The 72089-nt window shown below is 35.4% G+C and overlaps 1 protein-coding gene across 1 annotated transcript; it reads left to right on the forward strand.

Moving 5' to 3' along the window:
- Positions 1-35200: 35200 nt before the first annotated feature.
- LOC141398296 (uncharacterized) lies at positions 35201-40837 on the forward strand. The gene is made up of 2 exons (XM_073975576.1): positions 35201-37573; positions 40703-40837. Exons 1-2 carry the CDS (start codon positions 35201-35203, stop codon positions 40835-40837), a joined length of 2508 nt encoding a protein of 835 aa, XP_073831677.1.
- Positions 40838-72089: the final 31252 nt, after the last annotated feature.

A 72089-nucleotide genomic window follows, 5' to 3' on the forward strand; every position in this document is an offset into this window, starting at 1 on the left:
CTTTGACTCTCTGTGTATAGTTGGGAGTGTGTCTGTGTGTTTTTACCCTGGTGTTGTGTCCAGTGCTTCTTCTTCCTCTCTGTTTTGGCGCCTTGTGTTGTTGTTGTTGGTTTGTAATTGTTATTTGCCAGAGCCGACCGATAATTAATTGTTGAATTTTGTTGATTTGTTTTGTTGTAAAAATGTGCCAAAGTTCTGTTTTTCTTATTTATTTGTTGTTTTTCACAATGTTCCACTGTCCTGTTTCACTATTTGTTGTTGCTATGTTCCACTTTTTGATAATGTTATTGTATTTGTTCACCAAAATTATGTCGTTTTTGTTATTTGGTTTCACTGTTTGTTTTATCTGTGGCCCACTGTAGATTTTGTAGATCTTGTATTTGTTGTTGTAATTCACAGTATGTTGTTGTATTTTTGTGTGTTTCAATATTTAATTAAATATTTAATTGATTTTAAATTTTTTGATAATAATCACTGGGACCACTGTATGTTGGGGTCTTTTTTTATTGTTTCTTTTCTCACTTCTCCCACAATATGTTTCTATGTTTGTTGTTGTTGTGCACTGGATGTTTCCAAAATATCACTTGTTCGTATTGTTGTTGTATTTAAATGTAATTTTACCGGCTTTTTCTCACTCTTATTGGAACACTTTTGTTTGACATTTTTCGTTTTTCACCTTTATCACTGTCACTATTTTTATTCCAAAATGTCTTTTTTGTTGGTTTTGTACTGTTGTAACACTGTTTGTATGTAATTTTGTTAATTTTTCCACTAAATTATTTATTAACTGTCACTCGTTTGCTAATTGGTATTGTTTGTTTTGATTATTTTCTTTTAGTTGTTCAATATGTAAGTGTTCACAGGAATGAACCAGGTGTTCAAGTTCACTTTTTAAATATGAAGTACTATTTATTTTATGATTGAAAATTATTATTTTTTTTAATTTTGTAGTTTTTTTTTGTCTCACAAATCACTTTTTGCACTTTTTAATTAATTTATAAAAACACTATCTGGCTCGCAATGGACCAAATGTTTGTTTACAAACCTTTTGCCTTTTTTATTTGTAAATAATAAGTAGGTATTTTAAGTTTTCTAATTTCAAGTGTTTGGTTTTATTTTGTGTTGTAATTCAATGGATGTTATGTGTGAGTGTGTATATACAATGTGTGTTGATTTTAACTAGGCTTTGTAATGCAATTTAGGTTTTTAACTAGCACAATGTAAGGTAAGTTTAAATTCACAATTTTTAGGGTATTTTAAGTAGATGTAAGTTTTAGTTAATTTTAGGCAAATTTTACACAGTGCAATATTAGGTTAATTAACAAATTTTAGTTTTAAGTAGATAATTTGTACTTTTTGTATTTGAATTCAATGTTGTATGTTAAAACTAACTTTATGTTCAATGTTTTTTTTGTGCGTATTTACAAATGTAATGTTTTATAACTTTTGTTTTATGTGAAATTTTATGTTCAACAAGGATAAGTGTATCGTTTTGATTTTGAATATAACTTGTATTTGTTGACTGTAACTTGTATCACGATCGCACGATTTTAAGGTTGATGACGGACTGACTTATCGCTGCTCTTTGTACGGCTTTTAATGTTGACAAATTCCAGGATTCATTGGAAGGAGAGCAATAGGTTGATAGTTAGCGGCCTCAGTTTGTTTGTATATGTATATATATGTAAAAATGTACATAGTGCGGACCGCTAATCAATTTTGAAGAAAATAACTTTACAGTGCTGCTCATAAGTATGGTCAGAGACCATACACAAAGAAAGTTGTTTCCTTCGAGGTAAACATCCAGCCAACGAAAAACCATGAGAAATTCGAAAGTAGGGCAAAGATGTTAGTCTTTACCGAAGCCGATATCGTAAACGACACCTCAAAAATAAGAAAAAGTTTTTATACACAACCCATAAAGAAACCGGCTGGGTACCTCCTTCACTGGGAAGGCTCTTATAGGGTGTAGCACACTCCTCTTCGCCCTATCATTCTCAGGGTGCTCTATAAACTACCGGTTAAAATAACACGCGCACTTCTTCGGGTCAGTTACAGTCACGGTGTAGAAAGTAACAGTCATTCTATCATTCTTTTTTCCGGATTCGAGAGTGATTAGTGATAACTTTTGCCCACAATTTACTTAATTCTTCACCAATGTTGCATTAATTGCTTCGGTGGTATTGCCACTTTTTTCCCTTATGTTCGCTAACAAGCCCGTTGACTTCAAGAGTCAATTCTCTAACTCTTGGGTCTTCAGGTTTCGTACGATGAAGCTCATAACATTTATTTGCTAGTTCCTTTGGTGGGAATTTGGTCTTATTTCGGGTATTGAAACAGCAGGTATGTAGCGAGAGACCGGTGCAGTGAAAGTTCTCTCAACTACGCGAGGATCTGAGGAAATGGTGTCTCTCTGAAGCGGTAACTTGTAAATTCTCTGAACATTTAACAATCAGCATTTCCACGGTGCCGAAAAATACGGCGTTCAGAGGTTATGGAATCGGGTGGTCTATTCACGGAGACGATGACAGGAAGCTGGTCTAAGGCAAGGGAAATTACGGGTTGCCTAGTTACGTAATTTATCAGACCTATTACCACAATGACGATAAGTGGCGAGCTGTTGAAATCTCCTCTATTATTCCTAGGAGCCTTCCTATGACGAAATGCCAAAGCTCATGATGGACATTGAAGTCCCTTAGCACCAGACGCTTATTGTCCTCTAAAAGCCGACTAATATCGGGCATATAACGCAGGGCACAGCTATTCAACTGCGGTATGTACACATTAAGCAACTCTACCTCGACAGTACCACACTTTACTGCTACCCCCACACTGTCCATGTATGGGTCACTAAAATCAAGCTCAAGCGAGGCCGGGGGTACTGGACAATCTGGTGAATTACGAAGGCAAGTTCTCCTCCTCCTTCTCTGGTTTTTGTGATATCCTTCCGCAAAACGTTGCAAGCTACAGGTGGCGGTGAGTTTGTTTCCTGGATCGCGGCGACCATGACATTTTTCCGACTCATAAGTTCTGACGACGAAGAAGAGTCGGACGGCGAAGTTGGAGAACCTTAACTAACTTTAAATGAAAACCGCTTACACCTAGGAAGTTTTTGCGGATCCTGAAGCAGCAATGTTCATAGAAAACTCCAAAAACAAGAAAAAATCACTGGAGGGATTTTTAAATAAATCGCGGTCAAAGTTCACATTTTTAGGTTGTGTTTAGGTGAGGGAGGGAAATCCATAGGTTTCTTCGATAACTCAGGATTACCGTATGATGAGCAGTGGAGGGAGAAAAGAACAAGAAAATAAAAACACAAGTAGTAACAATTTTAATATTAAACAAGTGAGAAAAGGCTATAGTCGGTACGGGGCCGACTATGTGATACCCTGCACCACTACCTCTGTGAATAATCTTTTCACTCGAAAACATTTCTTTTATGGAGATACGAAAGTTTTCACCTACCTGGCTTTTATACCAAATAACTTAAGGCGAACTGAACCAAAATAATTAATATTTAATTTTATATTTGACTACTGTCGACACCACCAACATCAATAGGCTTCTATCTCTGTGAGAAATATCGTGATGATCCGATCAAAATTCTGACCTATAGTGTGATTGCAGAAAAAGTGGAAAAAAGGGATGCATTAACGACTATTTCGATATCTCTATTATTTGACTACCTACGCAAACCTACTTTGCATAATTTCAAAGATGGGATTTTTTACTTTCTTAGTCAGGCTTTGCTTTTAGAAGGTCCCCAACCAAAGGTGTGATATCCGTCATTATTATTAAAATCGCAAAAATGAGAAGTTGTGTTTTATTAACGACTATTGCGATATCTTCGTTATTACAACCTACGTTACATTGTTGTAAAGGTGATATTTTCTATATATTGACTTTTTCTCCAAATAAAGTTTTTGCTCATCCCGAGCCCTAAATATTATCCGACCATCATCAAAATCAACAGCCTTCTTCCTCTGTGAGACCCTCATTAAACCTCGAAATTTCGTGACGATCTTATCAAAATTGCGCCCAGTAGCGTGATTTCCAAAAAAAAATGGAAAAATGGGATGTATTATCGAATATTGCGATATCTCCGCTATTTGCTTTTGGTATACCCTTATAGAAGATGAGATATTAGCTTTGGAAAAAAACGTTGACTTTTCATCCAAATAAGTTTTTTGCCCATTCCGACCCCTAAATATTATTCGACCCTCACCAAAATCAATAGTCTTCTTCCTCTTTGAGATCCCCATTAACTCTAAAAATTTCGTGACGATCCGATCAAAATTGCGGCCTGTAGCGTGATTTCCAAAAAAATGGAAAAATGGGATGAATTACCGACTATTGCGATATCTCCGCTATTTGGTCACCTACGCCGACCTAGTTTGCATCATTGTAAAGGTGAAATCTTCTACTTTCATAGTCAGGCTTTCCTTTTGGAAAGTCCCCAGCCAAAGCTGTGATATTCGTCATTATAACTAAAATCGCAAACATGAAAAGTTGGGGTTTATTTGCCACTATTGTGATATCTTCGTTGTTTGATCACCTACAAGAACCTACTTTACATCATTAGAAAGGTGATATTTTCTACTTTCATTGTCAGGTTTTGCTTTTGGTATACCCCATATAGAAGCTGAGATACTCGCTTTGGAAAAAAACGTTGTCTTTTTATCCACATAAGATTTTTGCCCATTCCGACCCCTAAATATTATCCGACCATCACCAAAATCAATAGGCTTCTTCCCCTCTGGGACCCCCATCAACACCCAACATTTCGTGACGATCCGATCAAAATTGCAACCTGTAGCGTGATTACAAGGTTTAGATGGACAGACGGACAGACGGACGGATGGACGGACTGACGGACGGACACACATAGCCAGATCGACTCAGCTCGTCGAGACATTCATTTTGATATATATAAGTATGGGTCTACGACCATTATTTCCATGCGTTACAAACTTTTTGGCCAAAACCAACTTATAATACCCTCCCCACATAGTGGTGTAGGGTATAAAAATATGCTGGTATATTGGTGATGTTTATTTCTTTTCTCATACAACAACAAAGATTACCTTGTAATCTGGGGTGGCGACAGAGGCCGGTTAGTAGCAACAAAGATTACCTTCTGTAATCTGGGGTGGCGAAGGAGGCCGGTTAGTATAACTCGTAGACGTTATGTTAATGCGCGACAAGTGAACTCTCCGAATGTTGATCGACAAGTGAACGCAGAGGTTCTTGCAATCGCAGAGGATTGCAGCGATCGCAGAGGATCTGAGTCGATTTTTACTACTACAATTACATATTCCAATGAGAGAAAACTCAACAACCACCGCTCGTTGGCATCTGCGCTCTACGGTGTCCGCAGAGGGAACGTGTAGAGGAGATGCCTGATGACGTCAATCAGCAACCGTGATCGACTGAGCTCGGGAAGTTGAGTTGGAACGTATCAAACTTATACAGGTTGTATTAGGTTTTCAGAATTTTGTTGGCAAGCGGCAAGTTCTTTCGAAATGGGACTAAAGAACATGTTGTAGCAGTGAAAATCTTCTATAACATTTTCTTTAGTCCCATTTCGTGGGACTTGCCATTTCCAAGCAAAATCCTGCAAACCTAAAATAAACCTAAAAATGTGACATTTGACCGCGATTTATTCAAAAATCCCTTCAGCGATTTTTTCTTGTTGTTTTTTTTAGTTTTCTCATCTATGAACATTGTGGTTTCAGAATCCGCAAAAACTTATCAGGTATGAGTTTGTTAAGGCGCACCGTGTTGGAAATATTATGGCACAGCAAGCAGCAACATAAATAACGCATTAATCTTAGCTGGCACCCTCGGAACTGCACCCATTCCCTACATCCATGTCACCACTGTTGACATTTGGTGGATACGGATCTGGCAATGGATCTGTTCCACACTGACCCGGGGTTCATCCTATCCCGGCACGGACCGGGCTCCTGCGTTTCTTGATTTTTTCACACGCCCTTTTTTATTTCACCCTTTTTCCTGTGGAAAAGTCGTTTATTCTCGCTTATTTTCTCTCTCGTTTCTGCATATTGTAGAGCATAGATGAACAAGATGAGCACTCCCCTTTACGTTTTCGTACGATTCTTCATACAAATGTTCTCTTCTTGTTCTGCATTGTTGTAGAGTAAGCCTATATAGCAGCATAGCATGGGTTCCATTCCTTGGTGGAGGTCTCTGGTATCCAAGTATGGATTTTATAGCTGTTTGCATGGAGTGGGCAATACTTTGGAACGAGGAGTGCTTTGATTAAGCAACTAGGCCAGTTGAGTAGTTGATGTTGTGAAATTTAGCTTTTATCCGAATTGTAGCAACTTCGTCATTCATCTAGTTGAAGCTTGAAACCAGATTTTTCAACTTCCGAATAACTACAAATCCGCAATCAAACTTATCCGTTATGTCATGTCAGCTTTAGGAATTGTTGTGACGCCTTTCCCAATCCATCGTATTTCCTGTATGGCTGTAATATTGCACCATTCCAGGTCCAGATTAGCAGATAATGGTCCTTAAGACGTTTGCGGGGGGTTGTCAACTTTAGAGGTATTGGTCTTTCTTTTTCTTTGTGTTTTCATAGTAGGACGCTTTTTGGAGCGTGACTGAACGCGCAGCACATGTTAGCTCACTACCTTTAACGGGTGTTAAAGGCAGCTAATGTAACAGGCAGATGATGTCGCTGGGAGTCAGTGTCTACTTGAGCAAAGACTACTTCCATGTTTAGCTTTACTGTACGATTACTTTGTCAAAATACAACATCGTCTGCATATGGCTGGTTGGCTTTCTTAAATATTATGAGCTCAAACTCCTTAGCCAACATCATCACTCCTGTAATACAAGTACAGTAATTTTACAGCAATTCATGGTCACTTGTTGTTGCGGTTGTTGAACTTGGTCTACCAAATGTTTGCTGAATAATAAAAAAGGCAAAAACAACTTCAATATAGACTTGACTGATTGGATTCACATTTAGTACATGTATACCCTTGTACGTTAACACTTGCTCTTGTGTTCATTTTGCTGAAAACATGACCACAATAAATATTTTACAACAATGTCTGAATGTACAGAGCGTATCTGACCTAAGGCTATGTTTACAGTAAACAATTAATATTTTTACACTTATTTCACTTAACCAACACTTACTGCAAATGATTTTCTTGTACGCCAGTCAGTACACAAGCTTGATTTCTTGGAATGAAGAATTAAGAAGCAAAGGCAATGGCAAACGCTTATCCAACACCATGTTGCCATATCCTTGAGGCCATATTTTAATTTAACATTTGCCAACACAACACAACGCAAACCGAATAACAAACCGCTCAAGCAGCAAACAATTTGTTTGTGCAAAAATTCATAGGCAAACAATGTAAAGGAAAAACCAACCAACTTCCCCGAACAAACGAAAGGAGCCTACCCAGTCAGTTTGTTTGTTCAAGGTTTTAAGAAGATGCCGGAGGAGAGCAATGTCAGACATACGTGTCCATGCACTTTGTTGTATGCAATAGTGTTGACAATGTGTCCACACCACACGGACCATAAAAGAATGTTGAATTTTCCTTATTTTGTTTGTACAAGAAACAAACGGGAGGAGGAAGAAAATTGAAAAAAATAACTTTTGTGTAAAAATTGCTTTGACTTGTTTCTTTACTCGCAATTGTTATGGGACATTGTCATATGTGAAAAATAATGCTAACTTCGCAGGTTTACTTTAGCTTATATGGTAAAGAAAGTGATTTTAACAAAATCAATTCAGACTTAAGGTAACTTCGGGTTGCAAACATTTAATAAGAATTGGATAACTACCATGCTGCAGAGTAGATAAATGACACGTTAAGTATTATTTTGCGGTAAACACATACACATAGGCATTAAGTGTGCACCTGCCATTTCTGAACAACCCCCTCCGAACTTCCAAACAACCTCTTCCGAACCCCCGAACTACCGCCTCCGAACTTTCGAAAAATCTCCTCCGAACAACCTTCTCCACAATTTTGTTTTGTTGTTTTATTTAGGAATTTATCGTAAACATCTTAAAAACTGCGTCATTTTTATGCAATAAGTGCACAAACCGGACAATAAACTAAATAAATTGATAATCAAATAACCACGGTTTGGGAATATATGAATAGGCATCGTAGCCAAATAATGTACCAATTATTAAAGTACGATTTTCTCAAAAAGATGGTTATTTAAATACGAAAGATGGGTTGAATTTGAGATATGAAGCGGGTACAAAAAAAACGCCATATAGTAATACCCACTAACGTTGCTACAATAATTGCTAAACCATTTTAACAATCGAAAAATTACGCAGTTTTTAAATTTTTAAGATAAATTCCTAACTAAAACAACAAAATAGATTTAAAAATGTAATTTTGCATTCCGTTTTTTTTTTTTTTTTTTTTTTTTTTTTTGGTAAAGTAACAAATCTTTCACACTGGTATAAAGGAACATTTTTGTTGACAAATGTTAAAAAATTAAGAAAAATAGTATTCATTCGAATTCCACTAGCAAATAGGACTTATGATTTCTGTAATTGGTCGTAGTTTAATACAAAAAAAATCAAGAAACTGGAAGGAGTCAATCATTTTTAAGAATTTATTTTAAATACTGTGCAATTTTTTTTCTATTTTCTATTAAATAGCTGGTAAAAACGTGTTTCTTTACTCGTCATTGTTTCTTACTTGTCATATGTGAAAAATAATGCTAACTTCGCAGGTTTACTTTAGCTTCTATGGTAAAGAAAGTGATTTTAACAAAATCAATACAGCCTTAAGGTAACTTCGGGTTGCAAACATTTAATAAGAATTAGATAACTACCATGCTGCAGAGTAGATAAATGACACGTTAAGTATTATTTTGCGGTAAACACATACACATAGGCATTAAGTGTACACCTGTCATTTCTGAACAGCCCCCTCCGAACTTCCAAACAACCTCTTCCGAACCTCCGAACTTTCGAAAAATCTCCTCCGAACAACCTTCTCCACAATTTTGTTTTGTTGTTATACCCTACACCACTATGTGGGGAGGGTATTATAAGTTGGTTTTGGCCAAAAAGTTTGTAACGCATCGAAATAATGGTCGTAGACCCATACTTGTATATACCAAAATGAATGTCTCGACGAGCTGAGTCGATCTGGTTATGTGTGTCCGTCGTCAGTCCGTCCGTCTGTCCATCTAAACTTTGTAATCACGCTACAGGTCGCAATTTTGATCGGATCGTCACGAAATTTTGGATGTTGATGGGGGTCCCGGAGGGGAAGAAGCCTATTGATTTTGGTGATGGTCGGATAATATTTAGGGGTCGGAAAGGGCACAAAACTTAGGTGGATAAAAAGACAATGTTTTTTTAAAGCGAATATCTCAGCTTCTATATGGGGTATACCAAAAGCAAAACCTGACAATGAAAGCAGAAAATATCACCTTTCTAATGATGTAAAGTAGGTGCTCGTAGGTGATCAAGCAACGAACATATCACAATAGTAGCAAATAAACCCCCAATTTTCATTTTTGCGATTTTAATTATATTGACGAATATCACAGCTTTCGTTGAAAATTTTCCAAAAGCAAAGTCTGACTATGATAGTAGAAGATCCCGCCTTTACAATGATGCAAACTAGGTCGGCGTAGGTAACCAAATAACGGAGATATCGCAATAGTCGGTAATACATCCCATTTTTCTATTTTTTTGGAAATCACGGTCGCAATTTTGTTCGGATCGTCACGAAAATTTGAGGGTTAATGGGGGTCTCACAGATGAAGAAGCCTATTGATTCTGGTGGTGGTCGGATAATATTTAGGGGTCGGAATGGGCAAACACTTATTTGGAGAAAAGTAAAACCTGGCCAGGAAAGAAAATATCACCTTTACAACGATGTAAAGTAGGTTGTCGTAGGTGGTCAAATAGCAGAGATATGGCAATAGTAGATAATGCATCCCATTTTCCGATTTTTTTGTAATCACGTTACAGGTCGCAATTTTTATCTGATCGTCACGAAATTTTGGGGGTTAATGGGGTCCCAAAGAGAAAGAAGCCTATTGATTTTGATGATGGTCGGATAATATTCAGGGGTCGGAATGGGCAAACACTTATTTGGAGAAAGGTCAACGTTTTATTTCAAAGCCAATATCTCTGTTTCTTTAAGAGGTATATCAAAAGCAAAACCTGGCAAGGAAAGTAGAAAATATCACCTTTACAACGATGTAAAGTAGGTTGTCGTAGCTGCTCAAACAACAGAGATATCGCAATAGTCGTTAATGCATCCCATTTTCCGATTTGTTCGTAATCACGCTACAGGTCGCAATTTTGATCGGATTTTTTGGGTGTTGATGCGGGTCCCACAGAGGAAGAAGCCTATTGATTTTGGTGATAGTCGGATAATATTTAGGGGTCGGAATGGGGAAAAACTCATTTGGAGACAAATTCAAAGTTTTATTCTTTTTGAATATATTCCAACGGCAAAACCTGTCAATGGAAGAAGAAAATATTACCTTTACATTGGTGTAAAGCAGGTTGGCGAAGGTGGTCAAACAAGGGAGATACCACAATAGTCGGTAATGCAGCCAATTCTTCCATTTTTTGCAATCAAGCTACAGGTCGTAATTTTGATCGGATGGACACGAAAGTTTCTTGCTTATGGGGGTCCCAGGGAGAAAGAGGCATATTATTTTTGGTGGTAGTCGGATTATATTCCCTAAAAGAAATGTTTACCAGTGAAAAGCTTATGCACAGGGGTAGTGGTGTAGGGTATCGGCCCTGTCCCGACTATAGCCTTTGCTCACTTGTTTTATTTAGGAATTTATCGTAAACATCTTAAAAACTGCGTCATTCTTATGCAATATGTGCATAAACCGGGCAATTATGCATAATTTTCAATGCTCAATTTAAAAATGCCCATTTTTTTCCGGTAAAATTTTAGTATAACGGTAATGTAAATGAAATATTTTTCTATGCCATCTTAAAGACAGCCTACAAAATTATAATTTGAATTGTTAAAAAGTCTCTAGTCGCTTCGAAGTTATTAACGATTAAATTTTTCTATTTTTTAACATTTTTTATGTTGCATAATTTTCAGTGACAGTCGCTGTATATTTATTCCGAGGTACATAGGTTTGACCATTTTTGGCCTAACTTCGAACTTTGAAAAATTTGTGAAAATCAGGTCAGATTTCAATATAGCTCCAATATGCATATATGGCCAATTATAGATAATTTTGGCCTACAAAATAGTTGATATTAAAACCAGACCGATTTTCACAAATTTCATTTTTAGCTACAACAATGTACTGCTAAAAATTTTCATCGATTGGAAAATAATTGTAGCCTGTAGAAGGATTTCCTGAAAATTCGCCTTTGCCCCCCGTACAAAGTACTATGGAAATAAAGATCGGTCAGGTGGCATGGGTTATCGCTAAACGATCATCATCAATTTGTGTAGATACCGACTGTGAGCCACAAAGTTTTTTCATTAATTGGGCCATAAATGCGGCTTTTAGAGAATTTTCGTGAAAATTTACCATACAAATTACAACGGAATCAAAAACTGATCGCTATAAAATTTCATTTTTAAGGTTTTTGTTTCAAATGGAAAAAAGGAGTTCCCAAACCAAAAATGTTTGTTTATTGGTCAGTCTAATTATGTAACCCATATTATATACAACAGGACCATGTTTTGGTATAGCCCCCATATAATGGTACGTCCCGATTTTAGGTGTCTTAAAGATTTTAGCTACTTTTTCGACCGAACTGTCTTTTATTTGACATTTTAGTTTACCAGTGGTCACTAAACATATCCACGAAAAGTTCTCAACAAAGGTATATGTTTTGGTATAGCCCCCATATAACGTTACTGCCGATTTGAGGGTTTTTTCTAAAATTTTTAACCGAATGCTTAACAGTGAGACATTCCATGTTTGTCGGTACACGTACATTTTGGTTGTTGGGCAGTCGGAAATCGATAAAAATGTCACCAAAACTGACAGATCGCTTAAAGTCGGCATTAGTAGGACATAAAAGAAAGCTGCACTCATAATTTTTATACCCTAATCCACAATATGGGAAGGGTATTATAAGTTTATTTTGTTAAAACTTCATGTAACTCCGCGAAATATTCGTCGTAGACCCCAATGTGAAATTCCATTGATGCCAATTATGTTGATATACGTGGTCAGATAACGGAGTTACACCCTAGTATATACAGGGATCCAACAATTAAACCAAAACCACGCTGGAGTTCGCAGTTATAGTTTAATACTGCAAAATGTTTGCACGAGGTAAGAGTTTGGTCAAACAAAATGCCAATAATTTTGAATAATAATAGGATAGTATTTAGCGGATGAAATTGGCCATAACAATTGTGGGAAAAATGTACAAATTTAATTTTTAGTCCATATTTAATTTCTAGGAGACATTTTCCGGCGAATTACAAAAGTTACATCAATGTAGCGGTTAGACTACTGAACAACATATAAATGGGTTCCTTTATTGTTTTGTTTATATAGAACAACATTTATCTGCCACGCTACAAAATGTCGCAATATTGATAGAGAATTTGGCAACTAAAGAAACTCCCAATTTATAAATTGATGCAAATTACAATGATGTACAGGGTCCTGAGGGTTTTGTGCTACCGTTTGCTCAAATGAAATGTAAAAACTAACTAAAAATTGGCCGTTTCTTTTTCGTTAGTAGATTCGGTAAACATCAGCGAATGCTATTTCTAAAAGTCTTTTAATATTGTTTTCTTAATAACATATAGCCAAACAGATCCGATTGTCCATTATAAAATAAGTCAAATAACACCTTACGTCTCCGGTACTGACGGCGTATGTATGTGATATATCTCAGGTATGTTATTGTGTACATATATCAACATATGTGTGTATGACGGGGTGGCTAAAATATGTCGCAATCATACAAAAGAAATTCCGTTGAAAACTGGTAGAGTAGGATATTACATGGTCGGCCTTGTCCGACTATAACCCTCTCTTATTTGTTAATTCCTATTTTATCTCGAAAACTTTTCAAGAAAGATTTTCATCCATTAACAATCCGAAACGATGTAACAATAAAACCATGTAAAGGTGAGGCAAAAGCTATGAAAATACGTGTATTCTAGATATGTGCCTAAATTCAGCATACTCTCGATAATCCAGACCCAACATGTTTCGGCAATGTCCGAATTATCGAACTGTCCGGATGACCGAGTAGTTACAAAAACATATAATTTTGTAAGTTAAATTCATTAATAACGGACGTTTACTAGATAATAACTTAACATCTAAGGTAAACGAATTCATATTAAGAAAATATCACGGGTTGCGACCATTTTAGGACAGGCATCGGCTTTCCTGGATACCAAATTTACTTCTTAGTATTTTAGGCGATATTTGTACTTTTGTAGTCTAAAACTTCTTTATAATTCGTGTATATTTATTCACAGTTTTTTAATTTAAGGATATAAACTTTTTGTCTTTTTTCTCATAAATGATTTTCTGTAGTAATAATGAATCAACTTTTGCCTATTAACGAGTAGAATAACGTTTATTTTATTTAAGTAATAAAAAGGGCACGCACAAACCAATTTGATTTTTTTCTTTTTGAAAGAATATTATGAAGTGCATTTATTTATATGAATTTATTTATGTTTATGTTCCTTCGGGGATGTTGTGGGAATATATGTATGTATGTTTGTGTAACTGCGACACGATATATATTAATTGCATTGTTTCATAATGGACAGATGGATCATTTTGGCTACCTATACATTCATATTTCCTCAAAAATTACAAATTTGTATTAAGAAAGGAGAAATACCAAACGCATTTGGAAGTAGCGTTTGGTGACTTTATCCGATTCGATCAATGAAAGGAATCAATATTTCGAGTATTACATTACTTCTAATCAAAATTAGCATAAAAACTTCAAAACCCCTACTGCAAACCCTCTATCACGATTTTAATTTGTATACCCTATACCACCATGTGGAAAAGGGTATTATAAGTTTGTTTTGGTAAAAATTCATGTAACACCGCTAAATATTCGTCGGAGACCCCCAATGTGGTATACCAATCTTCATATCTCGACGAGATAAAGCGATTTTGAGATTTGTGTCCGTCCGTCCGTCCGTCTGTCCATTATAAATTGTAAACACGCTCCAGGCCGCAATTATGGACTGATCGTCACGAAATTTTGTATGGAGGTCGGGACCAAATGGACCAAAAACATAATATTTATCCAATTTTCTAGCGGCTCTGTAGGTCTCAATAATAGTCCGATCAACGCGTAATTTTAAATAAGGTAAGAGTATATCACCAAGGAGAAGCTTGCAATTTGAGATGGCGATCCGATAATTTTTAGAGCGTTAAATGGACCAAAACGTTTGTGTGAAAATTGTGAAAATTTTTAATATACAGCTTATATCTTAATTCCTGGAAGTGACATTCCGGACAAGTGAGTTATACTTGAAAGTGGAACGCTTGACCTTTCAATTGATGCCAATTATGTTGGTGTGCATGATCATATAACAGAGTTACAGCCTAATATATTCCTTTATTTGTTTGTAGTGTAATAATAAACTCGCTAGAAGTCGCAATTATACATCAATAGTCACGAAATTTTGCACCGGGTAAGAGTATATGCCGAAAAAGATGCCTACAATTTTGAATGATGATCTGATATTCTTTAGCGGGTGAAATGGACCATTACTTTTATATGAAAAATATAAAAATTTTATTTTTTGTCGATATTTTAATTCCTTGAGGACATATATATTTCGCAAAGTAGCCTACATATGGAAAACATCTACTGACCTTTCCTCTGATGTAAATTGCAATAAAATGTTTGCTAGATAACGGGCCTACTGTCTAATATATACTGGGTTCTGTGTAGAGAACCACATTTTTATCCCATGCTACATATTTTCTCTCCAAAAGTGTATGTAACACCACGAAATATTCGTCCTAGACCCCTTATTTGGTACGCCAAAATTCATATCTCGACGAGATAAAGCGATTTAGCGATGTGTGTCCGTCCATTTAAAATTGTAAACAAGCTTAAGGCCGCAATTATGGACCGATTGTAACGAATTTTTTAAGGAGGTTGGTTTCGGGCCAGAATAGAAATGAAAAGTTTTTGGTGATGATCGTGAAATGTTCAGAGAATGAAATGGATCAAAAACAAAATTTTAACCAATTTTGTAGCGGCTCTTAGGTCAAAATAATAACCCGCAAAATTTTAAACAAAGTTTGAGTTTATGATGAAGAAGAAGCGTACACACCAACGTGAAGATCAGATAATACTTAGCGGGTTAAATGGACTGAAACTTTTGTGTGAAATTGGTAAAAATTTCAATAACGAAGCGGTTAAACAACGGAAGTAGTAGTACTACATAAGTGGGTTTCATTACATTTTAGTTTGTGTGAACTAAATTCTCCTTTCCTGCTACAAAAATGTCTGTTTCATGCTAGATAACTTTTTGGTTTTGGTCATAAGTATTATACATTACATCTCTGATATTATAATTAATTAAATTTTCACAATCATTGAAAAGAAGTTCCGTGGAGAGCGATTGTCCAGGGATAGTGGTATAGAGTATCCCATGGTCGGCTCCGTCCGACTATAGACTTTTCTTACTTGTTTTCTATTATGGTTGCGAAATTTTGTAGCATGGAATGTAGTTCTATATAAACAAACCAATAATTAATAGAAAGTACAATTATATGTCGCGGTGTGCCTGAACCAACTTTAAATGGATGGTGCTTACACCTAGGAAGTTTTTGCGGATTCTGAAACTACAATGTTCATAGATGAGGAAAATTAAAAAAAAAACAACCGACGAACGGATTTTTAAATAAATCGTGGTCAAAAGTCAAGTTTTGAGGGTTTTTTTAGGTTTTCAGAATTTTGCTTGGAAACCGCAAGTCCTATTGTATCAGTGAAAATTCTCTACAACATTTTATTTAGTCCCATTTCGACAGGACTTGCGGTTTTACAAGGAGGTGATACAGTCAGCGCATTGTCCCAATTCGAACTTCTAAATCTCAAAAATTTTAAAACCAGCGCAAATATCATAAAGGTCAATCTTGTAGAGAATGTTCACAGTTACAACATTTGCTCAAATCCCATTCCAATACGACTTGCGGTTTCCAAACAATATCGTAAAACCCTAAAAAAATAAAAATGAGAACTTTGATAGCGAATAATTTAAAAAGCGCTCGGGCAAATTTTTTTATTTTAGTTTTTTCATTTTTCTTATCTATGAACATTGTAGTTTCAGAATTCGCAAAAACTTCCCAGGTGTAAGCACCTTCCATTTAAAGTTGGTTCAGGCTCTGGTGGTTTTCAAGTTTAGTTTTCGTAAGTTGTCCGAATATGCTCAATGAATTTAAACAACTGATTTAAAATTAAATTTTTATATTTTCTCACAAAATTATGGTTAATTTTAAACGCTAAATACTATTCGAACATTATCAACAATTATTGGCACTACCCTTGACCGAAACTATTACCTCGTACAAACATTTGCCAGTATTGAACTATAACTGCGACCTCTAGCGTAATTAAGGTTACACTATCCACAATAAAACCTGAGGAATCCCTGTATATACTAGGCTGTAGCTCTCTTATCTGAAAACGTACATCAATATAATTAGCATTAATGGAAGGGTTCTTCTTCTAAATATAACTTATATGCGTTGAACATAGTTTCCAGGTATAGAGATATAGTCATTTCAGTAATTTTCACACAAAAGTTCTGATCCATTTAACCCGCTAAATATTATCTGATCATCACGTTAAATTGTAAGCACCTTCTCTGTCGTAAACCCAAAGGTTACATAAAATTTCGACGATCAGACTCCCATTGCGACCTACAGAGCCGCTACAAAATTAGGTAATTATTTTGTTTTTGGTATAAAAAACAATAGGGGTATAATCTGGTCTGGACCCGACCTCCATACCATAATTTCATGAAGATTGGTCTATAATTGCGGCCTGTAGCGTGATTAAAATCTTTAATGGACGGAAGGACTCACATCTCAGAATCGCTTTATCTCGTCGAGATATGAATTTTGGTATACCACATGGGGGTATACGAAGAATATTTTGCGTGGTTACATTCATTTTGCGAAAAACAAACTAAATACCCTTTCCACATTGTGGTGTAGGTTATAATTATTTCCTGTTGCACGAATGAATGGCATTTTGCCTATTTTTGGCAATAATAGTAAGTTTACATTTACAAAATCCAATTTTCAGCCATTTCGGTGGAATATTGAAGCCACAACCTTTAAAATACCGAAAATCGGAGGGTACCGTTCTATGGGGCTATATGAAGGTGTGGCATATGCCAACAAATTTAGAGGGGGATGTTTAATACACCCAATGAAGACTAAATTCCAAATTTCAGCCATTCCGTTGGAATATTGAAGCCACAACCTTCGAAATACTCAAAATCTGTAGGTACACTTCTATGGGTGCAATATGAAGGCGTGGACCTATGCCTACGAATTCCTGGTGGAAAGTTTTGCTTTCCCAATTAAGACCAAATTTCAGCCATTTCGGTGGAATATTGAGGCCACAAACTTCAAAATACCGAAAACTGGGATGTGCCGTTCTATGGGGGCTATATGAAGGCGTGGACCTATAACGACATATTTAAAGGCGAAAGTTTAATACCCCCAACGAAGATTAAATACCAAATTTCAACCGCTTTGGTGGAATATTATGGCCATAACCTTGAAAATACCGAAAATAGGGAGGTACCGTTCTATGGGGGCAAACTTAAGGCGTGGACCTGTACCGACACATTTCTGGGGGAAAGCTTTATATCACCAACTGAGACTAAATACCAAATTTCAGCAATTTTGGTGAAATATTGAGGCCACAAACTTCAAAATACCGAAATCTTGGACGTGCCGTTCTATGGGGGCTATCTGAAGGCGTGAAACTATACCGGCAAATTTCATATGGAAAGCTTTATACCCCAAATGAAGACTTAATACCAAATTTCAGCCATTTCGGAAGAATATTGAGGCTACAAATTTCAAAATACCGCAAACCGGGAGGTCCCGTTCCAAGGGGGCAATATGAAGGCGTGGACCTATACCGACAAATTTAATATGGAAAGTTTTATACTCGAAAGAAAGAATAAATACCAAATATAAGCCATTTCGGAGGAATATTGAGGCCACTAACTTCAAAATATCGCAAATCGGGAGGTACCGTTGTATGGGGGCTATATGAAGGCGTAGGCCTATATAGCCGATATAGCCCATTTGCAATACCAAAAATTGCAAGCTGTATCTTGATTTCAACAGACGGACATGGTTATAACGACCACTGGATTTGATTTTGGAAGATTTTTTCTTCAAAAACTTCCCGAAGCCGAGATTAATTTTTTGCCAATGATTTTGTCAAAAATTAAATTTTTTTTTGATAATTGGAAACCATCCACCTATTCTCTTTTTAAACAAACAACCATTCTCTGTTCGCATGTTTAGTCTGTAAACATTTGATATTGCTTATGTTAGCAACACTTTGTCACTGTAAACAAATAATAATAAGAAAAAAAATATGCAAAAAATGCATGTCATTGCACCTAACCAGCCAGCATATGTGCGTCGACTGTTTGTTCACATGATTACAATGCATTTTGCACTTGAATTTGTCGTTGGATACACTTGTAGGCGGAAAAACATGGAAAATAGGGACGAATTTCATTCTGCTTTCTTTTTTCTCCTATGACTGTGTAATGCAAACAAGCCGAACATAAGACGAACAAAAAAATTGTAACATGGACATAGTCCTGTTACCAGAGGCTTTTGTTTACACATACACTTGTTTATACGCCTGTGTGTTGATATCCCATTTCCCATTTTGTTTTTCTACTTCACTCCAAGAGTCCAGATTTTGTGTATATGTTACAAATAAGTACAGGAATCCATATATTTCATCATCCGTTTGCTGTTATTTGTTGTTGACTATGTTTGTGGGCGTAGACCAGGACCCCAGCATGATCGGACGACATACATGCGGTCATGGTTGAATGGAGAAAAGACGCGCTTAAACAAGTCGATGAGAAAAAATGCAGTAACGAAATGAAAATTGTGGTACGTGGTACACATCACCAACAGTTGTTTGGTTAAGAGAGGTCAGTGAGGAGGGGAGTCACTGCATATGGGAAACAACACTAGAAAAGGGACTCTCTGAATACTTCTTTTTTTTCAACTACAAACACAGGAAAATGTGTAAATACCGCAGACATGAAGTGTAGCTACAACAACAGATTCCCTCAAGCATGTCAGTTGAGGTTTTTTTGTCCTCTTTCAGATGCTGTATTGCCTTCAACTGTAATTTTTCCCCAATCAGCCATCCACCAAGCCGTTGCTGGTTTTAAACGAATTTGTTCTTTTTGTTATTGTTGCAACTTAAGAGATTTAAATGTTTCAGGCTGACAATTGTTTAGAACTAAGCGAAGAATAAATGTATGTATGTGTGTAAGGCAAATTTTCTTAAAAACTAATTTATTACGTTTATTAGAAATTTATAAACGGATTATCTAACGGTGTTTAAAAAATAAGCAATGCAGAGTATTCAACATTATCGTATAAAAAAGTAAGAACTGCGCACAGAGGTGCCGCTTCCTTGTAAACGTGGACAAAAATAGAAGAAGTTCACCTAGGATGATGGATTTTTCTACAGCTATGAAAAATACCAACTTTGGTCCATATCGGTTCAGATTTCGATATAGCCCCCATACACGCAGAGAAGAGATATCGTAGGAGCAATCATATTCTATGAACAAAATATATTTTGTGTCAGCTTTTAAAAATAACACTGATGGCATTTGTTCCATATGCAACACCAATGAACCGGAAAACACATTACACTTCATTCCTATATATCCTGTTTATAAGGAATTTAGAAAAATTCACTTTAACAAAATATTATTAAATGAAAATGAAGTACTATCTATATTAAATGGCACGAATGTATACTCTCTCTATTTGTACTTAGAAAACTGTATAAAGTATAGGCAAATTTTATTCACTAATTTTAACTCCTAATGAAATATGTACCTTTGTTCATTAGAGGCATACATCATTCTCGCTACGCCAAGAATAGATTGCATTTTATACTAAACTAGCAGACCCCGGTCCGCGTTACTGGCCTGTCGTAATTAGTTTTATTGACAATTTTTTATGGACTTTATGCTTGACAATTATCAACAGATTTTGTCTCCAACCTTTCTTCTCTCTTATGGATTTTGTCGAAATTTTGTGCCCATCGATGCAGCTTAGGATTTATTATCGTCCACGTCCCATGTCTTTACAATAAAGTAATCTAATTATAAAAGTTTAAAAAAAATTAAGTCTAATTCTCCTTCTTATTGAGACTTATATGTTTCAGTTTTTCATGCCTGATGGGCCGTTGAACCTCACCATTTAAGGAAATTTGTTAATACATATATCGTTATTCTTGATCGGGGGGGGCAACCATCGCAATTTGCAAGCCGATGCACTCATAAGTTTAGCAAATATAGCGATTAGAAAACAATAGGCCCCCGAAATTCGTCTACAAATATATAGCTTTTTGGACAACGGGACATTCCTGATTTTTTTATACCCTCCACCATAGTATGGAGGGTATATTAAGTTTGTCATTCCGTTTATAACACATCGAACTAATCATTTGCGACCCTATAAAGTATATATATTCTTGATCAGGATAAAATTCTAAGACGATCTAGCCATGTCCGTCTGTCCGTCTGTTGTAATCACTCTAGCGTCCGCAATAATTGAGATAGAGTGCTGAAAGGGTCTTTTTTCCATAGGCAGGTCAAGTTCGAAGATGGGCTATATCGGTCCACTTTTTGGTATAGCCCCCATATAACGGTACCTCCGGATTTGAGGTATTTTGACGTTCTTCGCCACATTTGCAGACCGAATTAGCTATAATTTGGCACATAGTGATCAACAAACTTATATCCCAAAGGATATGGGCATATGCCCATGTTTTGGTATAGCCCCCATATATCGGTACCTCCCGATTTTCGGTATTTTGAGATTTTTAGCTACAATTTTTAACCGAACTAGCTGTAATTTGCCATTTGAGGTTCTCAGTGGTCGCATAATATATCCACTAAACATCGTCAACATATGCCCATGTTTTGGTATAGCCCCCATATAACGGTACCTCCCGATTTTCGGTATTTTGAGAATTTTAGCCACAATTTGTGACCGAACTATCTGCAATTTGACATTTGAGGTTCTCAGTGGTCATGAAACATTTCCACCAAACATCGTCAACAAAGGTCCATGTTTTGGTATGGCCCCTTATAACCGTACCTCCCGATTTTCGGTATTTTGAGCATTTTAGTTACAATTTTTAACCGAATTAGCTGTAATTTGACATTTGAGGTTCTCAGTGGTCATGAAACATCTCCACGAAACATCGTCAACATAGGTCCATGTTTTGGTATAGCCCCCATATATCGGTACCTCCCGATTTTCGGTATTTTGAGTATTTTAGCTACAATTTTTAACCGAACTAGCTGTAATTTGCCATTTGAGGTTCTCAGTGGTTATGAAACATTTCCACCAAACATCGTCAACATAGGTCCATGTTTTGGTATAGCCCCCATATAACCGTACCTCCCGATTTTCGGTATTTTGAGAATTTTAGCTGCAATTTTTAACCGAACTAGCTGTAATTTGACATTTGAAGTTCTCAGTGGTCATAAAACATCTCAAAAAGAACATCGTCCACATAGGTCCATGTTTTGGTATAGCCCCCATATACCGGTATCTCCCGATGTTCGGTATTTTGAGAATTTTAGCTGCAGTTTTTAACCGAACTAGCTGTAATGATCGGTATTTTGAGAATTTTAGCTACAATTGTGTCTATTCAAAAATAATCGTCAATATAGATCCATGTTTTGGAATATCCCCCATATAACAGTACCTCCCGGTTTTCGGTATTTTGAGAATTTTAGCTGCAATTTTTAACCGAACTAGCTGTAATTTGACATTTAAAGTTCTCAGTGGTCATAAAACATCTCAAAAGGAACATCGTCCACATAGGTCCATGTTTTGGTATAGCCCCATATAACGGTATCTCCCGATTTTCGGTATTTTGAGAATTTTAGCTGCAATTTTTAACCGAACTAGCTGTAATTTGACATTTAAAGTTCTCAGTGGTCATAAAACATCTCAAAAGGAACATCGTCCACATAGGTCCATGTTTTGGTATAGCCCCATATAACGGTATCTCCCGATTTTCGGTATTTTGAGAATTTTAGCTGCAATTTTTAACCGTACTAGCTGTAATGATCGGTATTTTGAGAATTTTAGCTACAATTTTGTCTATTCAAAAATAATCGTCAATATAGAGCCATGTTTTGGTATATCCCTCATATAACAGTACCTCCCGATTTTCGGGAATTTTCAGTGGTCACGAAATTTCTTCACTAAAATTCGTCAACATGGGTCCATTTTTGAGGGTCTAAATTGTTTTGATGAAACTACCCTCAATTTGACTCTTGAAGTTCCCTGCAGCTATAAAACGTTTCCGCCAAAAAATTTAAAGATAGGTTGACTCTTTGATATAGCCCCGTTGGTGGTACCTTTCACCTAGCTGAACACATTTTTTTAGATTAGATTAGATAACACTGTGCAACAAAATGGAGGTGAAAGTCTGGGGCACGGAAAATTCCTCTTGGGGAAAAAAGACCTTGGTGAGTATATTATGAACCCCGAAGGACAGATCCGCCGTGAGTCGAACTTCCGCGTTATGGCGTGATGAAATTTTTGTTAGAGACCCTGTGGGCCATCTTTGTTCACTGTTGCTTAAGTGCTCTACAAAAACAACAAATAAAGATATAATGCTAATTCATGATGGCTTACAGGGTCTCTTGCAAAAACTTCATCACGACATAACGCGAAAGTTCGACTCACGGCGCATCTGTCCTTCGGGTTTTTCTGTCACCAAGGGCTTTCATCTCCAAAGGAATTATCTCTGCCCCATCATTTGTGTTCACAGTGTAATTTAAGCAATAGTGGGAGGCAGTAGGATTCTATCCATTGTCGAAAAGTTGTTCCACTTTAAATTGTGAAAGGACCCTAATTATTCCATTTTATTTAAGATTTTTTTTTATGGTGGAGGGTATAAAAAGTTCGGCCTGGCCGAACTTAACGACTTTTTACTTGTTTTTTTTTTTAAATTTCATGAAATTAGATTCAGTTTTGGAAAAATATGTATTGAAAAGAGTGGGAGTGGTAATCAGTTTTCTAGATATAACATATTTATTTTGGCTCCAAATCATGCGTTTGGCTTGTACATATAGCGTTTTAAAGAAAGGCGTGGGAAAGATACCCAGCCTCAAAATTCGTAATTTTTGCAAATATGAAATTTTGCAAATATCGTTATTTTTATTTATATAGATATAGCATTTTTAAAGAAATATGGTATAGGGGAAGTACCCCCGCCTCTTCCGGAATTCAACTAAATTTGTAGCCTATTTTAACAGGGGGACATCCCTGTACATTCCCTGGAAATTTCAGGAAAATCGGTTAAGTAGTTTTTGTAGAAATGATACAAATTGGAAAAGTGGGCGTAAAAGTCGGCGTGGTCAAATTTTTATTGCATAAAAGCCCAAGTCGAGTTATGGCGCACATTTTACAGAAACAATTATCGAAACCGGTCCAGAAACAATTATCAGAAACAGGCTAGAGGTCGCAGTTATAGATCAATAGTCACGAGATTTTGAACGATGTAAGAGTTTAGGTCGAAGAACATACCTACACTTTTGGATGATGATCACGTATTATCTAGTGGGTTAAATGGACCATTACTTTTGCATGAAAAATATAAAAATTTAAAATTTGGTCCATATTTTACTTCCTGGAGGGCATGTACCAGTAAAGTAGGCTACATATGGAAAATTTACTACTGACCTCTTCCTTACGGGCCTACTGCCTAATATATAATAGGTTCTGTGTAGAATACAACATTTTCTTCTCATGCTACAATTTGTCTCTACCATGATAGATAAATTCCCAGCATTATTGCAAATTACGTGGAACCCTAGCCATAAATGTGTTTGCATGGAAATTATTTGAATTTCTACTCATTATTAGTTGTTTTTTATATTTTTGATATCACAATATATATCCACAATGAACTATTTTCGAAATAACCTTAAAAGCACAAAATCGCGTGCATTTCCAAGCAATATGTATGGTACAAGTGCACTTTTTTGGACGATAGGTCATCAATAAACTCACAATGTTCCCTTTGAAAATTTGTATATAGCATTTGCAGTGTTCAATAAAATTGGAACAATGTCCGTCTGTCGAAAAATTCACGGCCAGATATGGCAAATTGCATTGTAATTGGATATATTTGCAGCAGCTTATATATTTATTTATATTAGGTGTATTCCAAAAAGGAACCTGATACCAATGTCAATTTTCCAATTTTGGAACTTTTATTAGAAATGTATAATGATACACGGTGCTCTTGAAACAATTTTAAATGGAAGTTGCTTACACCTCGGAAGTTTTTGCGGATTCTGAAACTACAATGTTTATAGATGAGAAAAATCAAAAAACAAAAAAAATCGCCGGAGCGCTTTTCAAATAAATCGCGATTTAAGATGTCATTTTTAGGGGTTGTTTAGGGTTTCACGATATTGCTTAGAAACCGCAAGTCCTGTCAAAATGGGACTAAAGAAAATATTGTAGCAGTGAAAATTCTCTACAAGATCGACCTTTATGGTATTTTCGTAGTTTTGACCATTTTTGAGATATAGAAGTTCAATTGGGACTGTATCGCCACCTTATAAAATAATGTCATGAAGGGTGCGCCTTAACTAACTTTTGATGAAAAACACTTACACAGGGGAGTTTTTTTGTGAATTCTGAAACAGCAATGTTCATATATGAGAAAAATCCAAAAACAAGAAAAAATCGCTGTAGGGATTTTTTAAGAAATCGCGTTCAAAATTCACATTTTTAGATTTTTTTTAGGTTTTCATGGTTTTGCTTGGAAACCGCAAGTCCAATCAAAATGGAGCTAAAGAAAATGTTGTAGCAGTGAGAATTCTCTAGAGGATTGGCGTTTATCATTTGTTCCCAGCCTGTATCATTTTTGAGATATAGAAGCTCAGTTTACAGTTTTAGGTTTTTTTGTTAGAGTTTCGCGATTTTGCTTAAATACGGTAAGTCTTATCGATATGGGACCTGAGAAAATCTTAAAGCTGTGAAAATTTTATACAAGCCTGGCTTAAGTAACTTATCCAAAGTTGTACCATTTTCTTAGATATATAAGTTTAAGTTGGGAATTTGCAGTCATGACATTGTTTTATAAGGGGGCGGTACAGTATTGAATTGAATTTGAATTGTCCCAATTTGAACTTCTATATCTCAAAAACGGTAAAACCGACGAGAATACCACAAAGGTAAATATTGTAGAGAATTTCCATAGCTACAACATTTTCTCCAGTCCGAATTTGATAGGACTTGAGGTTTCTAAGCAAAATCGTGAAAACCTAAACAACCCCTATAAATGTCAAGTTAAATCGCGATTTATTTAAAAAGCGCTCCGACGATTTTTTTTGTTTTTTGATTTTTCTCATCTATGAACATTTTAGTTTCAGAATCCGCAAAAACTTCCAAGGTGTAAGCACCTTTCATTTAAAATTGTTTCAAGAGCACCGTGGATATACATAATTGTTCCACAAACATCCCAGTAGGGACAAGGAAGGCTTCTCTAATATGAATGAGTTCATTCCCTGGCAATTTCAGGAAAATCGGCTCAGTAGTTAATGTAGTAATGATGAAAATTTAAAATTGAAAAAAGTGGGCGTGGTCAAATTTTCTTTGTTGGGTTATGGCGCACATTTTACAGAAAGAATTATCTAAAACGGTCCGGCCGTTCTCAACTGATGCCATTACCAACGAACAACATTTGATTTTTATTTATATAGATATTCTTATGTATATATCTTTCATAAAATTGTAAACTGTCAATCTACTAATAAATAATAATAATAAAGAATTCCAGTTATACTGTATTTTGTGTCAGGAACCATAATGGCACAATATATATTGTTGAATTAATAATATATATTTTAAGATTTTTAAAATATAGTATTTTGTTCTTAGAATATGATTGCTCCTACAATATCTCTTCTCTGCGTGTATATATATATATATATATAAATATATATATATATATATATATATATATATATATATATATATATATATATATATATATATATATATGTCTTTCTCCGATATTGCTATCTCAGGGTCAATTTTAAACGAATAGACATCAAATCAGTTTACCATTTTTATAAAAATCGGTTTAGATTTGGATATAGCACACATATATATCTTTTCCCGATTTTGCAATAATCGGTCAATTTTAATTAAATGCGTTTAAATTTAATAAGCGATATTTTCTTTGGTCGTTGATCAGTTTTACCGATTTTGACAAATCAGATTTTGATATATTCCCTATATATCATTCCCCGATTTTGGTATAACTCAGTCAATTTAATGTACTAGCCTCCGATATGCGATATTTTCTAAGGTCCCTGTTCAGTTTTACCGATTTAAACAAAAATCCGTTCAGAGTTGCATGTAGTACCAATTTATATCGGTACTTTTGTTTTTAGATTTGTCTTTCCGTTTGTAACGCTATGAAATATACATTTGCGACCCTATAATGTGTATATATTTTTGATCAGAATAAAAATCTGAGTCGATGTAGCCATGTCCGTCTGTTGCAATCACTCTAGCGTCCGCAATAATTGAGAAAGAGCGATAATTTTTTGCACCCGATTGTATTTTTTCCATATGCAGGCCATGTTCAAAGATGGGCTATATCGGCCCACGTTTTGGTATAGGCCCCACATAATGGTACTTCCCGATTTTCGGTATTTTGAGGATTTTAGCAATATTTTTGACCGAAGTAGTTGTAATTTGGGGTTCCCTTGATCGCGAAACATCTCCACCAAAAATTGTTAACATAAGTTAACGTTTTGGCATATCCCCCATATACTGAATACTGCAAGAACTAATTGAAATAAAGTGTAAAATTTATCCGAGAGCAGGTCATTTATTTGTGAGATTTGTTTGAACCTGGGTCCACTCCAACAAACAGACAATGTTGTCAAGGTTTTAGCGTTCTAAGCCACTGCCAATCTATCAAACTTCCGAATTGGAAGGCATTACAATTCATGAAGAAAAAAGTCTTCGAATGTATATGTGTGTGTATTGATGAAGGATTCTATGAAGACCAGAGACACTAGGCTGACTTGATAGTAAAAAGGCTTCAAAATTACTTTACAACTACAAATTTGCAATAAGTTTAGTATATATACAAATTTTCAAACTCAGCCTTTGTCTACCACCACATCTAAATATGCCTGATGAGCTGAGCTAAACCACCAGCGAAACGTAGCATATTGGTTGGATGTGTGTGGAATAAATAGAAAACTTATATTGTTCTGAAGGTTCTGTACTGAAAATGTACTTTATTATCTAGTTGTGTAAGAAGTATTTAAATTTTTTGTTTGAATACTCTTTTTAAGAGAAACTGAATTACTTTTTATGCCATGTCAGTGTTTTTGAATCCTGTAATGAATATAAAGGTCTTGCGGCTTTAAACTCATTCTGTATTCAACAAGATTACAAGTTCAGTATTGTGCAGATTAGAAGTACATGCAATTAAATGTCTATTGGGCAAACTGTACGACATATCAAGGGTTTTTTGAAAATTGTTTTACTGCCTTAATCAAAATTTGTTATTCCTATTCTACATATATCAACTTGTTGCTACATAGTAGGAGAAAATAATGGAGAAAAATTTATTGCTGTGCATCATAAAGTGATAAAATCTGCTAAAAATAGCAAACCCATCTGATTTTTTTTCTTCCTATCAGTAACAAATCCGAAAACGAAATTAATGCCCAAACATTGGTTATATGGTATTACATTTGCTGTAATTTGTATTTGTATACCCTCAGCCGTTAGGCTAACGATAAAAATGTACCTCAACGAAATAATGGTCTTAGAATATCATATGTTTTGACGAAAGCTGCTTCAAACAATTTAGAATCGATTTAGACCATTTTGTCCGTCTGTCTAGCTCGAGCGCATTACAACTCTTGAACAGACCAAAATATTTGGTTCAAATTTTGGATATCGCAATATTTTGTCCAAACTTTAAGTCATATCGGTGCACTCCTTTGTGCACTTCCCCCACAAGACTTCAAAATGTTTCGTTAAATCATGCGCACAATAACTCTCCAAAGTCCAAATCGACTTTTTAGAGACACAGATTAGGTTCGAATATGGATTATTTCGGTTCACTCCTTCAGGTACTTCCAACACAAATTTTCAATTATCCGATTTGACCGGAACTTTAAATACCCTAAAATTACTTCCATACATATATATGTATATGTCGTATATCAAGTACCGGGGTCTATTGGGGACAACATCTTCGGAAAGATCCCTCACAATATTTCAACATAATTGTAGTTTAAGGGCTGTTCGAGAAGCCATTGCACATTTTGACCAAAGTACTCCTTGCGGTCTTGTTTACAGTGATATTCTATTTTTCGTGGGTAAGTCCATCGTTTGGTCAGGAATGATCCAAAAACTCTAAATCCAACGGTGATCAAATAAAATGACGGTTTGACACCATAACTATTAGAAGGAATGCTCCTAAAATTAGGTCTACTTCCAGGAATCTTCTGTACAGGTATCTTCTGTACAAAAGTGAAACACTTTTGCGCATTTATCGAAGTCAAAAATATGAGCACAACATGCGAATAAATGCAACGCTCACAAACGTGAAGTTGTATTCCCGAAATGTGTCTATATTTTCGTCGGAAATTATATGGTAAAACCTTTACAATTCCATTTGAAAAAAATTAATTTTTTTTTGCGAACACATCTACGATTTTTGTTATATAGGATAAGGCAGAAGTTATAACGGTCTTTATTCTCTTATAATGAAAAAATATATCACTAACAGCAATTGACATCCATCCGTAGATGCACCGTAATTTCTAAAATTTGTTTTTATTTTCGCGGAATATCAAAAATATTTAAAAAAAAATCTTCGAGCTAATCTAAATTATACTAACTCCGAGTCCGTATAAAGCTCAGAAAAAATAAAATAAATTAAAAATACGTACAGAATCTAGACAACGCGTAAAAATATGTAACTAAAATTATAAACATTGCCTTTATAAATTGCATATTATAGAAACAACAAAAGAGAAAAAACTTTTTGTTAAAATATTATTCGAAATATATTTTTTGGTTCGATTAGAAAAATTAGAAAAAAAATACTTGGGAGTTCTCCAACTATTTCGCTAAAATCCCATACAATAATTAATGTATACTGCTAAAACTTCAACAAGAAATATGGTTTACTTTCGCGAACACTTAACTGCTTACTGTAATAATTTATAAGGATAGGAAATTAAGAGTAATATTGAAATTACAATCATTCAAAAAATATGAAAATGAAAAAGCTTGTTATTCGCGAATTAGTTAAAATTATTTGATGCGCATCCGGTTTTCGATACAGCGAATCAATCTCTTTCAATACCTATGCATATTTCGATTTTTCACTCAGCTGCCATTGTGTGCCGTCAGTTGCATCTCACAATGCCAAAAACCTTAAAGTGAGTAGGAGTCGGGCAATGTACATACGATTTTGATGCGCATCTGGTGTCATTAGCGCCCATCAAAAATACGTCAATATACACCTACATATTTCAAATAGATTCTTCTTCAAGAACCGCGAATGCACCTCCACATTCTATTTTGCTTAAAAGACCCATATTACTCGCGTATATCTGTAAATTATGACACGGGTTTTCGCAAATATTATAATAATTTTTAAAGAAAATCGCGGCTTAGTATGCGAATTTGTCAAAATATATTTTTGCTGATTTTCCTATTTCCAAGATATCTATATCCGCGGTTTTAGTGGAAGGATTCGATCGTGGAAGGGCTCACTAGAAAAACTAAATTCACGCGCGGTTCAAAGGAAATTGAATGAAGGAAAAATAAGAAAATTCACGCATCAAATTTTTTTTGGGCATAATTCTATAAATCGGAAAGGAGCATAAAAAACTTGTTGTCTTCAACCCATTTTAGCCATTTTTAAACCCTCCACCATAGTATGGAGGGTCTATTAAGTTTGTCATTCTGTTTGTAACACATCGAACTAATCATTTGCGACCCTATAAAGTATATATATTCTTGATCAGGATAAAATTCTAAGACGATCTAGCCATGTCCGTCTGTCCGTCTGTCTGTCCGTCTGTTGTAATCACTCTAGCGTCCGCAATAATTGAGATAGAGTGCTGAAATATTGCACCCGATGATATTTTTTCCATAGGCAGGTGAAGCTCGAAGATGGGCTATATCGGTCCACTCTTTGGTATAGCCCCCATATAACGGTACCTCCGGATTTCAGGTATTTTGACGCTCTTCACCACATTTGCAGACCGAATTAACTATAATTTGGCACTTAGGGTTCCTAGTGATCAACAAACTTATATCCCAAAGGATATGGGCATAGGTCCATGTTTTGGTATAGTCCCCATATAACGGTACCTCCCGATTTTTTGTATTTTGAGAATTTTAGCCACAATTTTTAACCGAACTATCTGCAATTTGCCATTTGAGGTTCTCAGTGGTCATGAAATATCTCCACCAAACATCGTCAATATAGGTCCATGTTTTGGAATAGCCCCCATATAACGGTACGTCCCGATTTTCGGTATTTTGAGAATTTTAGCCACAATTTGTAACCGAACTATCTGGAATTTGACATTTGAGGTTCTCAGTGGTCATGAAATATCTCCACCAAACATCGTCAATATAGGTCCATGTTTTGGAATAGCCCCCATATAAGGGTACCTCCCGATTTTCGGTATTTTGAGAATTTTAGCCACAATTTGTAACCGAACTATCTGGAATTTGACATTTGAGGTTTTCAGTGGTCATGAAACATCTCCACCAAACATCGTCAACATAGGTCCATGTTTTGGTATAGCCCCCATAAAACGGTATCTCCCGATTTTCGGTATTTATGGAATTTTTGCTGCAATTTTGAACCGAACTTGATGTAATGATCGGTATTTTGAGAATTTTAGCTACAATTTTGTCTGTTCAAAAAAATCGTCAATATAGGTCCATGTTTTGGTATACCCTCCAGACCATTGCCACCGTGGTGTAATGGTCTGCACGCCCGCCTTGCACGCAGAAGGTCGGCGGTTCGATTCCCCGGCCAGGCAACATCAAACACTTTTTCAACGGTGTCAAAATACCCCTCAGTAATGTTGACGACATTTCCTGAGTATTTCAGCGTTGAAAAACTTCTCCATAAGTGGTGTCTTAAGACACGCCGTTCGGACTCGGCGATAAACAGTAGGTCCCATATCATTGAGCTAAATATGAATGGGGGTGCACTCATTGATATGAGAGAAGTCTCCCTTGTCCCGTATGGGAGGTTGTGGAACAATGTTTTTTTGTCCATATAACTGTACCTCCCGATTTTCGGGAATTTTCAGCGGTCACGAAATGTCTTCACTAAAATTCGTCAACATGGGTCCATTTTTGAGGGTCTACATTGTTTTGATGAAACTACCCTCAATTTGACTCTTAAAGTTCCCTGCAGCTATAAAACTTTTCCGCCAAAAATTTAAAGATAGGTTGACTCTTTGATATAGGTGGTACCTTTCACCTACCTGAACACATTTTTTTAGATTAGATTAGATAACACTGTGCAACAAAATGGAGGTGAAAGTTTGGGACACGGAAAATTCCTCTTGGGAAAGAAAGGCCTTGGTGAGTATATTATGAACCCCGAAGGACAGATCCACCCTAAGTCGAATTTCCGCGTTATGGCGTGATGAAATTTTTGTTAGAGACCCTGTGGGCCATCAGGAATTAGCGTTATATCTTTGTTCACTATTGCTTAAGTGCTCTACAAAAACAACAAACAAAGATATAATGCTAATTCATGATGGCTTACCGGGTCTCTTGCAAAAACTTCATCACGCCATAACGCGGAAGTTCGACTCACGGCACATCTGTCCATCGGGGTTGGACAAATTCGCTGAATTTGCCATTATTTTAAATGAAATCTAATTTAAAAATCTATTTTGAAATTCTATTTATTTAATTTGAAATTTATATTTAATAATTGTGAATTATTACTATCGTGAATTATAGTATTAGTATTAGAATAAGTAAAATGAATTGTACTCATATTCTAATTAGTTTCGTTAAGTACCAATTACCTTCATCTATCTCAATATCTCTCTTTAACGAAAAAAATGTAAATTGAATTTATAGCTTACCTAGTGCAAATCCTTTTGTATTGAATTCACTCTTTATATCGACTCGCACTGGTAAGCATCTCTCCTCAACTCTTCTAAATCAATAAAACCTTTTGTTGTACGTTTTATAACGTTTAAGAAAAGTACTAATTGGTTTTATTTTCCCTTCTCTTTCTTCTAAATTATTCCTCATTGGCTATGAGGAATAATTTCTAAAGCAACAAAAACCGCATTACAGTCCACTCCGCAGCGTTTCGTTGAAGTCTGGTTTTGTCTCCTCTTACTTACCCTCAGCGGAACTCCATCCGAACATACATAATAAAAGGCTACATTTATTCATGGTCCATTCGCTGCCTTTCGAAAACATCAGCAAAACAACACATAATATGAGGTAACATCAAACATCTCTATCGATACTCTATTTATTTGCCAGCGAGTCGGTGAGTGCATTTTCAATTTTTACATACATTAGAAAAGTGAATATCAACGAGAAAGAGTGTGTGTGCAAACAAAAAGGGAAAAAATCCAACAAGAATCGCTAAAATCTATCCATAATAACAAAAACAACAAGTGCCATAAGTAAAATCAACGAATTTGTGTAGTGATAGAACAATTAACTCCACTAACAATAATAGTTCAACTCTCACCAACAAGAAAAAAAGCTCAAAAGTGAGAAAAAATTACATAAAAATCAACAAGTGACTGGTATTTGCAGAAAAAACAACAAAAAATTCCATCTCTGTGCTGTGTGTTGATAGCAAAAAGTTAAATTTAAAAAGATCAAAGAAACACTCAAAAAAATTTATTATATATTTTGTGTTCGTGATAAAAAAAAAAATTTATAATGAGCATATAAAAACGAGAAGATAAATAGATTCCGTTTGAAAAATATTGCGAGCTAAAAAATTCTTTGAACATAAAAGGTCAATAACCTCAGTCTCATAAAACAGTTACATATATATATATATATATATATATATATATATATATATATATATATATATAAAAGTACATATATACAGTAAATAAAAAACAGCACACATTTGGAAAGTTTTCATAAAAGCAACAAATACCACGTTAACTGCAATTATTTATCAGCATATAAGGTACTAATACATATTATTACATACATATTGGCACATCTCATAACATAGAAAAAGTCATCTCATATATTGGCACTATCATTATTTTTTGAGTGTACGCATTTATCATCGATAAATTAAATACCCAACAGAAATAATCTCCACCAACAATATCATCGTTAAACAAGCACCACTCTCATCTCGTAACTAAACAAACGTATATACATACACACACAGCGTATATAATTCGAACCACGCTTAGCTAGTGGAGAGAATACGACACAAAGAAGACACGAAATAATAACAACAACACAGCATATGATACCGCTCACTATACACCCAAGCAAAAATATTAGTTCATTTCTCAAAGGGTGTATAGTCAAAGAAAAAAGTCAGTTAATTTCAACAAAATAATTAAATGCAAGAAAATTTTTCGGAATTCTCATACGATTAAATAATTAATACACTAACACTGCATGCAATTATACTTACTCATCTCATATATATCATAATATATTAAACATAATATATTTTTTTTCAGCATATAAAGAGATTGTGCTTTAAGAATGTGCAAGTGAATAAAAAGAAAGTTAATAATAATAATTTGTATGCAAGATTAAGTGCTTTGTTTGGAAAATTAAATTGAATAACTCAAGAAAATAAAATTTTTTGGTGAAAATTTTTCGAGGATTTTGAATTTTGGAATTCTTTTGGTGAAATTTTTCGAATTTTTAATTAAAATCATTAATAAAGTGAAAGAATATCAATATTTAAAGCAATTTAATAATTTTTCCGTCTCAAGTGTGCCATTCTTAAAGCTACAGTGCTCATCTCTAAAACATATTTGTGAATGTTAAACAATTTTTCTGTGGAAATACGCTCAAAACGTTGTTTTGAGTGCTATTTATTCAAATTTTCAATTTTTTACACGTTTCCTTTTGGGGAAATCTAGTTTGTGAAAATTTTATTTGGGAATTTCGTGAAAATTAAGCCAAGGCGCTTCTAAAATTTTTCGTTTTCAACCTACAAGGCTCATCTCTTTGAATAATTTGAATTTTTAAACAATTTTTTCTGTGGAAATATCAGAGTGCGAGAGTTATTTTCTTCAATAATTGAATACTTTTCAATCTCAACGAATTTTATGAAAAGCTTTGTGAAGTAATTTCTCTAAAATAATTGTGCGAACACAACTTTTACTCAGTTTAAGCGGAATTTTCAGTGATTTTTAATTTTTTTCGGATTTTCAACTGGTTTTCGATTCAATTTATATACGGTTTGGTAGTCACCCTATAAAACTACAAGCTTCTCTTTCAATTGGTTCGGTAGTCACCCATTAAAACTACAACTACATGAAAACATTGGAAATTTTTTGGAAATTCGTGAAAGTTTTAAAAGTTTGGGAAAATTTAAAAAGTTTAAATTTCAAGGTTGGAAATTTCTCTCTCTCTCTATTCAATATTAGTTTCAATTAAACATACCAATTTGGAATTACTCGTCTCATTTAAGCATTTTTAAAAGAGATCTTGAAGAAATTCATTTGTCTAATTTCACACTCGATATATCATTTCTCAATTTGAATATAATTGATAGTTGAAGAATATTTCAAGGTTTCAACTACTCGAAGTTGAAGTTGCTCTGACCCATAGAAGAATTATTATCGTGATTAATATTTTTTAATTTTGGGATTTCACTTAAAAAGTCAACATGTCCATCTCTGAAAATAGTGCCAATGATTCCTTGAAAGCTTCCAACAGTAATGTTGTTGCGCAATCATCTCCAGAACTTGATGTGTTTCTCTTTGAATGCGATCATTTAGTCAACTTTTGCCAGCAGTTTGATCAAAGTGACATTACGGATCAAACTGACTCAGTTTTACAAGTCAAGTTATGCGATTTAGAGCAAAGATGGGTAAATTTACAGAAAGCTTACAGAAATATCATGTTGTCTCCTAAATCCTCTAATGTAAAAGAATTTAAAGAAAATGCAAAAATCAATTTTAATGCTACTTCTGAAGCATATTACACGGCCAAGTCGCAAATTGAGGACATTTTAAGAATGTCAGCTGCTCACAATCAGCAGAATAATGGACAAAACGTTCCTCCAGCTAGCTTACATCAGTCTTCTCTTGATAACTCAAACATTTGTATAAAGGTTCCTCCATGTGACACAGAGATATTTTCAGGGGGCTATGAAGAATGGCCTTCTTTTCGTGACATGTTCACAGCGGTCTACGCCGACCACAAACAATTGTCCCAGGCTCAAAAACTTTATCATTTGCGAAATAAGACCAGAGGACCTGCAGGGGCCATAGTGAAACGATTTCCTCTCTGTGATGACAATTTTCAGTTAGCATGGAATGCGCTCAAATCTCGATATGAGAACAGAAGGGTCCTTGTAGATAATCAGCTCAAAATCTTGTTTAACATTCCTGTGGCTAAAATGGAAAATAGCGAGTCTATTCAAAAAGTTCATTCTACGGTCAATGACTGTCTTTGTACCCTAAAAACTCTCAAAGTTGACATAGAAAGTTGGGATCCAATCCTTATATATTTAGTCTCTACCAAATTACCTGATGAAACTCTATCTCTTTGGGAGCAATCGCTCAAATCACATCGAGAGTTGCCAACATGGGCTCAACTAGACGAATTTCTTATAAATAGGTTCGAAGTAGTTGAACGAATATCGAGCATTCGACAAACAAAAGTGTCTCAATCCTCAACTTCTAATAATTTCCTTAAAAAACAACAAAACTCCTCTCAAGAAAAGGTTGATTTTAAGTGTCCCTATTGCAAGACGAATCATCAGATCAGGTCGTGTCAAGAGTTTCGAAAATTGTCAGTACAAGAACGTGTAGATTTTGTGGTAAAAAATAACATATGTTTCAACTGCTTATCCGCTGGTCACATGAAGCAAAATTGCAAAAGTAATAATACTTGTTTGATGTGTCACAAAGACCATCATACACTTCTTCACATAAACAAATCTTCTTCAGAGAACTTTTCTAAGAATTCAAGTCACGGTGACTCAAACAAGAAGTCTTACAACCCAAATCACTCTGCTTCCCTGGAAGCTCCATCAACGTCAAAACTAAAACGCTCGTCTCAAGTTCAAGCCAATTTTTGTGCCGATAGCAACACAATTCTTCTTCGAACAGCTCTAGTTCAAATCGAACACATGGGCGAATTGTTTACACTGAGAACTCTAATTGATCCAGGTTCTCAAAGAACTTTCATTTCAGAAAGAGTGCGAAACTTATTGCAAATTCCCACCTCTAAAGGTTGTTTCGAAATTACTGGCGTTGGAGGCCAAAAACAAACTTCTGAGAAAGAATGTGAGTTAGTTATTGTCGCCCAGAAGCACAATATACGTTTTTCGATTACGGCTATCGTATTACCCAAAGTCGCTCAATCGCTTCCTTCTGTTACTTTCGAAGTCCCTAATCCTCAAGCTTTGGAAGATATCGATCTGGCTGATCCATCCTTCAACAAATCGTCTCAAATAGATCTTATCTTGGGTAATGATTCTGAAAGGTTTATAAACCTAGAAGGTATTAAAAAGAATATATGTGGCAACGCATCTGCTTACAACACAATTTTTGGTTGGGTGCTCAGTGGCCCCATGCAAATTGAACAAGTTCATTCGTTCACCTCTCGAATTGTTGAATCTGAAAACCATTTAATAAGCAATTTGTTAAGGAAGTTTTGGGAACAGGAAGAAGTTCCACGCACTTTACCCGTCTCCGTCTCAGATGAATTCTGTGAAGAATTTTACAAGAAAACAACAACGCGCTCTTCAGATGGCCGTTATGTTGTTCGATTGCCCTTTAGAAACGAATTTTCTGATACATTATCTCTTGGCTCTTCAAGGTACATAGCCTTAGCCCAATATACTCGTTTGGAAAAAACTATTGCGAACAATAATGAGTTGGCGACTGAGTACAACAAAGTTTTAAATGAATACTTGTCGTTAGACCACATGGAAGAAACCTCGTCTCATGAGCTATGTATTGAAGGCAAATACTTGTCATTTTATCTCCCACACCATGCTGTTGTACGGCCAGAGCATAAAAGCACGAAAGTAAGAGTAGTTTTCAACGCGTCTCGCAAATCTAAGTCAGGATTTTCTCTTAACGACGTTCTTCATACGGGTCCCACTCTTCAAACAGATCTAATTTCTGTAATCCTTAATTGGCGTAAATACCCCTTTGTCTTCAGCGGAGACATTCAAAAAATGTATAGGCAAATTCTTGTGCACCCACACGATAGAGCTTATCAAAGAATTCTCTTTCGATCTAGTCCAGAAGATCCTATTAAAGACTACATCTTAAAAACAGTCACATTTGGTGTGAATTGCGCACCATTTCTCGCAATACGCACACTACTACAACTAGCAGAAGACTCTAAAAGTGAATATCCTCATGTCTCTAAAATAATTCAGCAAGAAACATACGTTGATGATATATTATCTGGAGGCTTCACTGTAGAAGAAGCTATCAAAAATCAGCAAGATCTTATATCGGTTCTCAATAGTGCAGGATTTCCTCTCAAAAAATTGACAGCAAACGATAAAAACCTCCTTTCAACAATCTCTACTGAAGATCTTTACGATTCAGAATTTCTCAACTTACAAGAAAATAGCTCTACAAAAACACTTGGAGTTAAATGGAACGCTTTAACTGACACTTTCTCATATCACATCGATTTAGTAAGAACAAATCAAACAATGACTAAACGTCAAGTACTCTCGATAGTTGCTCAACTCTTTGACCCGGCAGGTTGGATAGCCCCAGTAATAATTCGCGCGAAAGTAATGATGCAGCATCTCTGGTTAGAAGGTATCGATTGGGACGAAAAAATTAGCGCCGAATCAGAGGCAAAATGGAATAATTTGTTGTCAGATTTGCAAAATATTGGTGTAATCTCAATTCCACGATGGATTCAGTATTTCCCTCAAGACAAACTTGAAATTCATGGGTTTGCTGACGCTTCTCAAGCTGCCATTTGTGCCTGCGTATATGTTCGCTGTCAAACAGAGAAAGGTGCTGTCTTTTCCAATCTGCTCGTAGCTAAAAGTAAAGTTGCCCCATTGCAGCCAATTTGTTTGCCAAGGTTGGAGCTTAACGGTGTTGTTTTGCTCGCAAAATTAGTTAACTACGTTGTATCTACCTTCGATTTCAAATTCACAACAATAAATTTATGGACAGATTCTTCTATTGTACTAGGTTGGCTTTCCAAACCCCCATGGTCATGGGAAACATTCGTAGCGAATCGAACCGCCCAAATACTAGAGTTAATTCCAAACGCCGTTTGGCGTCACGTTCCTACCCACGACAATCCTGCTGATCTGGGTACCAGGGGTTGTAAACCTCAAGACCTTTCACCAAATTCAATGTGGTTTCATGGTCCACATTGGCTTACGCATCCATCAACAGAATGGCCAAAGAAGAACTTTATTGGTTCCCCTGATATAGGCAAACGAGCAAACATAACGAGTATGGTTGCAACAGAGAATAAAACAGATCCGCAAGACTCCGATTTTTTGAAACCAATTTCCACGTACAAACGTGCGTTAAAAGTCTTTGCTTATGTTGGCCGTTTCTATCGAAATAGCATAAGCAGACTCCACAATTCATCTAGAACATCCGAAGAGAACTTAACACATTCCGAATACTCTTTTGCTAAATATGGACTAATCATTTACTATCAAAAAATGTTCTATGAAGATGAATATAAGTGCTTGGAAAACAACACTGAAATTTCGCCAAAAAGCTCCCTAAAGTCACTTAATCCGTTTCTGGATTCAAAAGGGATAATGCGAGTTAATGGCAGATTAGCTAATTCATCTTTACCATACAATGAAAGATTCCCAATAATTGTTCCAAATAAATCTCGATTTTGTCGTTTATATTTAGAGCATTTGCACACCTGTTTGGCTCACGCTGATTGCAGTCTTATGTGTAGAATGGTTCAGACTGAATTCTACATTTCTCGTCTCAAAACAAAAGTCAAAAGTATCATACATAAATGCAAAACATGCATTATTTTCAAACAAAAATGTTGTTCACAAATTATGGCTCCTTTACCACCGGAAAGGTGCAGTTTAACTCCTCCGTTTCACATCACTGGAATAGATTTTGCAGGCCCTTTCGAGCTAAAAAGTTCTATTTTGCGTCAATCTCCAATAATCAAAGGTTACGTTTGCTTATTTGTTTGTTTCACCACAAAAGCGATCCACTTAGAGCCCTGTTCAGAGTTGTCAACAGTAGCATTTGAGGCCGCACTTGCTCGTTTCGTTGGGAGGCGAGGACTACCCTCACGGATAGTATCGGATAATGGGAAGAACTTTCTAGGCGCTAGTCGACATCTCGCAAAAGAATTCTGTAGTTTCCTGAAATCGTCAGCTAAGGACATTTCTGACAAATATGCTATTCATGGCTTCGAATGGAAGTTTATTCCACCCCATGCCCCACATATGGGCGGGTTATGGGAGTCGGCTGTGAAAAGCTTCAAACACCATTTCAAGCGCATTGCTGGAGCTCACAGATTTACTTTCGAACAGTTGGCTACAGTACTGGCAAGAATTGAAGGTGTTCTTAATTCGCGTCCTATCTCTGCTGTTTCAGAAGATCCTTCCGACTTCACTGCACTAACGCCTGGACATTTTCTTCGAGGATCTCCTATTATGGCATTACCAGAACCTACAAATCAAAATTTGTCTCTCATAAATAGGTGGTTGAAACTGAAGGCAATTCATCATCAATTCTCTCGCAGATGGAAAGAAGATTACCTAAAGGCATTACAAAAGCGTTACAAATGGAAACGGACATCCCCAAATCTAAAAGTCGGTGACTTAGTCGTCGTTATGGACGATTTGTTGCCTCCAAGTGAATGGAGATTAGGTAGAATCACCAACACTCATAGCGGATCAGATGACCAAGTCAGAGTAGTCGAGGTAAAAACTGCTTCCGGTATCATAACTCGACCAATTGTCAAACTCTGCTACCTGCCTTTATTGGACGATGATGCATCAGAATAACACATCAACTCTAATTTTCATCCATCAATTCACAAAAATCATTTCATTTCAGCTCTAACTATATTATAATCATTTGGTAACCATATCACATCTCATTTTTCTTTATCTCATCTCATTTACTTTCATTCCCAAAATTTGAAATGGGCCGTACTAATATTTGTCCCATTTCAGGTCAAACAGCAGCCGAGAAATCTACCAATGTGTTGTGTGCAAGCAGCGTCATTCCTTGCGGTTCTGTCCGGATTTTGTGATGATGAGGGTGCCAGCGAGAAGGAACATCATTCGGAAATACAAGTACTGCCTTAATTGTCTAGCCAAAAGTCACACTGTGAAAGATTGCCATTCTAAAGATGTCTGCCGCAAGTGCGGTTACCAGCACCACACCATGCTCCATCCCGAATCGCAAGGCAACTTTCGACCAAATGTACACAGCCGTCTTGCACTACCCAGCCCTGACCGCAATGAGTCTAGTGAGTTGGCTCGCTACACCCCTACGGCACATCAGTCAACATCGCAGCGCACATACCGATCGGCCCGCCGACCTTCCTTCCAACAACGTCAGTCACCACAGCAACACCGAACCAGAGCACCTCAGCAATTCCAGCAAAGGCAACAACCGAAGCGTTTCTATACCCGCCAGGTTCACCATAACAACTCTCCACAGCGTACGTCTACACGCAGAGTTATAATGCCAAATCAAAGGGTGTTATCGCAGGCCATTAAATCTCTGGCGTCGGTCTTATGCGTTTCCGCATCTGTTGCACAGGTGCAAGGCCGGGGCCATGGACAAATTCGCTGAATTTGCCATTATTTTAAATGAAATCTAATTTAAAAATCTATTTTGAAATTCTATTTATTTAATTTGAAATTTATATTTAATAATTGTGAATTATTACTATCGTGAATTATAGTATTAGTATTAGAATAAGTAAAATGAATTGTACTCATATTCTAATTAGTTTCGTTAAGTACCAATTACCTTCATCTATCTCAATATCTCTCTTTAACGAAAAAAATGTAAATTGAATTTATAGCTTACCTAGTGCAAATCCTTTTGTATTGAATTCACTCTTTATATCGACTCGCACTGGTAAGCATCTCTCCTCAACTCTTCTAAATCAATAAAACCTTTTGTTGTACGTTTTATAACGTTTAAGAAAAGTACTAATTGGTTTTATTTTCCCTTCTCTTTCTTCTAAATTATTCCTCATTGGCTATGAGGAATAATTTCTAAAGCAACAAAAACCGCATTACAGTCCACTCCGCAGCGTTTCGTTGAAGTCTGGTTTTGTCTCCTCTTACTTACCCTCAGCGGAACTCCATCCGAACATACATAATAAAAGGCTACATTTATTCAGGGGTTTTTAATATAAACACACCAAAGGCTTTCATCTCCAAAAGGAATTATCTCTGTCCCAACATTTGTGTTTGCAGTGTAATTTAAACAATAGTGGGAGGCAGTAGGAGTCTATCCATTGTCGAAAAGTTGTTACACCTAAAATTATGAAAGGACCCTAATTATTCCATTTTAATTAAGACTATTTTATGGTGGAGGGTATAAAAAGTTGGGCCCGGCCGAACTTAACGACTTTTTACTTGTTTACATTGAGACCAACACAGCTTCCACGTTAATTAATTTTAAAGGTCGACATTATGGCATCTCTCCTAGAACACTTAATTTTAAAGAATTTCAGTCACACTATATAGAATAAGTTAGCAGTTCGCGAATCTTGAAAGGGTGAAACTCGGATTCATCGACTGTGAAACATTTTTGGTTTTTACCATATACGAGGCTACAATTTCTGTTGTTGTTGTTGTTGCTGGACGTCCACTACGTGGTTCATCTTCAATGCTTGTACGACCACGTTTAAATTCAGCAACCCATTTTTTTACTTTTGCATATGAAAGAGCACTTTCACCTTACACATTCACCATATCATTATGAATTTCTTGTCCCGATAAACCTTTTTTATGTAAATATTTAACGACAGCACGCATTTCTATTTTTTCCATTGTAAGAAAATTGCGGATGCGTCTTTTTTGAACACCTGTTTCTATATGAAGGAGTTGCCAGATCGAAACAAAATTCAACATGTGTTCATAACAGAGATGAAAGTTTCCGAAACACTTAACTTTTTTCTGTTTATACCGCGCTTTTTGTGCTAGGTTAAGAAGTTTCCGAACTGTCCTCGTACATAGGGTGAATTTCTCACCACCCAGTCATATCTTGCTCCTATATCTTGCACAAACTGTGAACCTCATGGGTAACTTTCTCATTCCTAGCTTCGGCAGTGTGCTTATGCTGCGATGACCAGTCAGTCAATGCTTCAGTCACTCATCAACAAAGGTTTTTAAATATAAATAAATATTTTAGTGTCGAACAATCTCTACAAAACGTTCTTTTAAATTCTTATTAAATATTCATAAAATTCTCTTCTCACTCTAAAATATGTGCAACAAAGTGAATAATTTTATTTACATTACCTAATCAACACAACTATTCATACCATCAGTCAAGCATGTCGTTGCATATTTATGTAAGTGTAGCATAGAAAGAAGTGTGTTCACAAAAATACATAAAATGTGTAAGCGATAAAAATATATGTATTGTCCTCTATTATGATGTGACGATTTGAATATTCAATTACCTCCAACAAGTCATCAATCTTATAAATTGACTTAAAACTCATATGTCAGTCATGCATAAATGCATACATTGGTAGAACGGAATCATATTATTATACATTAAAGAGGGTATGAAGAGAGATAGAGAGAAACGAATGTTTTCATCAATATTTTAATAGTGTAAAATCTTCATCATTCAATTATGTATAATCGGAAAAGTTTAGTTTTTATTTAAAACAGGCATATTGCTAATTTTACGTAGTCACCTTCATAGGATTTTTTAATTTTTTAAATTGTGAAAAGAATACAAAGCCATTACCCCTTTTAATATCTGTTCATGGAAAACCATGCTCTGATACATGTCCTTAAATTGTAATAATATTACATTGTGATATGCTATATGTAAAATAAAATGTATATGTATGCACTCATGTTTGCACGCATCGAACCACACAATCCTTCACACAGACTTATGGACATTCTTAAAACTCTCTGTAGCATAAGTGAAGCATGAACCCCCTTTAATATCGTTTACCAAGCTACCAAACAGCAACCATATCACTTCATTGGGTTTCATTTGGTTTACTCAAGCACATGTACATACATATACATATGTGAGTGACTACTCTTACTATACATACATAAAGAAATTCAATTAACAATTTAAGGCTACATATCGATGTACCTTATCCGTATGGAATGAATCCATTAAGTATCCATCACCTGGATACTTAAGTTATGACAAGGTATTTTCGGACTCGACTACAATGACCACATGGGGTAAGAACATGTCGAAAGGTCTAAGTAACTTTAAAATATGAAAAAAGATAATGCAATATTTTACAGGAATAAATTGGACAAGAGTTACTTCAGCGTGATAAATTGATAAAATTGAAACAAGATACGAGGACTGCGCGATAACCATATGGTCTAACAATGAAAACGCGCATATTTAAATTAAATAGTTTTATTATTTTCGTAAGTAGTCTATAGCATGATTTAAAAACTTTTTCATGCGCTCACACCAATTGTTGAACATAGTTTTTGTGAACGCTTTAACAGCAACTTCTGTCAAAATTATTTATTCTAAATCTGCATTTACCGTTAGACGAGAAGTTGCCAAAGTTGAGATTTGTTTACTGTGTTATTATTAGAGTTGAGCATGCAGTATTTTGTGATAATTATTAGATTATAAAATCGAAATAAGAAAAATTTAAAGGGTAAAACTCAAATATGGAGAAGGAAGACAAAAGTTAGTAGGCCCATTTTCCAAAAAGAACAAAAGGGAAAAAAGTTATCAACATATTCCTGGAACCCTCCTAAATTGTTACCTTTTTCGTAATTTGAAAATTATTCTGGAAATGGGACTAAAGAAAATGTTATAGAGAATTTTTATTGCTACAACATTGTTTTCGTCCCATTCCGATAGGACTTGCGGTTTCCAAGCAAAATTCTGGAAATGGGACTAAAGAAAATGTAATAGAGAATTTTTATTGCTACAACATTGTTTTCGTCCCATTCCGATAGGACTTGCGGTTTCCCTCAAAATGTGACTTTTGACCGCGATTTATTTAAAAATCTCTTAGTCGATTTGTTTGGTTTTTTTGATTTTTCTCATGAACATTGAAGATTCAGAATTTGAAAAAAAAACAAGCAAAAAGTCGTTAAGTTCGGCCGGGCCGAACTTTTTATACCCTCCACCATAAAAAAGTCTTAATTAAAATGGAATAATTAGGGTCCTTTCACAATTTTAGGTGTAACAACTTTTCGACAATGGTGAGTATATTAAAAACCCCGAAGGACAGATGCGCCGCGAGTCGAACTTCAGCGTTATGGCGTGATGAAGTTTTTGCAAGAGCCATCATTAATTAGCATTATATCTTTGTTTGTTGTTTTTGTAGAGCACTTAAGCAACAGTGAACAAAGATATAACGCTAATTTCATCCCCCAGACTTTCACCTCCATTTTGTTGCACAGTGTTATCTAATCTAAAAAATGTGTTCAGCTAGGTGAAAGGTACCACCTACGGGGCTATATCAAAGAGTCAACCTATCTTTACATTTTTGGCGGAAAAGTTTTATAGCTGCAGGGAACTTCAAGAGTCAAATTGAGGGTAGTTTCATCAAAACAATGTAGACCCTCAAAAATGGACCCATGTTGACGAATTTTAGTGAAGAAATTTCGTGACCACTGAAAATTCCCGAAAATCGGGAGGTAAAGTTATATGGGGGGATACACCAAAACATGGACCTATACTGACGATTATTTTTGAATAGACAAAATTGTAGCTAAAATTCTCAAAATACCGATCATCACAGATAGTTCGGTTAAAAATTGCAGCTAAAATTCTCAAAATACCGAAAATCGGGAGATACCGTTATATGGGGGCTATACCAAAACATGGACCTATGTTGACGATGTTTTGTTGGAGATGTTTTATGTCCACTGAGAACTTTAAATGTCAAATTACAGCTATTTCGGTTAAAAACTGTAGCGAAAATTCTCAAAATACCGAAAATCGGGAGGTACCGTTATATGGGGGCTATACCAAAACATGGACCTATGTTGACTATGTATCGTTGGAGATGTTTTATGACCACTGAGAACCTCAAATGGCAAATTACAGCTAGTTCGGTTAAAAATTGTAGCTAAAATTCTCAAAATATCGAAAATCGGTAGGTACCGATATATGGGGGCTATACCAAAACATGGACCTATATTGACGATGTTTCATGGAGATGTTTAATGGCCACTAAGAACCTCAAATGTCAAATTACAGCTAGATCGGTTAAAATTGTAACTAAAATGCTCAAAATACCGAAAATCGGGAGGTACGGTTATAAGGGGGCTATACCAAAACATGGACCTATGTTGACGATGTTTGGTGGAGATGTTTCATGACCACTGAGAACCTCAAATGTCAAATTGCAGATAGTTCGGTTACAAATTGTGGCTAAAATTCTCAAAATACCGAAAATCGGGAGGTACCGTTATATGGGGGCTATACCAAAACATGGACCTATGTCGACGATGTTTGGTGGAGATATTTCATGACCACTGAGAACCTCAAATAGCAAATTACAGCTATTTCGGTTAAAAATTGCAGCTAAAATTCTCAAAATACCGAAAATCGGGAGGTACCGATATATGGGGGCTATACCAAAACATGGACTTATGTTGACGATGTTTTGTGGAGATGTTTCATGACCACTGGGAACCTCAAATGTCAAATTGCAGATAGTTCGGTTAAAAATTGTGGCTAAAATTCTCAAAATACCGAAAATCGGGAGGTACCGTTATATGGGGACTATACCAAAACATGGACCTATGCCCATATCCTTTGGGATATAAGTTTGTTGATCACTAGGAACTCTAAGTGCCAAATTATAGCTAATTCGGTCTGCAAATGTGGCGAAGAACGTCAAAATACCTCAAATCCGGAGGTACCGCTAGATGGGGGCTATACCAAAGAGTGTACCGATATAGCCCATCTTCGAACTTGACCTGCCTATGGAAAAAAGACCCTCGGGTGCAAAATTTCAGCACTCTATCTCAATTATTGCGGACGCTAGAGTGATTACAACAGACGGACAGACGGACATGGCTAGATCGTCTTAGAATTTTATCCTGATCAAGAATATATATACTTTATGGGGTCGCAGATGATTAGTTCGATGTGTTACAAATGGAATAACAAACTTAATATACCCTCCATACTATGGTGGAGGGTATAAAAAAACTTTCCAGGTGTATGCGTCTTCTATTTAAAGTTTGTTAAGGTGCATCGTGCATGACATTTTTTTGTAAGAAGACGATACAGTCCCTGTCCCAATTTCAACGTCTATATCTCAAAAACTGTAAAATCTAGGAAAAAGTCATTAAGGCCAATCTTGTAGAGAATTTTCACTGTTACAATATTTGCCCCAATCTCACTTCAATAGGACTAGCGGTTTCCAAGCAAAATCGTGAAAACCTAGAAAAATGTAATTTTTTTCTCTCATCTATGAACATTGTAGTTTCAGAATCCGCAAAAACTTCTTAGGTGTAAGCACCTTCCATTTAAAGTTGATTCAGGCATACCGTGACATATAAGTATAAGTGTATTTTTCTTCATAGTTTTGTTTTCTTTGTAAAGATCTACGTTTACCTTCCATGCTACAAAATGTCGCAACCATGATAGAAAAGTATTAAAATCATGCTGGAGGAATTCCCAGTGTTTTTTAAATTGATGCAAATTACGATGAGGTACGGGGTTTTGAAGTTTTTTTGCTACCTTTGATTATAGGTAATGTAAAACCTCAAAATATTGATCTCTTTCATTGATCGAATCGGATAAAGTCACCAAAAGTTATATCTAAATGCGTTTGGTATTTTTTCTTTCCTAATACAAACATTTAATTGTTTGAAAAAATATATATGTATATGTAGTCAAAATGCTCCAGTTGTCCATTGCGAAATAATGAAAATAATATATAACGTGTCGCAATCATATATACATATGATATTCCCACAACATCCCCAAAAGGACAAGGGAGACTTCGCAATCATATAAATAAATACCGCGGAAAAGTAGTGCCCAGGGGAAGTGATGTAGGGTATCACATGGTCGGCCCCGTCCGACTATAGCCCTCTTTTACTTGTTTGATCTTACATCAAATTCCGAAATATTTTATATTCATCTGGTACAAAATTAAGTCTAGGACTCACAATTTTGATCCGATTTTCCTGAAAACTTGGAATTTTTATTTTGAGTCTCTAGAAAACTTCTCCACCAAAATTGTCGACAAAGGTCCACAAACACTTTGTACCAAAAGAAGTTTCAATTAACCGTCGTACATTTCTCAAGCCGTATAATTTCCACAATGTAAGTTTTGCCGAAGAAACAGGCGACCATTTGCTTCAAAATTCTCCTTACATGAACAACTTTAGTTGAATTTGGCTGGCTTTCGAAGACCCAAAGGGCCGATTCCTGTTTTGTTTCGGGTTCCTAAGCATAGATCCAAGTTTCGTCGTCTGTGACGGTCTTATGAATGTCGTTTGACGCACCGCAATCGTTTTTATTCACTATTTCTTTGCAGCAATCCACAAGAGCCCTTTTTTGAGCGATTGTCCAATTTTGGAGGATCTAGCGCAACGCAATATAAATGTTAATAGGTGGAAAAATGACGAAGGATGCCTCTATCTTACGATATATAACATGGCGATCTTGCATTATCCGTTCACGCACGGCTTATTTTTTTTTTCTGGCACAACGGCCGATTTTGGCGACCCTCACGACCTTCGTTTTCTTGCGAGTATCGGCCTCGATTGAATATATTAAACCAGTTTTTCAAAGTGCTATAGGATGGCCCTTTTTCGATATACAAAGATTTAATTTGATCAATGCACTATTGCCGTGATTATCAACGTGGATAATTGTGAAAAATTATCGGACCAAAATACTCACAAGTAAATCCCACTTTTTTTATCAAAGTGATTCTTTCAAGTCACTGTGGAGCAGAACACATGGTCGTATATCAATCTGTCCTGAGTACGTTTAGGCTAAAAACTGTCAAATTTTCCAATAAAAATTCAAATGGCACCTGGTAACATGCGGTGTTGCCTAGGTCAGAAAGTTTTCGTGCAACCCTCGTATACTTCATTTACCTCTAGATATGTGTAACAACATGTTGAATGGATGTCGGCATGAAATAAAATAAGTACAAAGATTTCACACGTATCAACGTAAACTGTTGTAAACTCCCTACATTTTTGTAGTAACTCTATAGAGAGCTATTAAATTTAATCATAGATTATAACTTAGTAGTTCAGAATTAATTACCCTGGTCATTACGATATTAGCTTCATTTGATTTTTTCTGCTGTTTACAAGTCAACATAGCAGCAGTTTTTCTCTTGCGGAGCGTAGCATCAGTGAATTTGGCGAGAGTCTTGCAAATACCGTGGTAAAGGCTAGTTCTGGGTTAAACAATTTTACGCATTTTGCCCTTAAAATCTGACCATATTAGAGGTTGGCGTGTGTCGTGCCGTGAGTTGTGCGTGCTCGTGCCTTCTCTTAAAACGTCGTGTTTGTGAGTGTCGTGCCGGAATATCTTTTTGGCGTTCGTGACTGTGTTTTTTTGTACTACAAGATATAGCAGGGCAAGATGTGTCACGATCGTGCTAAAAACCAAAAACAAGTAAGAGTGGGTTATAGTCGGACAAGGCCTACCATGTGATACCCTACTCCACTACTACTGGGCACTAGTTTTCCACGCAATTTCTTTGGTATGATTGTGATATACTTGAGGTATAGCACATACAGACGCCCTCAATACTGGAAACGTAAGGTCTTATTAGCCTTATTTTATAATGGACAATCGAACTTGTTTGGCTACATGTTTCTAAGAAAACAGTATTAAAACTTTTAAAAATAGCTTTAGTTGATTTTTACCGAATCGACCAATGAACAAACGAACAATATTTCGATTTATTACATTACTTTTGATGTCATATTAAAGAGGAGAGTATAGGTTTTATATAATAAATATAAACTATTGCATTCCAGGATAAAAAGGACATTAAAAATATCCTTGAAAAATTAAATGAAAAGTGAGCATTTTGGCAGGCGCATATCTCCTAAACCACGAAGAATTTTAATTTGCTCATGTAGGCAAAGTTGTAGCTCTTGTCATAAAGAACATCAATTATGGACAAATGAAATCCCCCGCCAGGCAACATCAAACATTTTTCAACGGTGGCAAAATACCCCTCAGTAATGTTGGCGACATTTCCTGAGTATTTCAGCCATGAAAAACTTCTCTACAAAAGTGGTGTCTTAGACACGCCGTTCGGACTCGGCGATAAACTGTAGGTCCCATATCATTGAGCTAATATGAATCGGGGTGCACTCATTGATATGAGAGAAGTCTCCCTTGTACCTTATGGGATGTTTGTGGAGCAATTATATTATTATATTATACGGTCTCCGGTGAATATTTCGATGTGTTGCCAACGGAATGACAAATTTAATTATACCCTCCATATTATGGTGGAGGGTATAAAAATGCATATTAGAAATTGTTTGCATTTTCAGTGTTGCGTAGTGTTATTTTGTTCGATTTATACATTATACCATATTGTGGTAAGGGGTTTTATTTATTTGTGCATTTGTAGCATGAAATAGGAAACGATATAGACCCATAGTTCCGTTTGGAGATACAGTGTTGGTCACACAATTAGCACACCCCACTACCAACATTTATTTTGCTTAAAAATACCTTCAAAAGTAGTTGTATTGAATAAAGTATTTGTACTAATATATTCTCAGTAGTATGCTTAAAGAATACAACGCAATACAGAAACTGAAACATTACAGTCAATTTGACTAACCCCCAAAAATGTAAAAAATGTCCTAAATTCACTGGACACGTAATTAGCACACCTTAAAAGAATCACTAATATTGTGAATAGTTTCAATACGTTCGTCCATATTCAGTTTTAAATCCCTTTCGTTTGGGAATAAGTTCCAGTCTGCTAGTCATACTCTCCACCAGTTTCCGAAATTTCAGTGTCAGAAGGGAATTATATGAGGTACACCTTGGTTCCCAATGACTGATGGAAATTTCAGTTTTTTAGCGTTTTTTATCGATTTTTGCACATGTAAACAAATTCAATGAAGCATGTAGTTCATGGAAACATCAAATAAAACATCATATTCCTGTTCATCTCTGTTAATTTGCGAATAGTGGGATGTACCCACCAGCAGTGTGCATCTGTAAAATCCGTTTGACACAAAAATTTTCATTAAAAAACTGTAATATGATGGTTTGAGCTATTGATTATATAAATACTTATCCATCTGGACTGAATTTTACCGATATGTCGTGATGTATGCCACGAATTTCACAAATTTCAATAATTTTGTAAACATAAGGCAAATTGGAGATAGTCAAGTGAGACCGCAAGATAATATGTTTCCCGGAGCTTAAAACGATTAAATTTAAAATCAATAATCCAGAAAACATTTATCTTAAATAGTATATGCCTACTTTCATGGATTCTGACCAATTTCAGCAAACCTCAAAATCCTTTATTGTTAGAAAGGGGTTATACCTTTAAACCAGCGTCGCCCATAATATTTCCATCAATACTACAACATATGTGTATGCATTTGTGAAAAAAACAACAACCACATGATATTCATCGTTTGTTTATTTACACGTACACTGTACGTGAGAGAGAGAAGCAAATGCAAAAACAACTCAGTGGGCGCCCTCACTATACTTCTTTGCAAAGCGGTGGTGCTCAAAATATTTTGTGCATTAGTCTCTCTGAGCGAGTCTTTCCTTTGCTAAACCACGAAAGATGAGAATAAAGAGAAACTATGTTGTTGTTGCAGTCACGTTAACGTATATGGGTGATCTTGGCTGTTGCAAAGACAGCGCGTCTCTGCTTTAAACATACTCATGTGCTACGTGTTCACCTAGCGCTTTATTGCATTGATGACCAGAATTGCTCGGCCTCATACACAAAAGTGTAAAAAATACATGAGTCTCTCGCAGTTTGGCCACCAATGCTTTATTGACAGTTTTGTAGTGATAGGTCTTTGGTGTTATTCAGACTTGTAATTTTGAATAACAAATGGTGTTATAAGTTGATCCTTCTTTACATAAGGGTGGATTTTATTGATCTTCATTCTATAAACCCCTTCCAAATCGAAAATTTTCTTGAATGAATCATTTACCTTAAACACTTTTTGAAAAGTTTTTGCACTTTATATTTAAATTTCAGTAATCGGTTAACAATTCCAATAATTTCACATCCATTTGTACATTTGTTTTTAAAGTTTTGGCGACTTTCTGACGTTTAGGTGTACATTACGAAAAATGGTCCGCTATTGGGATATATTTTGAGATTCCGGGTGATTTGTTCAATGCGTTTTGAATATGAATTAACTTCAATATAAATTAATTTTTGTATATTAATTGAATTAAATAAAAAAATCATAGGGTGTGCTAATTATATGTCCCCTTGATAATTTGGGCGTCTTCACAAAACTTTTATTTTCAAAAAACCACTGATAATACTATTCACTTATATCATTAAATCTGTTAAATACATTATAGAAAAGGATTTTGTTTACGAAAATATTTCAATTTGCCCTATCAAAACTCTTAGCTGACTGAAATCATTTTGCCCAAAAGGGGTGTGCTAATTCTGTGACCAACACTGTATATGTACATAGAATCACTTTATGAGTCGATTTATGCATGTCTGATAGATATAGCTCTCATATATACATATGTTCGCCCGATTTAAGCTATTTGGCACACCAAACACGCAAATTCTGTCCAGTATTAATGCAATTTGAAAAATGTCTCCGAATTCGGACTGGATATATCTTCGCCCAAACACAAAATTGGGCAGACATTTTGATGAAATTGTGAAAAGAGAGATTTCTTTCACAACAGACATGTGAACCGATGACCATACTCAAAGGAGTTTGCTTCTTTTTAGAAATTTTGAACTGAATGTAGCTCTTTTACGAGTAAGAGCATTTTTGGACGAGAAGAGAACGGGAGAAAACACTCTTGCTAACACATAGAAGACGAGTTGAAATTGAAATTCCACATATATTATAATGTAAAAACCAAAAAAGTTTTACAATCGATGAATCCGAGTTTCACCATTTCAGAATTCGCGAACTGTGGACGTATTGTATATAATATGATTGAATTTCTTTAAAATGAAGTGTTTTAGGAGTGGTCTCATAATATCGTCAATTAAAAATAATTTACGTGGAAGCTGTGTTGGCATCAATGTACGAAAATGGGTAAAAATGGGTTCCTTTCTGATGTCTGGCTCAACCTTACATTCCATGGACCTATGCCCAATGAAAGAATCAAGAAATACTTCATGGACAACATGATACTGGTTTATGATTTTTCGTTATATCCATTACATCTACCTAAAGTAGATGCCGACATTTTGAAGACCGACATTTGAGATTACGACAAAGAGTATGTTTACTAGGGTTATGACTTTTTTACAACCTCATATCTCTGTATCATAGCATGATGAGTTTTACCATAAGATTACATAAAATCTTAATTATAAGGTGATTCGGTGAAAAAACCTCACGCACAAAATGATTTTAAAATTTGAATTTATAAAAATTATGGACAATTTTTTGAAGTCACTGAAAACAGATATATAATTGAAAATAAACTTTAGAGCCACATGAGATAATTAAAATGACATAACATTTATTTCTCACTATTTTTCTTCAATTCTGAGAATCGTAAAAATGTTATTCAAAAATATAATTTTTTAACAAAAAACAAAAAATTTTAAATTTTTTAAAAGTGACTTTTTTCGCGACTTTTCTAATATTTGAATGAAATAAACGTTATTATAGTTATTAGTAGGATTATATTTATTCATTTCATATATTTTTTCAAAAAATTATTTTTTAAAATCGATTTGTGCTTGAACTTTTTTTTATATTTCAATGGAATAAACGATAGCATAGTGATTAATAGGCAAAAGTTCATTCATCCCTGCTACAGGAAATCATTTTTAAGGAAAAATGTCAAAAAGTCATAATCCTAATGTTTACGCTTTTATATAGCACCCATAGAACGTTACCGCCCGATTTTCAGTATTTCCAAGGTTTTAGCCTCATTGTAACACCGAAATGAGTGAAATTTGGTATTTAGTCTTCGTTCGGGGTACAAAACTTTTTTCCAGAAATATGTCGATGCAAGTCAACGTTTAGGTATAGTCCTAAAGGAAATTACTTTCTGATTTTGAACATTTTTAAGGTTTTAGTATGTAATGAACAATTTTATTAACTGGGGTTCCCAGTTAAACCACTGCTTGAGAGTTAGGGATGATGGTAAAAAAAGAGAAAAAAAGTCAAAAAGTATCTGGACCTCAAGAAGACTGGGAGCCATAAGGAGCTAGCTTCAGACGGTTGGGTGGTTCGGGACCCCTTGACGTCACAGACCCTACTCTCTACATAAACAAAATTATTTATATAGACTCCCATTATTAATAAAAAAAGAAACAGTAATCTGGAAAAAATACCACCGAGCTATTTATTATATTTAACAAATGTGTTGCCCTAAAGGCATGACCCCCAAAAAGAAAAAAAAAATAACTATCGTGCATCTCCATTCGAAAACAAATGATTCCTGATGGTCTGGAATCAAAGCCTCAATACCCTGCCCAACCTTGGACTTAATGGCCGAATGATATTGATACATCCCGGCCGTAAAATTAAAAAAAAATGTTCTTACAGATTCATATTCAAATCCAAATTAAAAATCGGAATTCATTTATTCATAAACATTGCAGATATGTTTGTTTGTTTGTTTGTAATAATGATAAAAAAAACGGGTTGCTTTATTCGTATGGGAAGTAATACTCACAATACGATAATGAAGTTCAAACAACGAAAAGCGACAAGATGAATATGATAATTAAGTTGTAGTTTTGCGAATTAGCTATTAGGGGTATTCAGTTGAACTGTAAGTGTTGTTTAATGATTGTTGCTTCTTGATTATGACAACCAATGCAAAACGGCAATATTAACTAGGAAACTTGAAATAGATTTTACCTTGAACAAAAACAATTAACTTCAATTGTTGTTGAATACAAAGTTATTAAATTGCGAAGCAACAAAGTTAACAACTCCAGTTCCACTGATACTACCGAAAAAAAATTTAAAATGTTAACATTTGGACATTGGTATTCATGTTATTTAGTTAAAGGATATAGTAAAAATTTATGTTATTTGGTTTTATGGCATATCAAGGCAAAATATAAATATAAATCGTATGCGTTTTGACTTACCACATTAATTGGCCTTGTTTGAATAACGTCGAGGCCTCGAAGATTTCATTGTAGACGTTGTGGTTGCTAAAAAATGATCGGAAATTTTGCTGCAAATATGCCTCACCAATTTTATAAATTCTTACGCAATAAGTCTTACGGCTACTTAATCTAGAGGGGCAGAGAATACCTTAGCCAGCTCGTAACTGGCTTGATTAAAGTATTGAAGTAGCGACAATTTGGTGTGTAAATCCGAGTGTTGTAAAGTGGTGAAGATAATGAGGGTAAGCTATCCGGCTTATACCGTCACAGTTAATATCAATCAGAATTTATTTTTTGAGTTGTACAAGCTTGAGGTTAGGTATATTTGGATATCTTATGCGGCTCAAAAAAAATTCTGGCTTCCCCGTGTTTATGGGGGGTAACACAATCCACTGATCAATCCAATAGTTATTTATTTGGCATAAAAAATTAAAATTCAGCCTCTGATTATTTTCATGTGTACAGCCCGCTAGTTTTGGTGCAGGTCACCAAATCAGTGTTTGGGCATGAACACAATTTGCTCGCACGCAGGCTGTGCCAGAAGTATATGAACTGAATTGTTCGATTTTGGTCAAGGTAATGTTCGTCTGGTATTTTTAGAACTTGGTGACATCCACGATTATAAAATTTTCCAAGGTATCACAATATAAATGTTGCTTTATATATATCGTTGCAGATTCACTCCAAAGGTTTCTTGTTGATAATTATTTTATTTAGTTATAAGTGGAAATATAATATGGAGGCCCGCGACAATTAAATGCCGACTTAACGACGTCTTCATTTAATTAACAAAAGACAACTTTCATTTGACTTTGAACAGATTCACATCTTAAACAATGTATGTATCAAACGATTACCACAAACCAAAAGAACGATACGATTTTGCAGATCACTTGGTTGACCATTGCTCGCCCTCTGTGGGAACAGTTAGGGGTAAAAGAGAAAAAAAAATTCACCACTCTTCAGTCTTCAGGGGAACATAAGAAATCGAACCTTTTACGGTTATCTTCCCGGACTTTGATCTTTTAGTGTTCTTCATTCTACCGAAAATCAATGCTATAAACATGATTAAGCATTGCCAAAGTGCAAGCAAGAATAAAATAAATTGATCCCAAAAATATGTTAAAGATAATACATATTTCAATCCGAACTAAGGCTCACTGGATTACACAGTCACAACGCTACCCCCTAAGCCATTGCTTGGTCTTGTTACAGTAGAACAGGTAGAGAGCATAGCCTACTCAACCGACTACTGCCTCTACCAATGCATATGGGTGGTGTAACCATTCGATCTGTTACGATCGTGGAACAGCCAAGCAAAGAGTATTGTAAACAAGAGGGTAGAGCAAAGCAACAATCCAAAAAGAGTAGGTGTAAGCGGGGGTTGTATGTGTGTTTGATCAATATTGTAAAGCAACGGTCGCGAAGATAAAAATAAGGCAAAACAACAAAATAGGGAAGAAAAAAGCATAAGGTACAATTAGGAGGAGATGATAGTGGGCTGATCTTTGCCTTACCCAGCGAACTATTTTGGTAATGAACTGGGAAAAAAAAATATTGAGGGGTTTACCGTCATTACAAGTAACAGTATCCAACCTAAATATTTGGAATTGGATATGCTTTAAGACGGAACTCCTTGTCCCTATAATGTGGATGCGCAGTATTAAACAATAGTGAAATAGAAGAATCGTGTCGTAAGGCTATTGAAGAGAATGCTATCGTGAGGAAAGGAGAGAGAAGAAGCGTATTTCAAAAGAGCAGGAAAGACGTGCAGGCACATTCTTCTGCAAAGACGATGAAGAGAACATGGTAACTGATGCCGATAGCGTAAGGCGGATCTGGTAGGAACATTTCACCAAGCTTTTGGTATCGAAAATGGGTGGCGATGAAGGTACCCTAGAACCAATCCCACGTGACGACATTAAGTGTTTACCACATATTCAATGTGAGGTCATGACAGCAATTAATCGGCTGAAGAACAGAAACCGGTGGCGACATAATGATAGGGAGTATACATCAGTTGATTCTCAGTCTGCTACGTCACGTGCACAAGGAAGGCATAAGTTTGCAAACCATGATAAAAATAGCAATATTTAAATTAAAAACAAAACAAGAAGCCTCGGATCTAAAGGAAAGAAGCAACATAATACTTCTGACGTCTATAGCCTTTTTTGAGTTTTTGGACCAATTTCTCATCAAGTATAATTTCCCCCAAAAAATTATAACGCTTTAACAAGGCCCGCATACAAAACATGTTGCCAAAAATTTAAAAACGATCCCAGACGAGTCCTTAAACTGCTCTCTTTTAAAACTTTGTGTGGCAGGTATACGAAGGAGTAGCCTGATGTGGTCGACAACGTTTTCATCAAATCGGTTTCTCCTTTCGAATGTTATCTTACATACTACACAATTTAGTTGGCACCGGCAGACTTTTTAGAGATTTAGGGTCATTATCTCACGAAGTATGGACTTGTCCCCGAATAAAATATGCCGTCGTAAAGGAGGTCACAAGGACAATCCGAGAGGAGCTCTTAAACTTCACTTTTCGGAATTTTGTGTGGGAGGTACCAGAAGGAGTTGACCGATATAGTCTATACTCGAACCCAATCTACATCTGGAAGGAATAATACGATGTGGCAAGTTTGGACCAAATCGATTGCTTCCTTCGAGAGTTATCTTTCACAACATTTTACAGAAAAAAATTAATATGTTGTTCGGAAAGTCCCCTAAGGGTACAAAATATTACGAATGCCTAATTTTGGATCGAATTGTCCGTAACTGATTACCTCTAAAGTGATATTAATCAGTAGACATCGGATTTTGCATATTTGCATATTTTTTAATATTAAAGATACGAAGATTCTGATTGGACCAAAATTCGTTTCAAAGAAATCTAAATTCAATGGCAGGGTCATATTTCGTATTTATTTTGCATATTTGCATATTTTGCATATGCACAAAATATGCAAAAAATATGCAAAATATGCAAAAAATATGCAAAATATGCAAAAAATAAGCAAAATATGCAAAAAATATGCAAAATATGCAAAAAATATGCAGAATATGCAAAAAATATGCAAAATATGCAAACAGATTTTGGCCTAAAATCGTCATAAAAGTCGTAAAATTGTCATTTAAAGTTGGAAAAACCATCAAAAAATACATAACAGTGTTCTAAACTAAGACTGTTGGCCGTATAAAGTCGATTTTTTCAGCAGATTATTATGTTATGGAGACCATTTACGACAGTGTGGTGTAGGGTATAAAAATATGGTATCGTAATACCATTTTTTTTATTAAGCTATGTAAAAATATAAAATTTGATAAAATATCAAACGTTTTATGTAAAATTCAATATTTTCGTTTTTGGTTTTAACTCAAAGGCTAAAAATCCGAGATCCAGATTTTTAGCCGGGAGCCGCCTAAACCTTTTAGTATTGTTAGATTTTAAGATTGCCAAAGTTTGAGCACAATTCGAATATGTTAAAACGTGGTACTGGGGCCTCGAAGTTATGAAAATCTATAATTTTTTTTTTTGCTATTTGGCGACTTCGACGGCCCATATATGTGGAACGGTTAAAGCTATTTCCCCGTATTAAGCATTTAATTAAAAGCTATTCTGTTCTTAACATTTCTTGCTGAACAACAAAGTACGTATGTAAGTGTTACTGAATTCGAGGTAATAAACCCCATGTCCCGATAAAGGCCTTAGGGCAAAAATGGAGTCTATTAAAAAAAACTTTTTTCTTCCTATATTATCAATTTTTTGCGAATGAAACGAATATATTTTACTTCATTTGAAAATGTTGCCTATTAGGGCGAAGATCTATTTTAATATTAATTTTAATTCATTTCTCGTTGGAGTCGAGCTTAATGACCGATGATGTTTGCAAGTGAAAAAGGAAAGCCGAAGATTCGAACCCCCCCAACCACCATTATGTGACATGTTTCGCCTTTTGTAGAGACAGGCATATCGACAGTGGAATGGCATCGCTATCCATCAAACATTTCCTTTTTCAAATGTAAGTTTGTTTATACAAAGATGGACATTTGTACATTCATTGTATGGCTTCAATGACAAACGCTTACATTTTGTTCATACATATTTAAATTTACATAAGGGACTGACATAATGTGGTTTTGGAGCCATCTAGATACAGATGACAACTTGGTTATGAACTCGAATCCTTGCTATGTCGCTCACAATTTTCAAGTTATTTACCATCCTTTACCCCTCCTGATAATTGATGTTCTGTGGTCAAGTTGCATTATCTTTTTCAAGAAATTGGGAGTTAAAGTTTAATCTCTTGAACAACAATTAAGCTTCACTTGTAATTATGCCTGGTAAACCTTTTTTCTAGGAATTTCGGCAGTTGAACTTTGTAAGTTTTGATCGATTATTTCTGGAGAAATTTCTATCTTTGTTTTGTTAAGATTTTTGTCGTCTTTTGGATCTTTACGGTGTTTTGTACTATCAGATCAAACAATGCCAGATCAATAAGTTCAGGACTAAGGTACCACATATGATTTATCATTTTGTTATTTCCTTTATCTGATATTGGTTTGTGAATGCCTTTCGTATTAAGTAAATCTTCAATGCGGTTTAGGTCTTGTTTTGGACCTAAAAATATTTCTGAATATTGTTTTCACTATTTTTTGTATTAAACTCAATCTATTGTCTCTATTTCTTTTTAACCTATTGATAATGTTTATCCAATATATCCTATATTATATCTATATAAACATTATCTTGTTCATTATACGTTTTGTAAAATCAATAACCCAAACTCTCAGTTATAACACTCAGTTGTTGCCGTGTGGGATACCAAATAAATAAATAATATAGAAAAAACATTCTGGGAGCGTCCAGTCTCGAACGATTTAAACGCAAGGTGCTTCTACGGCCTCTTGTTCTTGGGAAGTGGGCTGGGCAGTAGATTTAAAACACTCTCGCCTACTTCAACCTTGGATTTGTCAATCGCAGACTATTCTTATAGAAATTGCTTGAATATGTTTGGTTGATGTCCGGATGTGTTTCCAAACTTGCAGTCAAAAATCCCTCTCAACAATTTTCTAAAAAGTTTGTACGGTGGTACAGAAGCTCTGACCTAATATCTGCTCGAGCTGGTGAGACCCCATTTTTCTAGGCATTTGTACACTGCTAGTTCTTGTTTCTCCCATGAGCTACTATCAGTTTCAGGAACACCTAGGAGTTGTTCTTTACCCCCATGTGATACCAGGACAGCAACCCGTTTTTTCTTCCCTGCTTTGAGAATATCTGGTAATAGTTTTCCATGTCAGTGCACACAAATAGCCTCGTTCCTTAAAGCTGTTGCGTTTATTTTTCACGGTTTATTCTCCGCTGCCCACGGATAAAGCTTCTAGAGATCTTATATTTCTAGGGATCCTCCCCAATTGCTTCTACTGTAGCCATAATGATACTAGTAACGTTCCTATTCACCTTACAGGGGTCCAGCACCAATGACAATTGCATGGTTACGATTTTCTTGAAGCCACGCTTGATTGTTTTCGGGACAGATGGTTCTTCAGATTCCACGATACATTTAGCATCAAAACAAGACCTAGACCTTATTGAAAATATATTGAAATATGAAAACATTGACACACAAATTTCAGAAAATGGAAATAACAACAAAATTAATAATCTGTGGTATCTTAGTCCTGAATTTACTGACTTGGCATTGTTTGATCCAACGGTGCAAAACGCCGTAAAGAGCCAGAAGGCGACAAAATTCTTAACAAAGCAAAGATCAAAATTTCTTCAGAAATATTCGATCCAAACTTCCAAAAGAGCAACTGCCGAAAATCCTAGAAAAAGGTCTGGCATAATTCTTGTTGTTCAAGAGATTAAACATTAACTCCGAATTTCCAGGAGGCGCAAAGGATGGTAAACAACTTGAAAGCTGCGAACTACATAGCAGAGCGTTCTTCAAGTAGTCAGCTGTACCCAGATAGCTCCAAAACCACATGATGTCTGACTCTCGAATAAATTTAATTTAGAACAAAATGTAAAAGATATTTGTTTTCATTCCAAAAATTGATAAAAATTAAGAAAATGTTTTTTTTAATAGTCTCCATTTTTGCACAAAGGCGTACCTAGTCACGTTTTTCGGGACATTGGCTTTATTATCTCAAATTCTGTAATACCTATTTAGTATTAGATTTATTATATATACTTATATTTTGTTGTTAAGCAAGAAATGTTAAGAACAGAATGGCCTTTAATTTAAAGCTTAATATGGACAAAAAGCTTTAATCATTCCAGAGAAATAAGTCGCCGAAATCGCTAAATAGCCAAAAATCAAGATTTTCATAATGTCGAGGCCCCAGTGGCACATGTTAACATATTCCAATTGTGCTCAAACTTTGACAGTCTGACCAAACTAAAAACTTTATGCGCTTGCCGCCTTAAAAAATCCGACATCGATTTGTTCCCTTTGAACAATAACCAGCCCAACGCAACAAATTATAACAAAGAAAATATTAAATTTTACATAGAACGTTTGATATTTTATAAAATTTTATATTTTTGCATAGTTTAATAATAAAAAATTTTATTACAATACCATACTTTTATACCCAACACCACACTGTCGTAAGAGGTCTCGATAACACAATAATCTGCTAAAAAATCAACGTTAAACGGCCAACTATCTTAATTTAGAACATTTTGAAGATTTTTGACGATTTTTCTAACATTAATTGACAATTTTACGACTTTTATGACGATTTTCGGTCAAAAACTGTTTGCATATTTTGCATATTTTTTGCATATTCTGCATATTTTTTGCATATTTTGCATATTTTTTGCATATTTTGCATATTTTTTGCATATTTTGCATATTTTTTGCATATTTTGCATATTTTGCATATTTATTGGCATATTTTTTGCATATTTTTTGCATATATTTTGCATATTTTTTGCATATTTTTTGCATGTTTTTGATATGACCCCAAATATCGAAAAATTGACCCTTAAAACGCCTAGATCCAAAATTTGAGTCCAATCGGATGAGAAATAAAAAACATGCAAAAATCCGATGTCTATTAATCAGTTAACGGGACGGAAGAACTTAGTACTTTCTATTTTACATCAATACAACTCGTGATGGATGGTGTAAAAATTTCGGCCTATATCGCCGATCTTACTTGTTTCATGTATGAGCAACTTTGCGGAAACATGTTCTGAATAAATTAATATATATAGAAAACATTTAATTTGCTATTTTTCACACAAAAACTGAGGTCAATTTCACTCACCAAATACTATCCAATAATTATCATCCAAAAATTAGTTTGTTTGAAGATTTGCTATATCGGTCTACACTTTCTGGTATATCCCTCACAAGGGTAAATTTCAGATAGTTCTACGGCTTATGATCTGTCTTCTGTACATCTCATGTTTCTACACATTGTTGTAAGTGAGCCTATTTTACACACGATGTTTATATCCTACACCACAATGTGGAAAGGTTATTAAAAGTTTGTTTTTCGAAAAATGCTTGCAACCCCGCGAAATATTCGTAGTAGGCCCCCATGTGGTATACCAAAGTTCATATCTCTGCGAGATAAAGCGATTTTGAGATGTGTGTCCGTCCGTCCATTAAAAATTGTAATTACACTACAGGCCGCAATTATGGACCAATCTCACGAAATTTTGTATGGAGGTCGGGTTCAGACCAGAATAGACCCCTATTGCTTTTGATGATCGTGAAATAATTAGTTGGTTGAATGGACCAAAAACTGAATTTTTATTCAATTTTGTAGGGGCTCTGTAGGTTGCAATGGTAGTCTGAACGTCGCGAATTTTTTTGTAAGGTTTGGATTTACGACAGAGAAGTAGTTTGCAATTTAACGTGATGATCAGATAATATTTAGTGGGTTAAATGGACCAGAACTCTTGGGTGAAAATTAGTAATTTTGTAATTTAAATGACTATATCTTAATTCCCGGAAACTGTGTTAGGTCCATGTAAGCTATATTTAGAAGAGGAACGCTTGACGTTTTCATTGATGCTAATTATGTTGATGTACGTGGTCAGATAACAGAATTACAGCCTAGTATATACAGGTATCCCTCAGTTTTAATTGTGGGTATTAAAACCATAATTAAGCTAGACGTCGCAGTTATAGTACAACATTGACAAATGTTTGCACGAGGTTATAGTTATAGTATTTAGCGTGTAAAATTGACCATAACTATTGTGGGAAAATATCAAAATTTAATTTGTAATCAATTATTTAAATTCCTGGGGCATATTCGAACAACTAAACGATAACTAAACATAAAAACCAATTCTCGACCTCTCACTTAATGCAAGTTATATCAATGTAGCAATTAGATAAAGGACCTACTGTCTAACACCTGGACCAAATTTAAATGGAAGGTGCTTACATCTGGGAAGTTTTTGCAGATTCTGAAACTACAATGTTCATAGATGAGAAGAATCCAAAAACAAGAAAAAATTGCTGGAGGGATTTTTTAATAAATTGCGGTCAAAGTTCACATCTTTAGGGGTTTTTAGGCTTTCAGCCCTATCGAAATGGGACTAAAGAAAATGTTGGGGAGAATTTTCACTGCTACAACATTTTCTTTAGTCCCATTTCCATAGAACTTGTGGTTTCCCAACAAAATCCTAAAAACCCCTAAAAATGTGACCTTTGACCGCGATTTATTTAAAAATCTCTTAGTCGACATTTTGGTTTTTTTTATACCCTCAGCCTTTATTCTAGGGCTCATACACTTTGATACTACCAAAAATGTGTCTCATCGAAATAACGGTTTAAGACCCCAAGTATGTTGTGACGACGTGTTTTCACTTTGAAGATGGGGTAGATTCAGTGGGGGCCAGGGTCGTCACAAAAATTTATTTTGATTTAGAGACATTAGAGAGAGAAACACATCAGTTGATTTTCTTTTTTTCATAATACGTTATAAACACGCTTTATTAACTATTTTTTTTATCACACTAACACGACACATATTTAACACTGCATCGTTGTTCTGACACCAAATATACTGGTACATAGAGGGTCAGGCAAGTTTACACGAAGAAATTTTGGCACCAGATGATATTCTGGACTAGTCAGGTTTGATGTGGCTTGTACACAACGACAGCGGGACATAGCAAATAAGCTCGATAAATCTGAAGTCAGGACGGATGGCAGCGACTCGTTGAATGACGACTGTGCAATTGGCATATGTTTTGGCACAGCAGTGGCCCGGAAAATGCTGGAGGCACGGCGATTTGCAGCGACGTAAGCACAGCAACAGCGTCCGGATGTAGCAGTGGCGGTCGGGTACGCGCTGAGGTGTTGTCGAAACGTAGAGGTTCGTTTTACAACCCCACTCGACGAGACAGACACTAATTCTTCTGCGCGTCGAGGTTCGTTTGCACCCCAGTCGACGAGACAGACACTATTTCTACAATGCGTCGAGGTTCGTTTTACAACCCCACTCCACGGGACAAACTTTTCGAAACCACTGATCTAGCGGCGTGAAAGTCAAAAAATCTAACTATAAAATTGCGAAATATTTTCCATTGTACCGATTACAGACACTTTGCAGACAAAGATTTTGTTTTTCCATTTTTGTTGTTGTAAATATTCAGTCAGTTCTTCACTATCAAATACAAGAGTTTTTGTTGCATCAAATTTTAAAAAATTTTTGCAAAAAATTAAAAACAACTTTGCATTTGAAAGAGGAAATAAGTTAGAGGATAGCGAAGCCGCCCCACAGTCGATGTGTCTGAGGAGCCTTCCTAAACCAAAGGCGAAACATGCATGTCACACAGTGGTGATTGTGTGGGTTCGTATCGTCGGCTTTCCTTTTTCAAAAAGCATCTTGGTCAGTAAGCTCGTCTCTAACGAGAAATTAATTAAAAAAATTAATAAAAAATGACCTTCGCCTAATAGGCAAAATTTTCAAATAAAAATAAAAATCAGCTTGAGCCAGGCTGGGGTTCGAACCCACGTCCTTGAAAAACACATGGAAAAAAGTGTTGTCACGACGTGTTAGTGTTCAGAACCAAACTCATAACTTTCAAAGGCTACGCTAAGCGTTTGTCATGAAAGCCATACAAAGATTTGAACAAAAAATTCAACTTTGTAAAAAAAACAACTTGCATTTGAAAGAGGAAATAAGTTAGAGGATAGCGAAGCCGCCCCACAGTCGATGTGTCTGAGGAGCCTTCCTAAACCAAAGGCGAAACATGCATGTCACACAGTGGTGATTGTGTGGGTTCGTATCGTCGGCTTTCCTTTTTCAAAAAGCATCTTGGTCAGTAAGCTCGTCTCTAACGAGAAATTAATTAAAAAAATTAATTTCATATTTTTTAAATGTTAAATAAATTCGTAATGCAACTGGACAAGCTTTATTTTTAATTTAAAAGCAGAGGGTGGGATTTAAATTATAAAAATTAGTTTGTGGCCTGGATTTTGTTAGTGTTTTTTTTTTTTTTTTGGTTGTACGCACTAGTTCCATAGAGTGCATCTTGTAAACTTGGCCGAACTTGGGTTCGATTATTTTTTGTGGAATGAAATTGGAGTCTCTCGATACGGAATAACCACATTAGGGCTGCCAATATTTGCAAAGCTTTTGATGACGGCACTTTTAAAATAAGGGATTTTGCATGAAATTCATACAAATTTAGCTGTGCATTTGGATGGGAGCTAAATCAAAATATGGACATATCTTGAGAAATGTTTGCAAGGAGGAGTTCTGCCCTCGGAGACCCTATAATACCCTGTTATAGCTAAATATGTTATTAAATATGGGATAACAAGTAAAAATTCAACGTATCGGGGGTACCATAAAAGGGGCTACATAAAGGGGGAAACATAAATCCGTATTGAAAATGTTTTGTAAGAAGATATTATACGCAGTGAGAACACGGTTTAAAAATGTGGTCATGATATTCAAAATACCTTAAATTGGGAGGTACGGTTACATGGGGGCTATATCAGAACGTGCACCTATGTCCATAATTTTAAGTGGAAATATTTTGTGACCACTAGGAACCCTAAGTATCAAATTACAGCTAATTTACTATGAAATTGTGGCTTAAATCCTCAAAATACCGAAAATCAGAAGGTACCGTTATATGGGGGCTATACCAAAACATTAGCCCATATTGTTCATATATGGTCCATTATTACCCACAGGTACAAGCTGAGTTTGTGCAAAATTTCAGTGACGTATCTCAATTCGTTTGCAAGTTATTAATTTCACGCCGCTAGATCAGTGCTTTCGACCACTGTGCGGTGTACTGAATATTAGTTTGGCCATTTGACGCTAGGTGTTCTCCTCAAGGCATATTAGTTTCCGCTATTACCACCAGGGGCATTTGGACTGTTAAAGTTAAATTTTGATTTTGAAATAAATACAGTTTGTAAGAATAAAAGTTTATTAAAATTTTAATCAATTAAAAAGGTCGAATAAATCTAACAAAATTAAAAAATAGTTTATTGTAATCAAAAACGAGTACCCACGACTTTTGAGCGTTAAAATGTTTGGACGAAATTCGTTTCAGTCAATTTGGAGTCGATTTAGCCATGTCCGCCCGTCCGTCTGTCTGTCTGGTTGGCTGCTGCGCACGATATCTCTCAAGCGGATCAACCGATTCTAAACTTAGTTTAATAAGATGAGCCGTATCGCTCCACTCCTTCGGGTACCTCCCTCACAAAATTTTTCTGTAAAATTATCTGAACAATAACTCTTGAAGGGACCAATCGATTTGGTCCAAACCAGGGTTTCGGAGTCGAGGTATTTTTGGCTCCAGTCGAGTTTTTTTCCGACTCCGAGCCGAGGGTAATGTGTTAGTTTTTCCTTACATATTCATTAGAAAGGGAATTCGTTCGAATACATTCGAATATATAAATATTGTTTCTGCCGAAGCTTATATTGAAAAATACCAAAGCTAGAATGTTTTTGTCGGTTTTCCTATTTTTGCTCGAGTATATTCTGGGCGGAATTCTTTCGCGTGAGAAAATCTTTAAGCTTTCAAAATGTGAAAATCAAGAGGCAATACAAATCATAAGGACTACATGCAATATAAATTATAAACAATTCATGGCCAAGTTTCAAACTGAATGTAAGCCAACTTTTTAGTGTGCTTAGCCTTAAAAGGAGACCCCCAGTTGCAAAGCTCAATAAAATCCGTTTTTTCCGAGAAAACTATGTAACTTTTTGGCAGATGTTTTTACTCGTCTGAAAGAGAAAAATATTACTTTTTGGCAGATATTTTTAATCATCTTCTCTTTCAGATGATTAAAAATATTACGAAATTTTGAGACCGTCTACGAAACCCTGTTTTTATTAAAACGTGACAATATCGATTTCTTGGGTATGGGAAACATATAAATAATTTTCGGTGGAACATTTTTGTAGAAAATTTAATTTTGTTTCACTTTTTGAGTTCAAGAACAAAAAAAAACACGAAAGAAACTGAGCTAGAAGGACAGAATATTCGACATAAAGATTCCTCATTCTATTTAACTGAAAACATGTCATCTAAAAATAATGAAACAATATCTCCAAACAGAGATATAAAGCTATTTTCTCAATGATTGATGGGGGTCAACCAAGAAATTCATTATGTCATAACTCAGAAATTTCAGCTATGGGATCCTTTGGGTTTCTCAATAGGGGCTGTCATTCCGAAAGGGAATTTTTCCACCCCCCATATCTTGACTTCAATTTTGTGTTACAGGGTATTCAGTAAGATTTCCCATTGAGACCACAATGTCTTTAATAGAAGACAAGGATGACTTCTCATAAAAAACAAGATGAGAATACTAATAGACCTTTGTGAGAAGACCCGTAAAACTTCTGACGAAAGAGGTTAAAGGTCCAATCTTAATTCGATTGTCATAGAATTGTCATTTTGTTTGCAAAAATGTAAAGAATCAATTAAATCAACAAAATAGGGATGAATAGACTACACAGATAAGTAAATACCCTGTGAGTTGTCCTTTAACTTAGTATAATATACCGTTTGCATATATGTTTTCTTATACCTTTATTATAAAATAAATAATGACTTTTAAAAAAATTTTCTTGTTCCAAATTTAATGTTATATTTCTATAACGTGGAAAAAATTTTGCCCGGAGTTGGAGTCGAGTTATTTTTTTCGACTCCGATTCCAGCAAAATTGCTCGACTCCGACTCCGAAACCCTGGTCCAAACATTGCACATCGTATTATTCCTTCCAGATATAGATCGGGTTCGAATATGAACTATATTGGTCCAGTCCTTTGGGTACCTCCCACACAAAATTCGGATAAAGTGAAGTTTAAGAGCTCCTGCGATTCCCTTTGCGACGGTACAATTTTTTTCTTCCTCATGTCCATACTTACTCATATATTGTCCTAAAAGCTCCAAGAAACCCTGACGGTACCAACCAAAATGGCAAACCCGCAAGATAATTCTCGCAGGGAGTTTCTGATTGGTGCAGACTTTCCTCATCGTATTTTTTCATCCAGCCATGTAACCGGTTGGAATATGGACAATATCAGTCCCCTCCATCGGGTACCTCCCACACAAAATTCGGATAAAGTAAAGTTTAACAGCTGCTCTCGTATCGTTTTGATTCTTTTTTTCAGTCGATTGTTCTAGCGGCCTCATTTACAACGGTACATTTTTTCACGCTCCAAAAGCCTGCTGGCACATACTAAAATGGCTATTGTGTAACATAACTCTAAAACATTTTCAAAAATTTCTTTCAAACATAGTTTAATGTGATTTAATATTTCGAGTCCTTTATGAAGTTTGGTTACTAAAAATGTTTGGTATATGTCAGTGATTTAGTATAGCCTCACACTACGATTCGTACAGATTGTAAAGCAAACTCGTGATACAAAATCAGTATATTTTATATACGTCATAATTATGGTGTTTGTTTTTGGTCAGTGGCTGAGGGTATAACTCCGCCAGTACAGCTGACTGATACTTTCCTACTTGTTTTGTTGATTTTTCGCATCTATGAACTTTGTTGATTCAGAATATGAAAAAACTTCCCAGGTGTAAGACCTTCTATTTGAAGTTAGTTAAGGCGCTACGTACATGGCATTGTCTAATAAAGAGGTGATACATTGTCCCAACTTCAACGTCTATATCTCAAAAATGGTAAAACCTAGGGAAAAGTAATAAGGGTCAATCTTTTCAATCGTTTCAATAGGACTTGCGGTATCCAAGCAAAATTGTGTAAACCTAAAAATACCAAAAAAAATGTGAACTTTGATCCCTATTAAATTAAAAAGCGCTCCAGCGATTTTCTTTTTTGATTTTTCTTATCTATGAACATTGTAGTTTCAGAATTCACAAAAACTTCCTAGATATAAGCACCTTCCATATAAAGTTGGTTTAGGCGCACTGTGACATGTAAGTGTGTTTTCGTTTATTGTTCTGGTTTGTATATAAAGTCTACGTTTACCTCACATGCTACAAAATTTCGCTACCTTGATAGATAAAAACGTATTAAAATCATGATAGAGTAATTTCCAGTTTTTTAGATTGATGCAAATTACGTTTCTGTGCGAGGTTTTGAAGTTTTTATGCTACCTTTAATCAGTAGTAATGTAAAACCTCGAAATATTGATCTCTTTCATTGATCGAATCGGATAAATTCAGCAAAAGCTATTTCTGAATGCGTTTGGTATTTTTTCTTCCTTAATGCAAATTTCTAATATTTTCTATATAAATAAATTCCTCGGAAAACTAGTATATAGCCCTATTTTACTTGTTTTTATTTGATAATATTTGTCTGCACTTAAACAATATATTTTTCAAATACAAACCTAACATTTTGTCTATATGATTTCTATTTATCTAACAATGAACAACAAGTGTGTATTGTTTGCACTCTTTTTTTGTCTAATACAAAACCTGTCAAATTTAATTAATTACTTTGTTACAGAGTAATTAAATTGTTGCTCAAACAATAACTTGTTGATTTGATTAAATCCGAAAACAATAGCTTTGCCATGTAAAGAATAAAATGCAATTGCACATAGAACCAAAAGTATATGCAAAACTATCTATAAAGAAAAACTTTTTTAAACAAAACAAAATTGAATTTATTTAAATTTAAATGGGGTATGATGAGCAGCAAGGTGGCACACGGGTAAACGTATACATAATAAATGGACAAATCATTTTTCAACTCCATTACTCATACGCCACAACGAACAATTATCGGAAAATAAAAATACAAAAGAGCATGGAACAACAGCAGCAACAACAACAAGGAGAGTGAGTGACAACAAAACTTACCAAGCGACCAACATCATTTGTTGTCGTATTCAAAACATGTTCGTCACCGAGAACAATAACATGGCTAATTGCGGTTGTTGTCTGTTGTATGACCGATGTACAAGTGTTGTGAATGCATGAGACTACCTTTGACCATTCATTCGACTGGTTGACTGACTGTTTGATAAATCAACAATTGTAATATATACATATGTACATATGAATAGAACTAATACAGCAAATATTGTATGCTGTTGCCAGTAACACACAGTGAGCTACATAGACGGTTAAAAAAAAACACAGTAAGGAAAGGATCAAAGTCGGCCGGGACCGACTATATGATACCCATCACCACTTATATGGGAGCTGTATCCAAATCAAGACCGATTTCAACATAATTTGGCAAAATTATTTCTAGAATAGGACAATAAACGCGAAGTTAGTATCATCTTACGAAGCCTAATGAGCTTTGTGAGAATACCAAATTCAGACATGGCTTGGAATACCTTTAAACGTATATCGTCTGCTCCGTCGGAAAAGGTCGTAAGTCCACTTTTTTTGGAAATCGCGTTTTTGTTACAGGATGATAGTACAAGTCAAAACACGTCGTATGATGCAAAGAAAATGGTAGCATGTCGCGTTTTTTTATATGTTTTGCCCTTGTCGGAAAAGGTCGTAAGTCCACAAAACGTACAAATTTGAGTACGAAAAGGTCGTAAGTCCACAGGAAAATGTATACTTTAAAAGAATACTACAGCTAATGTAGTTCAGATATTATGTTTAACGTCATCCATGGTTGGGGTACAATGTAAAGTACTAGCCTACACCTTTGGATGATAATCGGATGATATTTGTGCGGAGCCTGCGGACCAAACTTTTGAACAAAAATGTGATAATTTCTATATTGCAACGAACATTTACATTTGAAATCTATTTTCCCCTATAAGCGAACTGATTATGAAAGATGGACTTCTGATACATTTCATTGATACAAATTGGGATGCTGTATGTGTTCAAATACCTCATATATTAAAAATTTGTAAAAAAAAATCAAAATTTTTTAATGTTTTTACTGTCGTATATCTTACTTAACTTTATCAACTGGTAATGTGAGGTTTATCTAGGGACATTTATTCACATAACGAGATTAGTTTGTATTCTGAATTCAATAGACTAATACCTTCTAACGGACGGGTAAATGCAATGTTTATATTATTAAATGATTCTAAAATAATAATTGATTGAAATGTTATTAAGCTCAGAAGACATCATGGTTCTTGCTAACCAAGAGCAGTATGAATTTTGAATGGAATTAGACGATGGTGTCATGGGTCTATGGTTTTCACGGTGATTCCGAAAGCTCTGATGATAAACTTCCTAAACTCAGGAAGACATGACATGCTGAAGATTCTACATGGTTTGCAGATAAAAACAAAAGATTCAGTGAGTTGGGGCAGAAATACTTTGCAAGACAAAAAACGACACTATTTGGGATTGCAATGTAGCTAAGAAACCATGTACATTAACGGAATAAATCATGATCAGGAAACGGAATAAATCAGGTCGGAGATTCAACAACCGTTGCCTCGCAAATTAATTTTCTGGCCGATACTTTCAAAACTTTTGGAAAAAAGCGTTTTTTTAAAAAGGGCCTGCCCCCACCCCCTTCGATATTCAATATATATAAAGCCTATTTTCACCTCGGTTGTTCCTTGCATATTCTCTGAAATTTTCAAAAAACATCGCTTTAGCCGTTTTTGAGTCTATGCGGAACATACAAACAAACACACATTATCTTTTATAT

The sequence above is a fragment of the Musca autumnalis genome, unplaced genomic scaffold, assembly GCF_047663935.1.
Source record: "Musca autumnalis isolate F117 unplaced genomic scaffold, ASM4766393v1 scaffold_3, whole genome shotgun sequence".
Taxonomy (NCBI): Eukaryota; Metazoa; Arthropoda; class Insecta; order Diptera; family Muscidae; genus Musca; species Musca autumnalis.

Excerpts from the sequence above, each read along its gene's own strand:
- LOC141398296 (XM_073975576.1), top strand. The coding sequence starts at position 35,201 with ATGTCCATCTCTGAAAATAGTGCCAATGATTCCTTGAAAGCTTCCAAC. Across the intron at positions 37,574-40,702 it reads CAGAGCATAAAAGCACGAAA|GTCAAACAGCAGCCGAGAAA; the intron begins GTAAGAGTAGTT and ends GTCCCATTTCAG.